The following is a 72089-nucleotide window of genomic DNA, read 5'->3' as shown; positions in this document are numbered from 1 at the left end:
TTTGAGTGGTTGAGGCATATGCCTACTTCTGATTTGAAGCAAAAGTTTGCTCACCCCCTTAAAGGTCCTGTTTATGTTTGGGAGCAGTGATTTAAAAAAATGTTCAAGATATCACATTTGATGCATGTATTGGTCAGTTGTATCACAAAACGTCCTATCATATAAAAATTTTGCAATAAAGCCTAAAATACAAGGAGATACCACTGTCTCAATAAACCATATTTGTAGATGGTTTAGTCTGGAAATATTTTCATTACAACTTTTTTTTTTTCACATTTTGTATACAAATTGTAGCTAACAATACTTTACTGATTCAAATTTTTACATTGGTTGTTTCTCTTCTCAACTCATATATTGTAGAACTATTTTGAAGCACTCATGTTGGGTTTTTGTTTCATCTGCAAATGGTAAATTATGCCTTTAAATGTTCAATTTTGATCTCAAGTTTGAATTGATCAGATGCCATCTCCTGCAAAGGTTGCTACATTTGAAACTCTGCAAACCTCTTTCTATTAAAAAAAAGCCCCAAATGATACTTAAGATTTTTTTAGATTTTAATACAGTGTGTTGTACGTAATGTGTACACATGTACGCTGTAGGCTTGATACTATGGTTGAGTGCCATGTGTGGTACATGTACTGTACTGTACACCTGCATGGCAGTTTGCAATGGAGATTTTAATAGGAGTCCTGCATTGTATTGTAGAGCTCAATGCCATGATGTGTAGTGAGGCATACATTTTACACTGTATGTAGGTGGTGGCTGTATGTTTTCATTTTTACCTACATACAAAGGGGCCAGATGCTGTGGCTAGACTTCACACTCCGATGTGTCAAAGGTCAAAGGAACAATGGAGGTGACCCTGAAACCTGCACACTGTGGATCTGGATGAGATACCGAAGAATGCTGGGATTGACACCATTCAGAAAAACACATTTCAGGAGTGGAATGGAGTGTCCCAGGCATTTTCAATACGAGAACAGAGAACTAGTGAAATATGTTGAATCGGAAATAGTCAAACACTTTTCACAGTACTACACCGTAGGATCATATTGTGGGGGTGGGATGGAGGCATCTGGTTTGCGAACAGTATTGTACAGTACATGCTATTCTTTGTGGGTTAACATTCTGTAGGAAACTATAATGATTTCGTTTACAGCGCTGTACAAAATGTAATTGCACATTAAATGTTTCAGAAATGTTACATTTTGAATGTGTTTTCTGCATCATACATGTACAGTACATGTACATGTATTATACAACGTACAAAACTTTTGTATGTGTACGTGAGTATGTATTCAACTAAAAATTATAGATTTATTTAAAAAAGGGCATTCTAGCTCTGTCTTGTGTGTATCTGAATGCTGTTGTATTCTTTGTCTGTTTCTAGCAAAACGCAAAATTCTGTTTCATCTGAAGTTTCTGCATGTAGGCCCCTACAAGTAGTATACAGTGTTATTGTCATCTGCATAGTCATGTGTAAGTAATTCTGTATGCACTGAAGTAAAGTGCTGAGTTTCTTCTTGACTGTTTCAAAGATGTACTGTACATTTGTGTGTATGTCAATCAATTTAAAATCAGAACTAATTAGCAGCCATCAGTTGGAAGCATGTAAATTTTGTAGCCATGCTACATGGTAGGCCTACTTGTACACGTATGTCGTTTCTGTTAGGGTATCAAAGGCACAATGTTCTCATTCATTTATCACTGTAGTAGAACGCAAATTTTTAGGGGCCGTGGAATCCTTGGTATACATTGTAAGCCGTACATGTATTATGCATATGGATGTACAATTGTACATTGTACACTGTGTGCCTTGACACCAGGATACAGTGTTTGCAAACAGTTGATCCACTTCAAGGTAAAAATTTACAAACAAGATCTATAGAGAATCAGAAAGGAAAGCCACCAAAAAAAAAAAAAAAAAAATGTAAGCAAACTTGCCTCAAATGCACAGCACTGTGGTTGTGCATCCAGAGGTTAAAACTGCTGCGATCAAAGAGTGCTTGCTCATTGTAGACTGCAAGTGAACTGTGATCTTCTAGGTTAAAAGGTGGGAATAATAACTGATATGGTTCTGAAGGCTTTTACTTTGTCACCCACCTTGCAAATAATCACAGTGGACAAATATGTCAGCCACAGGAATTTCAAACTTATCAACAACAAAAAAAAAAAAAAAAAAAAAAAAAATGAAAAGGGAAAATGGAGTAAACAGAAGAGGCAGGCATGGTTGATTCCTACCCATTTATTAGATTTTGATTCTATCATACAAGCATAATTTAGTGGTGTCATAGAATTAGATACAGGAATAGATTGTAGTCTTTTGAGTACTGTATGTTAGATTTATTTTATGTGGGCATTGGGCACTCTCATTATAGTGCAATTGTAGTGTACATGTATGAATGTCAGATGAGCAATCTACCACAGAACCTACAGCTGCATTATACATGTAGTCTCTTGGAAGGACAAGACTATCTGTGTAGGCGTGTCTTCATCAGACTTAAGTTCAAACTCAGGGGGCTATTTTGGGGTTTAGGAAAATACAAATGTACTGTAAAAGTGGAAATTTTCAGGGTGTTGAAATTTGTTTGCATTTCGCGCAACCAGAAACTACCGCGAAAATAAAAGCATGCAAATATTTTTGCTTGCTATGCAAACTGTATATTCCTATAGTTCATGTCTTGATTCTGCGAAATTAAAAACATGGAAAACTCATCCTACCCGGCTGAGCACGAGAAATTACTTGTGTGAAAATATCCGCTTCTACAGTAGCCCACTATGTGCATCTTCATCAGCTCGAAAACGGCTTGCTTGGGAAATTGGCCGAAGTCGATGCTTGCGTACTTTGCGTCAGAACTCAACTCGCTCAGCCACAGAACTGTACGTAGAGTTCCGTATGTGGGTGCAGCGCACAATTCAAATGATGGGATCAAGAAAATTTTGGGGTGATGGAGACACAACCCAATCAGTGCGCTATTTCACAAACTAGACCAAGATTTTGTGGGAAATTTTCCCGATCACAGCCAGCTCTACCTGTATTTTTGCATCTTCATTGCACAAACAGTGGGTCAATTTGACATCGGGCTAATTTCCTATTATACTACAAAAGAGCATGCGTTTTTGTGACTTCGGTCTGATGAAGACAGGCCTATTGAGTATTTAGTTATAGGAAGTTCATGCTCGCTCAAATACAGTGTACTTTGGGTCAATTAGAGTTTTGGAATTGCCCAAGATGAATACAGTCTACTGTGTGGACTTGTGTAAAATAGTGTAGAATATGAGTGAAAGATTAAAGGTAACATTTCACCAAAATGACATAGTACAACTGTAAAGATTAATCAATGTGAATTATCCTAACCAGTTACTTACGGTGTCCTTTGAGGAAAAGGAACAATTTAAACAAAATCAAACAAACCCTGAAGCAAAATATTCTGTAGAACTGTTCAAGTGTCAGTACCACAAATCTCTGAATAAGTTCAGTACTGGCAGAAGATTACATTTGTCTGGAGGAGGAAGTTATTTTGTACACTGTAAACGAATTTGCAGACTGTGTTAGTGTTTGTGCTGCTTTTTAGTTTACCAATGGTAAACACTGTTATCTCATGAATATTTCATCCAGCGCAAAGATGGCACATTGACCCTACATGTAGGATACAAACGTAGCATCCTAATAGTGTGTTTCATCTGAGCGTTCTTAGTCTTTGTGCCCCCCCCCCCCCCCCCAAAAAAAAGTAAACATTGTTCTGCTCACTGCTGGATTGCAACACAAACTCTTGGTATTGGGGAACACCTCGGTACATGTTTTGAATTATGTTTGCTGTACCAAAGAGCTTTGATATTGAGCTAGTCTACATGTGTTGTCACTTGCCACAGTGCACTCTGTCAATTTTTTGCTGTGTTTGACATGTAAATATGAGTCCAAGTTCATATTTTTATACCAACAAACTGTGCTACACTGTACTTCCACTACACTGAACAGAGATTTCTCATCATGGTGAATTGAAATCCTACACGTAGTTTTACAAATTTATGTCCTACCTGATTAAGTTTAGAGACTATCAAAGTCCTATTGAATAAAATGCGCATTGTACAACTTTTTAGAACTTGTTTTGGGAATGTACACACTATGCACTACATGGATGTTTGTGTTTTGTTTTCATGTTCTTGTTACCAATAATCAAGTTGTCATATATTTTATACAAATGTATGTACACTGTAGACAGTTTTAAGTTTTGAGTAGTGTGTAGGTAGCTCTTGAAATCTTTGAGCCAATGAAGATGGTAGGCTTTTTGTTCTGCTGTTGGTACAGGCATACTTTATAGTTACAGACAGGTCTGCTCTTTTTATTTGTCATGATTTTTTTCATGATCAATTCCTAAGAGACTTTAAGGGTAGAGTAAACTAAAAATTTTGACAACCAACACTGGTATTAAATGCTGGATGGTGCACCCCTCCCCTCCCCCCTCCCACACTTTTGCTGATAATATCCTTGACTTGATTTCATGCACGCCACCATCCACAAATGCGACAGCTATGATCAATGATGTAATGCAATGGTAGTACAATACAGATTACAATAGGGTAATAGTGTAATCCATGCTATTGTTTGGTGCATTGATTGTTTGCAAGTGTAAACAATAGCAGAGTTCCCCTTCGTTGCCCCTTTCTAATCATAGCCTTTTAAGTTGATTGAAAACAGGAATACGGTACTCAAGGCTTCATGCTGTGACATTCCTGGAGTTGCAAAATTTACAACCCTAATGCTGTATGGAGAATGTATATTTTACAAAGTACAAATACTGTAACATCTACTGTAGGCCCTACATTGAAGTCTGTTCTGTCATATCCTGAAGATCGAGAGCCAATACATGCAGGATGTGTCTCAATACATGTACTGTGGTATATTGCAAAAGACAGTATAGGGTCTTCATTTCATACTGTGTGATGTTTGCAAAATGCACTGTATCAGTAGTTGGGTACTGTAGTAGTAAGTACATGAATGTCAGATTGCTAAGTAATAGCATATTTACCAGGCAAAATTGCTTTCTGTGCCCATGATTTTCAATGTGCCCAAGATCTTCAATTCATCCGTTTTCAAGATTTTTTTTTATTTTTCTGCTTCAGTATCAATACCCCAACTATCCCCAACTATAGCAGTCTTTAAATCATGACTCAAAACACATCTTTTCATTTAACTGTTCATTATTATCAAGCACATCAGAAGCTTTTGCAGTGCAGAAGAATATCTAGGCCTATAGCAGGGCTCGACACTAACGGTGGCCCGGTGGCCCGGTGGCCCGGGGCCACCTGGCCTGGGGCCACCAAAAACACATGTCGGGCCACCAAAATTTCAGAAATGAAGAATTTGTTGGCCTCATCGGGCCACCAAAAAAGGTCGGATGTTGCCTTTGGGCCACCAAAAATAAAAGTTAGTGTGGAGCCCTGCCTATAGGTTTTGTGCTTTATAAATCGATATATTGTTATTATTATTATTAATACCCCAGATATTGTCCTGATGTGTCGTCATCACAGTATGCATTATAGGCTACATACACCATGTAGTAAATATTGCCATGCATGATTGTTGTGTTTGTAGTTGTTCATATCATTACATCCAATATGATAGTAATATCTAAAAAGGAGATTTGAAATTATAAAGGCAGACTGTACAGTATAATGCAAGGCCATTTCTTGTGTTCTTTTCCACACAAGTGGTAGATGTGGATATTGAAGGCATCCTTGAACCTCGATTAGACCTGCAGCTTTCCCTCTGATGTGAAAATAGGCCCTCTGTTCCTCTATAGCCATGAAATTGGCTTACCCAGCACAATGCAGGGATGGGCGGGATTGTGTCTGGAGTCTGCTGCGTTATCTCTCGCACACTGGGGTATGGAAGCAAGCCAGCCCAGTATTTGCAAACAACCTCTGCTGTGAAGGAATTTTCTAGTGCAGGTAATGTGTTGACGCAGATATTGGGAAGAAGTGATGTTTAAAATGGAATCACATCAACTCTCTGTTACTCTTCCATAATACATGTACTTAAAATCCACTTTGAAGTTGAGAGCACAGTGTGTCAGGGCTGCCAACTCTCACGCATTGAGCGTGAGACTCACACATTTTGGTCCTTTCTCACTCTAAAACTTGATTTCATTTGCATGCATTTCTATTGATCTCACTCATTTTGACTCCTAAATTATAGCATTGGCCTATGGGAGTCTCACTCTCAACTAGTTTCCAGTGTTGGCAGCCCTGGGCCCTGTTTTATGAAGAGTTAAAATTGATTATATAGTTGATTTCAACTGTAAGTCTATGGCAGCCTGTGTGGTAAGGAAATTTAAAATCGATTTTATCTTTTGATAAAACGGGGCCCTGGTGTGTTAACATAGTGTACTTTTAAACATAAACAAGATGTCTGCAGAGATCAACATGTAAATAGCTCAGGATGTGCACCATACACATTTAATACCGATGTCTGTTTTGTTCTTTTCAAAACGCACACGCAAAACTCAAAACAATGGAGTATTATACATCATGTACACATGAAACTCATAGGCCTATATAATGTTCAGAGGGATCATTCAAACTTGCTTTTCCATGAACTTCTTTGACAATGTGTAGTAATGTACATAGGGATCTACACAGTCTATATACAGTAGGCCTACGCACATTGTACTTGTACTTCTTCTGCAGATTCTTGAAATATTAATACAGTAGGCCGTAATGTGTTTAACCGTACACACATTGCCCGTGCACCCTTCATACAAAGTCATTTCCTGCTGTACATTGTGGTCATATTATGTGTACACATTACATTCCATGTCCATTAACATTCTTGCGATTGGACTTTGCACAAATAAAGAACGATTGGACAGTCCCCTCTTTGCACTAGTATACATGTACAGCTGTAGGCCATAATTAATTGTCCAGGCACAAAACTGATGAGTGTAGGAGGCACCGCTTGGCCTGAAAGCTTTGTATGTGAGTATAAACTTGCAAAGTGAACAGTGAACACTGTACATCTCTCCATTGTCCAGGCTGTTTCAGTAGCAGAAATAATCAAGTGAAATTATACATACAGTAGGCCTACATCTTGTTGTAACATCAAAGTACAGTAGGAATCTTTTGTGGAAAAAAAAAAATGTACACCCTAAAATTTAAAGGGACTGTACAGTACTGGTTGAGGTAGGGATTCATGTTTTGAACATTCCTAAGTGAGATAATGAAAAGCCTCTTATGAAATACGAAAGAGCATGTAATTTTAAGAAGGATTCAACGTTTATTTGATGAAAATTGGTTTTCAAATGGCTGAGATATCCAAAAAAGTGTTAATAATAAAAGGCGACATGCCCCAACTTTATTAGTATCTCTTTGTTTCACCTTGTTTTTTGATATCTCAGCCATTTAAAAACCAATTTTCATCGAATAAACTTTTGATACCCCTTAGAACTGGCATGCTCTTTGACATCTCATAGAGTGGTTTCTGAATATCTCACAAAACGTTAAAAGCTAAATCTTCACCTCGACCAGAACTGTACACACCCTTTAACACTTGATTATTTTAGGGTGTACATTTTTTTTTTTTTTTTTCCACAAAAGATTCCTACTGTACTTTGATGTTACAACAAGATGTAGGCCTACTGTATGTATAATTTCAATGACCAACATTGCATCGCCGGGACTGTAATTCTCTAACATGACACTTTCCACAAGTTTCTTCTTGTTAAGTGCCCATTGAAGACACTCTGTTCACACATTTTATGAACACAAGAAGTTTTTCATTATTTGACCTTGTCTTCATTAATGTTTTCATTGTTTTACTTACTGTATTTTTGCTCATATTCACATGTAATTTTATATTTAAATATTATTGAATTGGAAATAAAGATTGAATTGAATTGAATTGAAAAAAATAGCATACTTAAAATGCTTGTGAAGATACCAATGTTTATTGCATTATTGCTATTATTGTTATTGTTTTAATATTCAAGTATTATTATTTATCATTTTACTTACTTTTTTTGCACAATTATGATTTCTCACTTTTTTATAAGGAATAAAATTCAGCATTACATCGTATAATGCCTGGAAGCCTGCAGCCCCATGAACCTACTTTGTACTGGGATGGGAGCCAATTTCCTATAGATGAGATACAATGTACATCATACAGCTTGTAGGTGTACCCTTGCTATTCATCCTGTCATTGATTCAGTTACCAGCTACAATAATGATTGTGAAGTGCCCGTGAATTCATCATCAATTTCACACTAATAGATCCAGACTGCACGCCTTGAATATTTGATCGCTGTGTCATGCGTGACCACTGCCATATTCGATTGGCATCCAAGGTCGCTGCCGTGATTGCCAATATATTGGAAGTTGTGTAGTCCCACCTGTAGTCTTAGCTGTTGCGGACTGTTCGACCATGGTGGTAGGGTCCATGGTTCGACAGATGTGTACGCTTTCTCAGTCACTCTATGGATTACCAACACTTCATCATCACCGGTCAATGCTGCTCACACTGGTAATGATGCAAAAATTATCTTAAAGTGACCACTCCTTGTTACGCCCAAATCCATCATCATTTCTGATTGAAACTTGATTGATTTGAATTATGGAGGAATGCCATTTCCTTTTATACTTCACAGCAATTGCTGTTTGTGGTATAAATACAAAAAGCAGACACACACTCATTCTCACTTTTGGACTAGGCATCACATTCACAGATCACAGTTTATAGTTAAGTTCTACATTTGTACTTACGTACTGTGAAGCATCCGTTGATTGTATTATCCGAGGAAGTTGTACACATACACTGTACAAAGTGTAGCAAGCCATGGACATTTGTCGATACCTCTGTGATGAACTTGGAAATGTGAGTCTCATTTTCTTTCTTTTTTTAAATTATAAGAATGTGTTTCTATCCAGTAGGTAATATTTTGAGAATATCAGGGGAACTGCTTGATATTTCATTAATGCAACAACACAGTTGTTTATGAAGAAGAATCACTGCACAGTAATTTGGGTTTTCAGAGATTTTTTTTTTTTTTTAATTTTAATTTTGAAGATTTGATGATTACAGCAATGTGATACCAGAAAAATTATTCTCTGCAGGTCGCACACTTTGCATTTTTTTTTTTTTTTAATGTCGCTACATGTTTTATTTCCAATGAGAATGGCCATCTGTGTACAGTCTGCTCTTTTACTAAATTTGTGTGTGCATAAAGTCTTTGGAAGGTTGATTGAAGGCTCGTTAGACCCTGGAGAAATGTCAACATGTGTGAAGGGGTGCAACAACCTGCTTAATACAAAGCTTTTCTCCCCCAACACCTCTCTCTAATTCCTGTATTGTCAAGCTTTTAATACTCCTTCCACAAAGTGCACTGGTCCACTTCATTGTTTAAAGGGATGGTACAGTATTGATGAAGATTAGGTTTTAACTTTTATGCGAGATACCAAGAAAACACTTCTGAAATAGTCCAGAGCATACCATTTTAAAAGGAATTCAAAGTTTATTTCATGAAAATTGGGTTTGGAATAGCTGAAACATCCAAAAACAAAGTAAAACCAAACGATAAAGTAACAAAATGTGGGTCCCACACTTTATTACAGATGTAGGATCACTCTGTTTTAGATTATATCAGTCATTTCAAAATCAATTTTCATCAAATAAACATTGAAATCCTCATGGAATTACATGCTCTTTCATATTCTATAAAAGGTTTCTCACTATCTCACCAAAAAATGATAAAAACTTGAAGTTAAGTCTCAACCAAAACTATACAATCCCTTTAAGCTGTTGAATTACAGTGTGAGTGTGTGTATGTGTGCATGTGTGTATACCAAGGAGAATTCCTGTAAACCACCTAAGTTTGTTTTAAAGCTTTTCTGTTTCCATCAGGAATGGCTTGTGGAAAGGACTTACAACAGTAAAAAGTCATTTATACTCGGATGTAATTAGGACACTATGGAATGGGCTCTTGTTCATCAGATTTTGATTTGTTGATTCCAGTTCAAATGTAGACCTACATTAATTTTATGTTCGACCAAACGAAAGTGTTTTTGTATTTTTCTACAAATCTATCTCCATTATCAGAATCAAAACATTGTCTTCAAAGGCACAAAATAAGTTTTGTAAATTTAAATGAATAGTAGGAGAATGCACATTGGTGGAACAGATGTACAAAGTATGTGTAGAACACATTTTTGAGTGATTGTCAATCAAATTTTATACTGTCAATGTGGTACATTACTGTCATACTGCAAAAGGTGCATCATGCACCTTTATGCTGTGGCCTCCTGGTAGTGTGTACAGATAATGGGCTTCGCCAACATGCACTCACTCGAGTACAGGTTGTGGGCGCATGAAACGCTCCGAGATATACGACCACATGAATATAAAGCAGAGGAAGACCGTCTAATGCTAGTGCGCGTTGTACGATATCTGTGGGTGTTACATAGAGTGAGATTGTCGGTGATCACAGGGCATGGATCAGTTCATTCTGATACCCTGTTTATTTCTCAGTTTGTCCCTCGTCCCCTGGGCAGGTTTTAAAGTGGGTTCCTTCCTCCCTTACATTGTATGTCTACTGACACCATAATTCCATGCATGACAAAGCCCCCTTTTCTTGATCAATGGATGCACCAACAAGCAACCTCCTATTCAGCTTTTGGCTGAGATTAAAGGGAGGGACTTGTCATGAATCAAAACTTTGCCTATCCGTGGTCCTTGGTAAAAAAGGCATCTATGATCAGGGAGGTGAGAAGCACCTCCCTGGTGTGGTGCCACAGTTTGGAAGACCATGGGATTGTTTTAATGTATAAATGTTGGCAAGCCAATCATTAATGTATGAAAGGCTCTAAAAAAAATTTGTTGCTACAGCATCAACAACTTTTGTAGGCCTGCATATTCACAGCTGATTTGATTCTCTTGAGGCTGCTGCCATAACCACTGCAGTTATTGCTACGTAAAAGATGATTGCATCTAAGGACCCTTTATGAAGTGAGACCTTAGAATCACTGAGCTTGCCTGTGAATTTCATGAACTCATTTATCTCAGATTATTTTTTTGTGTGTGTGTGTTTTATTCTAGCATTTTAGATTAAAAACCTGTTCAGCATTTGAGGTGCTTTTCAGTATAAAATCTGCCCCCCCCCCAAAAAAAAAAATCATTTTGCATTCAGCATACAGTAAATACATTTACCAATGATACAAATGATATGAATACATTCGGAAGCATAGGGCCTATATGATTGTGGATATTGTCATTACGCTTTAACAAAAAGAAAAAAAAAACCAGTAGTGTACAGTGTACATGTGTCATTAGATTATAATAGTAAAGTTGATATCTGTATAGGAAACTGTACATACAATAAGTGGTTTATGAAGAAAAAGCAGTGGGTGTCCACATTATCATTGTGCAGTGTGAAGTATATGATAACTGTTGGTATGTGGAGTGTAAACAAGTGACGTTTAAATAACATTTAACACTAAAACAGTGACCACAATTGTTGGTTTTGTCTCGTGGGGTGGTACAGCTGTAGATATGTGGGTGTACAAATGATTGTGTAGTACTGAATATGAAGTGTGTTTATTAGCGACCAACATGGGCAGTACACAATGCACTTGCATGCCATTCTCAGAGGGAAAACAGCTTTGTTTTTATTGTGATAATGAACCATTTCCAGGAAGTGGCGTTACCATGGTAGGACAAGGTTGCAGCCGTTTGTTGTCAGATGGTCTTGTACATTGTAACTCTTTGGTTGTCAAAGTAGATATCACCTTGTAACACTTTGCTTGTTATGAGTAGTAATCACCTTTTTGTCACAGATAAAGGGAGATAGTAGTATAAATATTGTACTTGACAGGCAGTCATGAGAGATATGGTTAGCAGTTTTCCCACTTGCTAGGACGAAAAATTGGGGAAAATTTTAATGCAAACAGAGGCAAGCGCACTACCTGTATGCTGTACTTCCTCAGTGGTTGTCGCTGCTCAGAACGAGTTTGACTGGACAGTAGCACCCCAGTTTTGTGCTGTTTACTGTACAAAGCCATGCATTTTGTCTGCGAGGAAGTGAGAGATAGGAGCTCGGTGAGTGTACTGTGTTAAAAGCTACTGATTTGACACTTACAGTATAAAAGAACTATTCATTTGAGAGATTTCTGAACTGGACACGCCATTTCAACATGACATTCATTCTTCATACTGGTAGCCTGCAATGCCCTGAGGAATCTACACTCATTGTTACATACAGCTGTACATGTATGTGCACTGTAATCTGACAGTGATGATGATGATGATGATGGTGATGATGATGATGATGATGATGATGATGATGATGATGAAGGTGATGATGACGATGGTGATAATGATGGTGATGATGATGATAATAATAGAAATGATGATTAATGATGATGGAGCTGTTAGTACAACCTATAGTTATATCATACTTGTGTTCTCTGGTCTCCATATATCATGATGAAGATGACTGCCTTTGTGCATGTGCTAATGATTCTTTTTCTTTGGTGCCAGATACTGCTGCTTTGTGTCGAAAATTTAAATTACCATAACTTGCGTATTTTGGGTCTAATTTTAGGAAAACCTGTATCATTCTGTTTGTAAAGTTTACATCTTGTGTACATACAACTTGTACTGCAGAACTTCGCTTTAATGCCATGCCCCCCTTAAAGTTAAGTGTCAGAAATCACCTGTGTCAATATTCTTCCTATTGTTGAGTCTCTCAAGGTGAATAGTCAGAAAGGAGTGTGCACTATTCAAAGAATTGGCTCACTCACTCAGGCTTGAAATTTTATTTGCATGGCACAATTGGCAATACAAAACTATTGTGCTCTAAAGACTGCAAGTAAACATGAACATTACATTCAGGCATTTTATTGCAGGTGATTTGTGATGGTTGCCCTTGATCACACATGAGTGTTTAGAACATGTACTCAGTCCTCTGCTTCTATTTCAGTATTTAGGGCATGCCAAATTATTCTTGTCAAAACAATGTCTTTGGCAATATCCCAGCAGAGAGTAGAATAGGCGTGGATAACAATTTTCAATAGTTACTTTTGTCCTGCACCCTCATACAGAAACTTGTGAATTCATAAGCATCGCTTTGAATAAGTGTACAAAATCCAGTCAATTTCTTGGTAGATGCTTAATATTGCCAACACTGTGGGACACTTCACCCTTAGATGATTTTTTTTTTTCTGTCTGCCACGCCCTAGCCTCATCTGTCTCCATGGCGACAGTCTGTTTAATGATCTGCTCCCAAGGAACCGTCATCTGACGAGTATCATGTGCCCATGTTAATCTATTTTTTTTTTTCCACATTTGGTCTCCCGTCCCAGAGTGTGAGTCAGTGAGTCAGACCAGTGCTCCAGTCAACATATCTTTTTATGTCTCCAGTCACCATATAGTTTTTTTTTAATGTCTGCCACGTGCTGGTAGGGAGAGGGATGATTGAGAAGGATTTATGAAACCCACCACGTCCCGGCGTAATTTCGCCATTGTAGAGATTATCATCGCATCCTCGTTAGATTGACAATTCTGCATTTCACCATCTTTTAATGAGTGTTCTATTAATGATAACATGGGACTGGCTCCATTTATTATTTAAAGGGATGATAGATTGTATATAGTGTTGATTCAGATGGGGCTTCAGGTTTCCAACTTTTTTTTTGTGAGATAATGAAAAACCTCTTTATAATATGAAATATGAAAGAGCATACAACTCTCAGAGGAACTCAAAGTTCATGTGATAAAAATTGGTTTTGTAATGTTTGAGATATCCAAAACGAAGTGATTGTAGTAAAAGATGGGACCCTTACTTTGTTTTTGGATATCCTCAGCCATTTCATAACCGATTTTAATCAATCTTAATTCAGGAATGTGTAAATATGTTTTTGAGCTGCTCAGCGGGGAAAATTATTCATGCGAAAATATCGACATTTACAGAATTTGAGCTATTCATAGCTACAGTATATCCTGAACCTGCACAAAGTAAACATGTTTACCTCTCCGCACAGTGAACAGATTGTGCAATGTTTGTATGCTATGAGACGACGTTGTCATATTCATACAGGGGTAGTCTAAAGACTCGTTGGACTCAGGTGCAGCCTTACTGCAGGTGTGCTGTGCTGGATGTAGCTTTAGGACTAGTCTCTCTTCCAGCAGTGCCAGCTGATGCTGTGTGCTCTGTATAGTCAGTGTGTGTGTGTGTGTGTGTGTGTGTGTGTGTGTGTGTGTGTGTGTTTGTGTGTTTATTTCTTCCATATACACACTATCTGCATCATACTGTGTGTGGGAAATACGGAATACATGCTTTACTGTATGTACGTGTACATCCCACGAAAGACTCTTCTAATATTAGCGAGATTCTCCATATCAGCCAGCCGGCAGCGTCGCGAAAATGTGTCTAAATCATTCTACAGCGCAGCGGTGTGACCTTGAAATGGTCTCTCGTGCCGTGTTCGAGGACTGGTTTTCAATCTGCGATATTTCACTTCATGTGCATGACATCAAACCAGGTTTTTTTGCAGATGATCAGCGAAATTCTGAATTTTTCAGAAATCATAATATCAAGTAGAAAAGACTGCGATAACATTTTATAATTTCACATCAAAAATCGTGTTGAAAAAAAAATAATTCAATTCAAAATCATCCGGTAAATTTCACTTTTCTAGACAATGAGTTAATAAAAAAACATCACGAAATGGGGGGAAATGTATCAATCAATCGAAAAATGTAACTCTTTATGGGTCATTTCGTGTAGATGGGTCAGGATCCAGCAAAATCTAGAGCAACTACACTGTCAACTAGCCCTAATGAAGACAATCCGATTTCCTTGTGCTGTGATTGGTCGATTACCGTCTGCAGAGGCTGCCATGAATGACGTCATAGTGAATCTCCACTTACGGCTTCTGCTTTTGCCGGGCCCGACGTAAAACTAACTGTTTATAGACTAACATCAAACCATTTTGAAGTTGATTTGAACACTTATCACATTTCAGTATGTATCTCGTCTTTTGATGAGTCCAATCGATCAAAATAAATGAAGGAATCGACAGAAGAATGTGAATATATACAGAGTGCAAACACGAACCCGTTAGTGTAGTCCCAAGTATTCGTTTTGCAGTGTTGCGATTGCAGCAAAAACGGTAACTGCACCGAACACTCGCTGCGGTGAACCACAGAAGCAGGTATTTCCGTAAGAAGTATCACGTGTAGATCTATACGTGCCTATGATTGTTATGAACTAGTAGTAGTACACTGTAATAAGTAGCTATAGTAGTAGTAGTAGTAGCACTAATAGTAGTACTAGTACACTGTAGTAGCTATAGTAGTAGTGGACTACCTACATTAGTAGTACTAGTACACTTGTAATACCATACCAGTAGTGCCAGCAGCAGCAGCAGCCAGTGGTAGTACTAGTCCAGCATAGGTGTACTTGTATTTCTCTGGACACTTGTGTGAATGGGTGCATTGGTCATTGTAGTGTCCAGATGACAAGACGGTACATAGGCTGTGGTAACTAATCACTGATGGGACTCAGAGAATGACGATAGTCAAAGCAAGCTGGCTTCCTTGCGGATCTGTTATGTTCTTAGATATTTAAATACAATGTATATATCTTTCATATTTTATTATTATTATTATTTTTTTTTTTTACATTTCATCTTTTGTCTCTGGTGGATGGAAGCAAGCTGCTAGCAAGACAAGAGAACAAAAGCTGAAAATCTACTATGGATTGTACAGATTGATGTACATGTATGTGTACTCGAGCCTTTTTATCAAAACAGAAAAAAGTAATCATCAGTGTAGCATTCATTAATTTACACTGATTTGAAATCCACATTCAAATTCCACAAGACACGACTTTCACACTCTTGCTTGTTTTCCCCTCCTTAAACTGGACATCTCTCTCTCTTTCTTTTTCTCTCCTCTACCCAGTTTCCACAACGCTCTTCAGTTATTCTGCATTATCTTTTCAACTACTTGGCAGTATAGGATGACAGGAAAAAACTTTTCATTATCATACGGATTACCCTAAAGTTCATAACAAACTAACAAAATATTGTAAACATTATTGCTCTTTGTTAAACAGGATGTGATGCAAAAAACAAAACAAAAACAAAAACATTTCTGTTGGCAAGGTTGGTTGTTTACATCTTTTAAGGCACATGTACCACTAGTACTACATGTATTTGGCAAGAACAGCATATATATATGCTATATATATATATATATATCTATATATATATATATATATATATATATATATATATATATATATATATATATATATATATATATTGTCGCTGGGGCGACAAGACCACGTATCTACAAAATGTCAAAGGTTCAGGAGAGCCAAAAAACATGGCGGCCAAAGCACTGTAGCAAATGGGGTAGCCTTTCCTTTGACATGCCGTGGTGGCTTCATTTTTGGAGTAAGACAGTTGGGATTTGGACAGGACATCACTTAACCCATTATTTGACCATTAATCCAAAAAAGTCATTTTCACCAAAATTGCAGATACAAGGTCTTGTCACCCCAGCGACGGACTATTATACAGTATATGAAAGATGGCGAAGTAGAGTAGTAATGCATTTCAGTCCAACAGCGCTATTTATTCAGGCTGAATTTTCGAAGAATACATGAATGTCTTCCTCAGGGTTCACAATAACAATTATGAAAATAAACAAAATGAATATTTCCTTTAAAGTGGTAGTCATGGGGAATGCTTATGGCAATGCCCGAGTGTGGTATCTGAGTAGAGGCATTGTGCGTTTCTTATGAGCATGCTGACTTGCAGTCAAGATCAATTTGTATTATTATGATGTAATAATGATAGCAACCACATGAATTTGTACATGCTTAACCAATCAGATCATCAACGCATGTAAGTGTATCATACATAAGTGGTAGTCATAGGAATGATTGTGACAACACGCATATTTTTCAGTGTAATAACTCAGCTGTATATAACTCACATTTTCATAGACTGAGGTATCTGATGTCCAACATTTCATTATTCCAGTTCTCTCCCAATCTTATACGTGTCTTTAAAAATGTTGGCTGCATGCCTGGTATCTATTATACATACAATATAATACCATACCAAGGAGGCTTAGTACCTCCTTTGTCATACACAGCTACTTTCAGTGATACACCTGTATTTGTACTTTCCTTTTCACATACATAAAAGCTTTGTAAGAGAATGATTACTGTAAAAGTGGAAATTTTCGCGTTGTTGAAATTTTCGTGCATATTGCGCAACCAAAAAACTAGCGCGAAAATAAAAGTATGTGGATATTTTTGCTTGCCATATATTCCCGTGTGGGATGTCTTGATTCCGTGGAATTAAAATCACGCGAAACTCTTCTTACCCGGCCAAGCGCGAAAATATCCACTGTTACAGTATGTGGAACTTCAAATTTGATGAGGGTAGGTATTTGGTCACATTCTGCCCATCAAAACTTTAGTTTGCCACACAAACCTAGGGCAAATAACATAATTCATAAATGTATAAACTACAATACAGGCTTTAAACGAGAAAGCTAAAACAAAGAATCAGTATACTAGTAGTATGCAGAGGTAGGATTGCTCTTAGATGAATACATGTTCATTATTCACACACATTCTTCACACACTGCATTAGACAAAATAACTTATCAAAACTGACTGACACATCTTCACAGTGGCGGATCCAGGGAGGACCGCAACCGGCGCACACCCCCCCCCCCCCCTTAATTTTTTGTTGAAACAAAAGAAAAAAAGAAGTTTCTGTAAACAGGTATAAATGCACATATGCTTGGTTTGTGCAACTTTGATCACAATGCAAGCAAGGCTATACATTTGTACCATTTTCAGACAAATCTGCAGTGTCTAGATTTTACATTGTCACTATCACTACCTTCACTTTCCATAATTACATGGTTATCTAAATTTGTAAAATTCCTGCATGTACAACCAGGACCACAATTTTGCCCCTGTTTTTTACATTTGCACTGCTTATTCACACACTTATTTTTCTTACATCAACATTGTCTTGTTAAATATGCAACATTATTTCTTCTTTGTTCAATGTCTCTTGTAAATCCCAAAAAAGTCAGCAAAAGTAGAATCTTTTTCCTGAATAACTGAAAAGCAGCCATATTGAGTGATGTCTGGATACATGAATAGTGGGACATGTCTGGGGCATTTGCCCAGACAGTTCTCACCCAGCATGATTACAACCTGTGAAACCTAAGAGCAGAATGAGGGGGCAGCAGTTGATCTTCATGAGCATTCTACTGACTTGGGGATACACCTTGAGTGTTATACTGACCAAACAAAATGGGTTTAACTAGAATAATAATTTACAGATGCAATCCTGTACAGCATTCAATTTACCAGTTCCTGCGGGAGGGTCATACAAACAAGCTGTAATGGAGCATTTCCGGCATGTTCCATCTCTTGAGCACTCTTGGCGTTGAGCAAGAGCTGACTGGGTTGGTATCCCTGCAGTGACTGGGTTGGTATCCATGCAGTGGCTGGCTTGGTGGGGCATTGTTGGCTTGGGGCAGGGGAGATGGTGTTTGGTTGTGTCTTCATACACCTTTGGCAAGAAGCTGCTTTTGTGGCACATATCTGGTAAGGGGTTGGTGCTGAAAGGCAAATCAGAGTTTAAAAAATATTCTTCAAGAACAACTACAATTACATGACAGCCAGAGAAGGATTACAGTCATTCAAGCTACTGCCCATAATTCATTTGACTACTCTTAAAATGTGTACAATTAAATTTCATGACTTAACGTTCAGTGGCATCTTAAATAAGAACATTACACTTTTTCTATTGCTCAATAATCATTAACAAAAATTTACAATACAACTGTACCAACTAAAATTTCAATTTATTAATCCCTGTTTGAGGAACTTGAGTGCAAGTTGAAAAGAGCAAGAATTATAATTTACAGATGCAATCCTGTATCCAATTTACCAGTTCCTGCGGGAGGGTCACACGCTTGGATGTTCTGTCTCTTGAGCACTCTTGGCGTAGAGCAGGAGCTGACTGGGTTGGTGTCCCCACAGTGGCTGGCTTGGTGGGGCATTGTTGGCTTGGGGCAGGAGATGGTGTTTGGTTGGTGTCTTCATACACCTTTGGCAAGAAGCTGCTTTTGTGGCACACATCTCGCAAGGGGTTGGTGCTGAAAGGTTAATTCAGAGTTCAAAAAATATATATACTTTGAGAAGGACTACAGTACAATTCAATTACACAACAATTATAATTATTCTAAATATTTGTCAGGAATGAAACTAATTGCAAAAATGTATACAACTGGAATTTATACAGTTCAATTCCAATGGCATTTATAAAGGAGAGCATTGTCTTTCTATTGTTCAAAGATCATTATAGAAATTTTACAAAGAGGCAAAAGAAAAAAGTGAAATAGCAACAATTGAGATGAAAATAAAATGACATTTGGCATGAACGTAGTATACGAAACATGCATTTGTCAAGTCTATTAAAACACAGTGGAACCAGAAGTAAATAATATTTCATTTGTCACAAAAACATTGGTACATCACCCCATTGTATTCAAATTGTCAAAATGCTAATGCTACGACTGTGATAGTATGACTAGTATGAGGTGGTACATTATTTATGATTCATTGATTGTACATATTCCCATACCATCATAATGTATTTTGAATTCATCAAACTATAGAATGTAGAACTTAACTGTTGGTTCTATTAAAAATAATGATAATAATGATAATAAAATAGTGCAGGGTCTATGCCAAATACAACAAGGGAAATTGACTGATGTCATGTACATTTTACTAGTAGATCGTACTCTGTCATGATCTATATCGATCTCTGTACTTTTAGTTCTAACCAGTAGTAGCGCTAGCTGTGATACGATACCGTGGACGACTATTTTACAGAACAGGACATCTAATTGTACATACGGGACTACGGCCAGTGCGTGCGCGATAAAAACTTGCCACTGCAGAGACAAAATCGAGTCCGGAATTCTCTTTAACGTGAAGGTCACGTGACCCTACATGCATACAGATGGCATCGCAAAACCAATATTTTCGGAAATTTGCTTCGACTTTGGGTGCAATTTTGATCACTTCGTTTATTTTTGAGCCAAAATGAGGCTGGTATCAAAATTTCCGCTAGAATCTCATCTATTCAAATAACTGATTAAAATAACCATAGGAGTTGTAGATGGGTCAGGATCCAGCAATGTATCAGTGCATGTCAAAATCAGATTCTATCGCAAGCAGCTTCTTATATCCATTGTATCTCCCTCAAAAAGTGTCAAATTCGGCTAACAAAAGTATGGAATTAATCGTCTTTTATTGGACTGCAAGACTTACCCGGTCACGGCTCCGGAAACAGGTTCATGGCAACGTAACAACGAGCGATGTTGGGGATATACATTTTCCGTCGACGAAAAGCCTCGTCGCCAGACACATGCGCAGAATTCCTGCGCGTGGAATGAATTCGGTGGATTTGCTCATTAGCATACGACGCTGCGGACTGACTGATATCTCTGAAACGTCTTGGCGGGGAGACTACAGTGTACAGCCTCCATCCCGAGTGATGAGCTTTGGTTGGCACATCTCATTAAACTTGCACACCATATTTTCCAGAGCCATCTTAACCCGTTCGGCCCTGAACCACATGCGACTGTTCGTGCATGTAGAACATGTAGACTGTACATTGTACAAATGAGTGTGAGATGCCTGTGAAAGATTGTGTGTGTGATCTTTGCTTACTCACATCATCCCTGTATACTCTAATCTGTGATTCAATATCCATGGATACCGAGGCAATTTAGCTAAAAACCCTGTCAAAACAATGAAATTAAGTGCTTCCTTCATTGATCAGAGGTTGGCTTGGCGGGACACCACAAGATGGCAAAAGAAGATTACCCGGTAATCCTTGTACTGCTAGACATGCCTTATGTATGGTATGTTTATAGCACATTGTGCAACCTAACATCAAGACTGCTACAATGCACTGTCATGTGCAATGTAGAGGGAATGAAAGTAGGCTGTTTTCCAGTGTATCCTGATTGTTTCATAGTCATTAAAGGACAAGTCCACCTTCATATACATTAGGATTGAGAGAATGCAGCAATATTAGTAGAATACATCAGTAAAAGTTTGAGGAAAATCGGACAATCGGTTCAAAAGTTATGAATATTTTAAGTATCTGCGAAGTCACTGCTAGATGAGAAGACTACTACAGTGTATGATGTCACATGCGTACAACTATATAAGGAAAATAAAAGAGAATTTCACAAAACTTTACTTTTTGAATAAAGTGCACATTTCTTCGACTCGGTACTGACGTATGTTAAGGGTAATATTATTCCCCCTGCCTTTTGAAAGAGAGAAGTCGAGTGTTCTTTTGTAATATGCGAGAAAAATGGAAATATGTTGAATTTTCTTTATTCTTTCTTTATATCGTTGTACTCATGTGACATCACAAGCTTACTTAGTCTTTTCATCCAGCCGTGACTGAGCAGAAACTTCAAAAATTCATAACTTTTGAACGGATTGTCCGATTTTCCTCAAATTCTCACTGATGTGTTTTACTAATATTGCTGCATTCACTCAACCCACATGTCTATGAAGGTGAACTTGTCCTTTAAAAACTGTGTGGTGAGGACCAAGGTGTATGAGCTGTTTAATCCTTTCTGTGCGTAGAGTGCTGATTAGCGCTGAAAACCACATAGCATTGTACACATTGTCCAAAGACCGTAGCACAGAAAGGGTTAATTCAGCCACCAGCACTGTGAATCAAGTGATTGTGCTGTGCTGTATGTTGTGTAATGCGTGGGCATGCCTTCTGGATGGTAAAGCAGGAGAAAGCTTGCATGAAAAGCGTGCTTGAAATTTGAATAGGTTATTACCGCTCTATTGGTAGTGTCTGCTTGTAGGGTTTCATTTGTAGTGGAATATATGATGTACAAATGCACAATGTACTGTACATTGTACGTGCACCTCACATTGACACACTGCAACCTGTAATTTGAACCCATTTTAAACTGGAATACACCTCATGATGCCAGCTGAAATTGTAAATTTAGTTTTATGGTACATTGCACAAGGGTTTGTGGTAAGCCATGATGAATGTCAATACTTTATTTGTTACAATTGTCTGTACTTTAAGCAAAAAATCATGCTGTATACCATACAAAATAATGGGTTATATAGACATGAACTACATGTACAAAATGTTATGTACACAGTGCAAGTTACATGAGTGCTGCCAGATTTAAGCAATAAAGCATTAACAGATACATTGACACTTTCATTCTTACGGCTGATTCATGACAGAGGCTATCACCCATGCCTATTAACTGTGTGTGATCTTAATCTAGCATGATGGTCAATTAACTGGATGTGGAAAGACAAAAAAAAAGAAAGAAAAAAGTAAAGAGGAATTTGAATTTTATCATATTATAAAGAATAACGAGAAAACAAGCAAAATCTGTTGAGATTGAAAATACTATGGATTGTAGTGCATTTATGACCAATGTCTTCATGAAAAGTTGGAGCCACAATTTCATCAAATTGCCATGGAGATATGACTCAGTCTTTGGAAATAAACCAGATGGAAAAATAAAAAATAAAATCAATCACTATGATCATTGAAACATCATGATAAACACTTCTGGGTGTTTGGGAGTGGTTTATTCAATGCCAGTCTAGGCCAATCATAGATTGTACATGCAGCAGCTGTGAAGGTTGTGAAAAATTGATCATGAATGCACTGAGATCCAACCAGCTGGTGATCATTCACTGAGAAAAATTTACTTATCTGCAAAGTGAAATAATTGTGCAACTATTAAGTATTGTCTGAATCATTAAACAACAGAACTTAAAAAAAAAAAAATCTACATAAAGGTACCTGTACATGTACTGTAGATGTATCATGCAGCATACCAGGAGCCCATAGAGTACCGGTATATAGCACAAAGAAACTGGTGAGAGAAAATGTTGAACAACTGTGAGATTTTCACTGTGTGGGTTTAATTACATGTACTTGTGCAAGCACTGTATGCTCAATGCTTTTTTGAATATCATTGCAAAGTAATGTGAAACAAAAAAGAAGATGTTTTAGCTGTTTGTTCACACTGCAGTGAAACAGCATAAAGTTAGATATTGTGAGATTTTACATGCATGTGTATTAGCTGGCCCATCCAGATTCCTACAACATACTATCTGCTATATTAGAGTTTCTGACCCGTGATTTGGTCTACCATGATCCCAGTAGGGTAGGAGGGAGGATCATACTTCAGTGTACAGAATATACACAATGTAGTTTATTCTTCACAATGCAGACAAGCTCACGCCTAGGTTTTACCGAAGTTTCCTGCGACCTGGAAGTGATTGGATAACAAGGGAAATGAAGACGAGAGTCAAGCTTCCTATAATGCTACAAGTGACTTTTCCAGAGATATCATGTGCCGTACTGAACATGTACAGTGTAGTTTTTCCATACCCGACATGCATGTGACTTTTAAGCAATAAACATGGATTAATGACCAGGGAAAGGAAGACAGCTGAATGGGAGAGAATCATGGCTAATCGGATCTGTGATGGATGATTGGTTTGCTGTCTATGTATGGCTTGCGTTGGCCCACAGTGTGGTTCGGCGACTTGCTTTTGTAGCATTAACCATTTGCATCGGTCGTGCTATCAGCTAGAATCTGGAGATCATTTCAGATGAGTATGGACAGTGTGCTGTTCATAATTTCTGGACATACTGATATGTTCTCATGAATATATTTTTACAAATGGCAGTTTATAAGACATTTTTGCTAGTTGTTCATTTCGTGGTTAGCGAGCTTTTCATTGTCCTTATAAGTGAAAAAAAAAAACCAACACAAATGTCCTGAATGAAAGTGTGACTTCTTGATAAAAAAACACTTGCTATCAAACACATTTCCCATATGTACATTGTACTTGCCCAAGTATACTCAGGACTAGTCTCCAAAGGGCTTTTTACACTTGTAAATTTTTGCTTAGCCCCGGACCAACGGTGGGGCTAAGGGGGGGCCTTAGCCCCACCGTTGGTACGGGACTATCCTTAGCCCACTTTCTGTTTACACTAGTTTTTGCCAAAGTGGGCTAGCCCCACCGATAGTACGGTACTATCTGGCCCTGCAAAATAGCAGGGGTTAGCACCGCAATTGCAGTGCTAGCACCGCAATTGCGGTGCCAAGCAAGTGAGTGTAAACAGAACGAAAAAATAATCCTGGGCTTAGCGACGGAGACGAAGTCCGACCCTCACTGACCAATCAGAAACGAGGTAATCAAGTGCTGCCGGTGCGTGCGTGTACGTGTACAGTACACCGCGTAATCATGAATATTTATGTGATTTGGAAAGTCCGGGGCTAAGAAATACGAGTGTAAAAAGGTCAGTTTTCTCCTTAGCCCCGGACAAGAGATAGTACGGGACTAATTGGCGAGTGTAAAAAGCTGAAAAAATTGGTACGGGACTAACGATAGTCCTGGGTCAGAGAAAGTCCGGGGTTAAGAAACGCAAGTGTAAAAAGGGCTCAATAGGTTTATCAAGGTTTAAGATGTTAACAGTTCTCTGACAAGAAAACCAGTATGTGGGACTGTACTTGAGCAGTGACTTTGCTATTTCCTTATCCCTCTTTCCTGGTTACTCCATCTTTTCTCTAGGATATATGTGGTTTCTAATTCACCCACAATGCAATATGTTGCATGCCCCCATAGAGTTGTGTCATTTCCTGTTATGATGCTGAGGTAGCTTTACCCAAATTCTCATGTTTTTGTTGCTTCTCAACTTCCATTGTCTCTATCTCTCATTGCTCGTCTTTCAGAACGGCCACGTCGCGATGATGGACTCGATAATGAGGGCCTACGTGACAGAGACGGTTTCCATCGAAAAGGTCGTTCAGGCCGTCAGGTAAGAGGCAGACACTTTAAAAGGTCCGGTAGCGTGGGGATACCATGGAGTGGTAAGGCTGGCCTGGTTCAGATGTACCCACATTTACCATAAAGTATTTTTTGCAGCATGAAATTTTAACGAAGTGGAGCTGACGACCTTTTTCTGCGGCATTAAATTTTCGCGAATCAACACTGCCATTCAATGCATCTATTGTAGACAAGAACATTTGCATTTTAATTTTACGAATCTTGGCTCTCGCAAAACATGAAATTAAAATGCATGCGAACACTTCGGGTTTTACAGTAATTGAGAACCCAGGTAACGAACTGCGTACAGCTTTATCTCTGATCTCTGTATAAGTGCACACACAGTCAAAGAATCTTGCCTGGAGTTGACCACTACCAACGAGCGTACACTTTGATGCAGATCATATGAACTGACCAGCACTATTTGTGGTCATCAAATGTACCCCGTTGGGCAGGGAATAAAGATTGATTCAATCTGGCCACCCACAAATCCCACGCTGCTATTATTATTATTATTATTATTATTATTATTATTATTATTATCATTATTATTATTATTATTATTATTATTATTATCATTATTATTATTATCATTATCATTATTTATTATTATTATTATTATTATTATTATTATTATTATTATTATTATTATTATCATTATCATTATTTATTATTATTATTATTATTAATATTATTATTGTTATTATTATTTATTCGGCTTTCAGTAACAAATATCAATATTACAATATTCAAAATCAGAACACACAATGGAGAGTTATGGGTGCACCAGGCTGGGCAGCCTGGGTCTGGAAAGAGCCAACTGAATGACTTGGGCCCTCAGGCCGTCCTCCCCAACCCACCTGGTGCACCCAAAACAGTATCGATAATTTACAATATAAAAAGATACAAATTTCATTTAGAGGCATAAATAATAATAAAAAAATCTAAACAACTGTCTCTTTGTAAGTGTCAAATAAAGATATGTGTAACTTCCAATCTTTCTAACTCCATTCAAATATGAGAGGTCATTTTGTACATAACAAAACTAGAAAAAAAATTTTTAAAGTACAAGTAAACTCCATATAAAAGTGGACTGTTTTAGTGAATAGCATTTATACATGAGAAAATGGAACTGGAGGAGTTTCATCATAATTGGACTTTTTTTTTTTTCAATTTTAAACATTTTCACAAAATAGTTGAATTCCCAGAGCCATATCATGTGTCCACCTCTGATGATGAAATTTGTTCCATCCTGTTGATGTGTTTTTGCTCTCTGTGTTAAAGGCAACTTGAAAATAGAGTTGTATTACACTTCAATGCTTCTTTATTTATTTATAAGTGCAGTGCTTTACAATATAGAAAGGGTATCTGTGCATAATGATTTTGCACTCAAGCATTATTAAATCGAAATGAAGACTCAACTGAATTGATCAGGAATGCAAACAGTTCTGGAATCCTTGTGACCTTATCATGACAAATTAAGTCTAACCAAGATTTCTGCTGACTGCTAGATGCAGCCTCCAACTTCAGGTTTAATTGAAACCTCTTAATGGTTAATTGCATGTGAACAAGACTGTGTCAAAGACCCTTTTCTGGTTGCTACTGTCTATGTGTACTTGTGGAAAGTTTGTGCAAAGAATGTTTGAACCCATCTCCTGTTTGGGTCTCGGCTATTTGCAAAGTCTAAAGAAAGCTTTCACTTGGCTGTGGATGCTAAGTCTTGTGGCATACTGCTGAAAAAAAAAACACCCAACCAAAACGATATATATGAGTGCTTTTAGATAGATTAGATGGATTAGAGTGGATTATCAGGATCAATGTGTTTCCTTCATGGAATGGATGCATTATTGTATGAGATTAGGATACTGTGTAAGTGAAGGCCCTTTAATACTTTACTGAACTGTAGCTGTAGAGATGTTGTACACAGAATATGCATGCTTGAACCAGAAGAATGGGGCTTGAGTGATAGCTTTACAGTAGCAAGATTTTCATTGCAGAAATAAAAGAAAATCACTTTGATACTTTTAAGCAACTTATGAGGCTTACAGGGGAGTGTGCCCTTTGGTAGAGACTATTTTCAGACTCAAACACTCAGAGCATGAGGAGACATTGTTGATTGGAAAAAAAAGAACTTGAGCAAAGTCATAAACCAAGAAAAGTACGAACTGCATTGTTCAAATAGGTGCTTGTTTAAAGGGGCACTAGGTTATGGTAAAAAGGAAACTAAAGAAATGGAGTGTAGTCAGTGTGACATACGAACTTGTGTCCTCCGGCACAGTTTGTTTGAGAAGTATCTGTTTTGAGAAATTTTATGGCTCAAAAGAGGAAACCTTGGGCCCATTGCATAAAGTGTGTAACCAGAGAAAGACTGGCAAGAACTGAAAACTCATGTTGGTATGATTCTGCCATTGACTTTACACAGGAAAGATTCTGACTCTGTTCCAATTCAACTTGAGTTTTTCTCACAAAAAAAAAGAAGAAGTTATGCAACAAGCCCCTTGTAATACATGTATATCAACCAAAGATATTAACCATATATATTGGTGATAATTCAAAAAACATGTCTCATAGAAATTTATATCAGTACACTCTGGCACAAAGCCATCTCAAATTTTTTTAGCTGCTCTCTTTATCTTATAGTTATCACTGTATTCATTGAAATTTTTTTGAAGAGACATTCACTTGCAGAAAAGCAGAGTACCAAACTGCGTTTTTCCATAACGCCTCTGAAGTAAGCACGGCATTCAAAAGCATTCTTTGAACAAACTGACTTGCAAACTATACCATTATGCCATCATTATACTGTATGATTTGTTTGGATAATGCTACTTTCTCACTTTTTTTGATTAATTTTGTAATTGTGGCTGTTAATATTTTAGGAAACCTGTTGTTGTTTACCATATGGTATCATTTTCCCCTCCCTTGTGCAGGAAAATCACCACATTTAATGCCTCCAGCGATTTGCCCTATGACCTAGAGGATGCCCTCTTGTTCTGGGTCAACAAAGTGTGCATGGCCGTCAGGCACCGGGTGGAGAGGGACAGGAAGTCTCATCAAGCCAGCATCATCCAGTCTGCTGCTCCTTCAGTATGTATACCAGGGTCATTGATAAGGTCATAGGTCATACTGTAGTTGAGCTAGGATCATCCATTCTGCAGCTACTTGAGTATGTGTAGGGATAGTGTATACCAGGGTCATAGATATGGTCGTAGTCAAGCCAACATCATCCAGTCTGTGACTCCTTCAGTATGTATACCAGGGTCATTGATAAGGTCATTTGTAGGTTATAGTTCAGCCACAGTCATCTATTGTGCGGCTCGTTCAGTGTGTGTAGGGATATTGTATACCAGGGTCATAGATAAGGTTGTAGTCAAGCCAGCATTATCCAGTCTGTGACTCCTTCAGTATGTATTCCAGGGTCATTGATAAGGTCATAGGTCGTAGGTAAGCCAGGGTCATTGATAAGGTCACAGTTGGGTTGTAGTCAAGCCAGCATCAGTCAGTCTGTGGCTCCTTCAGTACGTTTACTGGGGTCGTCTATGAGGTCGTAGGTCGTCGTTCAGCCAGGGTCATCTAATCTGTGTGGCTCAGTCAGTATGTATTCCAGGGTCATTGATAAGGTCATAGGTTGTAGGTAAGCCAAGATCATCTGGTCTGCAGCTCCTCCAGTATGTATAATGAATACCAGTGTCATAGATAAGGGCATAGTTAGATCACAGTCAATCCAGCATCATCAGTCTGTGGCTTCATCAGTACGCATGCCAGGGTCTATAGATAGGTCATTTGGTAGTTATGCCATAGTTGGGCCAGGGTCTCATCATTGCTGGGTAATAGTGTGCTGATAGTAATGTCAGATCAATGTCATAGTCATTTCATCCGACACTCTAGAAAAAAAAAAGAAAAGAAAAGAAAAAAGGCTCACTTGCGTCAAAGGTCCCTTATATTGATCTAATGTAAACAGTAATGGTTAACATGAGCAAATTTCAGGATTAAATCTACTTTCACATCTCTTGTCAATGCTGCTGAGAGGTGTACAACACCAGAACAGGAAGCAATAGTGAAAAAAAGACCTAACAAACCCTCAATACAAAGAAGCAGAAAAAAAATGCAATATCACTATTTGTTCATGCCATTTATTGCAATATGGCTTTCATCCATATCAGTATAATGTACCGGCAAACTCTACTGCTGCAAATTGGTATGTAAGTTTTTGACTGAGGGAGCCAGACATTTCCCTGACATTTCAAGGTAGAGAAAAAAAACCCACCAAAAAACAAAAGTAGAATAACATTTCTATCTAACCTTTTATGACAATGGGCTCAAATGTCATCAAATACGTGACAGCAGCGAACACACCATCTTTGTTCCATTTCAGATACGTGTGAAGAGAGACCAAGTCCAGCCCAAGGAGCCACACTTTTTCCCTCAACTGGGGGACCTGACCAAAGAGCTGTCAGATGGCTGTTGCCTAGCAACCATCATCCATTACTACTATCCTCACTTGCTCTCTCTAGATGGTAAGATGTTGTCCCAGAATTCCGGTGGGATTCAAATATATTTGACCTCTTGATTTGCAGTGAACATTAATCACAGTGTCTCAAGTCCCAAGTCTCAAGTTTTGATCAAAGATTTGCCTCATTCTAGACTTCTGAATAAAATTGGAGTGTTGAATTTTATGTGTGCTTATCTTATTTCATTATTTTTTTTTAGTGACTGCACAATGATAAGAAATTGTCAAATGTAAAAAAAAAAGTAAAATGAAATGATACCTGTGGTTTGCTCTCATATTTTTTAATAATTGTAAGTCATAGACCATCACTTCTATAATTATGTGTCCGCCTGACAAAAAACAAAACAAAACCCAAACAAACAAAACTCACAAACCAATGCTGCTGCATAAAATGACCATTATCCATACTACCCTGATATTTTTTGTTGTCATTGCTGTTGTTGGCTGGTTTGTTTAAAAAGGATAGGAGTGAATACTTGCATAATTATTTTTTCTTCTCATTATATGAGGTTTTTTTTTTTTAGTAGCACAAGGATTAGAATAGAAGAACTTTAATGCAGTGAGAAAAGCAAAAGGGTGGTGGTCAATAAAGCACTAACATTATTTTCTTTACCATTGTTTGTTTGGACTCTTTAAAAGTAAGGACTTTCTGAAAGTAAGAATTCAAAATGTTTATCCCCATATAGTGTGTGTGAAATGATTGTTACCCGACTCAGAATTACATTGAAAAGCAAACAGAAGGAATGCTGGGAATGTACACTGTACACATGCTTTCCTTAAAATCGTTCTTATTATCAACAATCCCGATCCTCAAGATGTCGTCCTTAAGGAGGCAATGTCCTTTGCCAATTCCCTCCGCAACCTCCGGTGAATAACCAATACTATGTTGTTCAGTTTCTTTGTGAGATGTGATTTTCCTGCCTCAGAATTTCATTGAAAAAACAAACAACAAACGAACAGACAAATGAACAAAGAGAATGCTAGGAAAGTATACATACCTTCATCAATTTGTTCTTATCTCGACTTTTCATGACCCTCTAGACGTCGCCCTCCACGAGACGATGTCCTTCGCCGATTCCCTCCACAACCTTCAGATGGTGACGGCCTTCTTCCAGCACAACCTGCCTGGTGTGCTCCACTTCACTCTAGAGGACCTGCTCTACAGCGAGGAGACGATGAAACCCAACCTCCTGGCCCTCGTCGCTGAGATGTTCTGGAGCTTTGAGGTGGAGAGGCCGGTCCATCTGGAGGCCGATCAGAGTAAGTTGTAGCCTCTAATCTTGGCGGAGGGTGCAGCTATTGTCTTTGCTTTTACGCTAAATGTCTGATGCGGCAAAACTATTGTCTTTGCCAAGCGATACGTCAGATGAGGTGAGACTACAAACAGTGGAAGCATCAACCGCCTGTATCTACTCGTCTTGCTTTAGTCATTGTTTTCTTGTTACTCGGGAGTTTTCGCTATACGACGCAGCTGGCAGTTGAGTGTGCCGTGTGCAAAATTTGCTTCTGCGCATGATCAAATCTGAGAAACGTCCCATCCTGGGGAAAACAAGTACGCAGCTCGGCCAAAATAGCGTTCGGTCCCGATGCTGGGCAGGAGTGAGACAGCCAGCCAGCCAGCCAATCAGCGATCTTGTCCTTACGTCTCCGTCCTAACAGGGAAGCGAAACTGCTTAGATATGGGGACATGGGTCCTAGAATGGGGACTGTCACATCTGATTGCTTACCCGTATTCTCGGTCTTCCCGTCATATAGCGAAAACTCCCTAGTGACTACGAAAGACTGCCACAAATTCACAGACACTAATGAGAGAACAACAACCAAAGCAAGACGAGTGGATGGGGCTATGGATGCTTCACGTGCATCCACTGTTCGTAGTCTCGCTGCATCAGATGTATCGGTTAGCAAAAACAATAGTCTCGCAGCATCAGACGTTTAGCATGACAGTAAAGATCATAGCTGCATCCTCCACCTAGATTATAGGCTAGTTAAGTAAGTTGAGGTGGAAAGTCACAGCCATCCTATATGAGCATCATACATGTAGCTCTCCAAGACTTCAAGTCTGGATGACTTAAGATAATTTTACTAATTCAATATTAATCATTTCTGGCAACTGAAATATGAGTTTTACCATTGCAAAACCACCAAAGTATTGCATTGAGGGATTTTGCTTGTCAAGAAAGTGGTGATACACACGTAGCAGGCTTTATGCTAAAGTCATCATTGTTTCTTTGTGTCCGTCTTTTGTAGGACAAAATTTTTCAACTTAGAATGGCTGTTGATTTCACATACTGTAAAAGTGGACATTTTTGTGGTGTTGAAATTTTCGCGCATTTCGCGCAACCAGGAGCTAGTGCAAAAATAAAAGCACGCGAATATTTTCATGTGCCATATGTTCCAGTAGCTGATGTCTTGATCCCGCGGAATTAAAAACGTGAAATTCTTCTTACCTGACCAAGCGCGAAAAATTAGTCATGCGAAAATATCCACTTTTACAGTACGTGTTTATTATTTTGTTCTCTCTGTGGAAGCAATACTAACATAATACATCACAATGTTGATTTCATGGGTACAGTTTTGAGATATCTCATGTCAAACTAATCATTGTTTGTACTATGTGTATAATGTAATTCCCTGTAACTCTAACCATTGTACTCCTCCCACCTCTTTCTCTCTCAAGTGGCACAGACTTTTTGGTGTTTCAGCCAAACACCCTCACCATTTGGTGGGCTAGGTAAGACGGATGGAACCAAATTGGTGACTTGTCACAGAGGAATGCATGGTCTGAGTCTCACAGAGTATCCTCTTTTCGGAAGGATTTTTATTTCTCGGCTATAGGTGGAGCAGTCCTATCCTTTCTAGTGCATGGATTTTATCCTTCCTTCCAGCAAAGAAAATAAAAATAAAAATAAAAATAAAAGAGATATCGATAGAAATGTAGATGGTGAGGGATGGTGTTCAGAAGCACTCTCTATCTCCTATCAGTTTGATGCATGTAGCCGCGGTGAGATCTGAAAGTCCTCACGGTATGACTTGATTGACCAATCAGTGTCTTCTGTTGGTCATGTTAGACTTGGCATTGGACAAAGAAGGTCTTGGCAAATGCCCAGAGCATGCAGTGTTACAGATTTACGAAATTGCTTGAGTGGGATTTTTACCAGACAGACTGCATTGAAGAAGACACATATCGTCACTGGGGCGACAAGACATCGTATCTACAGAATGTCAAATGTTCAGGAGAGCAAAAAAACAAAAAACAAAAACAAAAAACATGGCGGCCAAAGCACTATAGCGAATAAGATAGCCTTTCCTTTGACATGCCATGGTGGCTTCATTTTTGGAGTAAGACAGTTGGGATTTGGCCAGGACATCACTTGATCGATTATTTGACCATTAATCCAAAAAAGTTATTTTCACCAAAATTTCAGATACAAGTTCTTGTCCACCCAGCGACGATATAAATATGGGATTGCTTCAAAATAGTTTGAAGGTTTTTCTGCAACATATGTCAAAATTTTTAGTTACATCCATCAGCAGTGCCATGAAAAAAAGGCAGTATTCATGTACAAAGGACACAGTCAGTATACACAATTTTGTAACTTTCCAAATCAAGTACTGTTATCTAAAGTCATATTTCTTCTACTTTCTTAAACAAAGACAGACACTTGCTTTGCACTTATATGACAAATAGCCACTCTCTCATTTTTTTTTTTCATTACGCAAAATTTTCACAAATTTGCATGTCAGTACAATTACCAAGATATCTAGAATAGTATGAAACATTGATGCACTTTCTCCAGATCCTGAGCAAGTTTTAGATTATGTGCTTGCCTGTGTTTAAGCAACACAGCAAAATGTAGTACAAGTGGTTACTACTTTATATCATAGACAGATCCCTAAGGACAGTTGAAATGTGTATTGACCAAAGTCAGTGATACAAGGATTGTATAGTTTTGGTTGAGATTGGGCTTTAGATTTTTACTTTTTTGTGTGAGATAATGAGAGATTACTAATGAAATTTGAAGGAGCATACAATTCTAAAAGGAAATCAAAGTTTATTGAATGAAAATTTGTTATTGAAATGGCTGAAATATCCAAAAAGAAAGTGTTCCTATTTCAAGTTGGGCCCACTTGTTAATTAGGACCAATTGGATATCTCAGCCATTTCAAAGCTGATTCTCATCAAATAAACTTTGACTTCCTTTTAGAATTGCACACTCTTTCATATTTCATAAGTGGTTTCTTTTTAATCTCACCGATTGCCCTTTGGAATCTCCCAGATTTTGATGGCTGAATGTTGGGAGCCTGGCCTGTTTTGAGAACACCTTCCATCAGAGGTCTGGCTGTTTATTTCCTGTAATCTTTGAGGCCAGATTTGACTTTGTGGGGGCAAAACAGAATTGATAACCTGGCTATGGAAATCCCAATGACCATGCTTCAATTCTGTTAGCTATCTCAAATCTTCAAAGAATTTAGTTCTGTTAAAGATGTGAATGATGCCTTTAAAGTTATTGTCTTACAGTAGATAAAACAAACCTCCCAAATTGCTCTTTGATTTGCACAGTTGGTCGTCAGTCGTCTGCATTCACGCCGAGTAAGTCTGATGGGAGGCCTCCTCTCCCGATCAGCGATGCCACGAAGAAGAGCTTCCAGTCCCCTGCCATGTCCCCGAAGCTGGAGAAACAGAGTGTGGACCTGACCAAAGTGGCCTCTAGTCCAAAGTGAGTAGTTGAAAATACATGCTAGATTTCCTGTCTCGACACAATTAAGTAAATCACAGGTCAGGGCTCTCCTGTATTTATTTGATTGTTTGGTTGTTTTGCATTGTACAATTTCACATTGGGTGAAATTTGCATTTCTACTATTGACAGGGAAAACAACGTCCGTAACAAAAACAAAATGATATTTAGTGATGCAGGGTTTGTGCCCTTCATACCCACCCGGAGTAACCGTGTGGTGAAAAAGTCTAAGAAATGATTCAGAAAACCACTTTGTGACATGTTTTGATTGCAAATGCATGGATACCCCTGTGAGAATAGAGACGTTTTAAAGGTTAAGTAAGGCCATATGGCCAGCTTGCATGAAGTTTTGAGCTAAGGCCAGAGTATTGACCAATACCTTGTCTTTCCCTTGATGCCAACAGTTCCCAGAGGAGACTATTGAATCGCCAACAGCAGGAGAGGAGCAGCATCTTTGGGGACAGCCAGGTGGATGAGAACACCCCACCCCCGGGCCACCACCAGCATCAACACCAACAGGCCATGCCCCACCCAAACTCCAGGGAGCAGAAACCACCCGGCTCTCAATCCATCTTGGCTTGGGAGGAAAGAGATGAGAGAGGGTGTGTAGTCAGGACTATTTAAAGGGGATGGCTAGTAACTGATCAGTAGGAATCCGTGGGAATGCTGGGGGATGATTGCTCCAATCCTTGTGGGATTCATTTAAGAGTACATTATATATCTATTGTTGTGTGAAAATCATTTGCTTCAGAATGGTCTCATATTCAAGTAATGTGCAGTTTAATGTTTCCAGGTTAGCATGCCTGTACAGTGATGGGGCAAACGTTAACAATTGTCATTGTCACCATAATCTTTATACTCCTATCATCATTACCAAGAAAGTTGCTCCTTCCCAGTCAAACACATTTCTTTGTGAGGGTCCTTCCATTATTGCAATAGGTGCAAATTACCTTTTATCCATTTTGTACATCCTGCTCTAAGACAGATGAGGCTGGTTGAAAATCCTGTCTGTGGATGTTAGCATTAAGTAGGAAATTCACTGCAATCTTCTGTTATGAAATCTAGCCTCATTACTCTTTACCACTATCAAGGGTATTGGACATTGCCTCTCTAATAACTGTGACTTCCTTTGTTTTCTGTGCAGGACGCCAAATACTGCCACATTTACAAGACCCCAAAGGTCCCACGACTCTCCTGTGGTCAGCATGCAGTCAAGCAGAGCAGGTAGTCTCCTGGCCAATGTCAGCATCGACAGTGAGATGAACGAGAGCCAGGACTTCTCAGGGCTGGATATCGAGGTCAATCCACTGCCAGAGCATGCAGGTCCAGAGGGACCCCTGGGAGGCGTTCAGCATTATGAGTCTGAGAGGATGATGACCACCATCCAGCAACGGCCAGTCACCCAGAGCGGCAACATCGAGAGCGAGGATCTTGAGGTGGAGAGCCTGACATCAGCAGCTTCATCCCGGATGTCTGTACATGCCTCACAGGAGCCTCGAGGGTTTGGCGATCCACGAGGTCAGAGCAATCATTACTCGTCACAGAGAACTGAACCATTTGTGAATGGCGTCAATGGAAGTCAGCCGAGTCATTCTCCCTATCAAGGAACATATCGTGTGAATCGTAGGGATCAATCCGAGGACATTGCAAGTCCTGCCGGATCCGACACTGGCAGTACAGATTCATCTATTTCGAGAAAGAATCTCAAACTGGACGTTCGGCCAGTAGATATACTCGGCTCCCCTCGAGGTCCCACAAATGAACTCATGCCGGCGGTTCTGAGACCGCTGAAGGAGAAGTCGCACCAGACCAGAAAGATGGAGGAGAGAGGGGAGCACCAGAGGCAGAGGAACAAGCACAGGGCTGCAGACCCCCGACCAACTCAGTCCCAGCACTCACAGGACCACGGCAGTGATTCCTCAGAGAGTGTCGATGCAACCACCCCCCTCAGTGGAGAGAGCATCGCAGATTCCCTGGCTGGTGACCTGGCGCTGCATCGAGCAAGGATGGCCAGGGGAGGTATGGGTGGCTTCGTGCTTGCTCCGGTCAGTCAGAGCGACCAACCCCAGCTCGCAAAGGGGAGGCACGGCGAAGCTTTCTTCATCAGTGGAAGCCAGGCGGCGTCTCAAGGCAGTGATGCTCACAGCACCAGTGCCCCTCCTGGGGCGAGGAGCTTCACGATATCAGACAGGGCGATGACTGTCGATGATGCGAGGCAAGCTGGTATACCGGTGGTCTCATCATCAAGATCCATGCAGGGGCTCAGTGAGCAAGGCTTCCGCATGGCACCCGATGGATTGACAACCAGTGTGTCGGACCAGGAGATCTACCAGCCAAACCCCCAGCATTCCCACTCTTTCCAGAATCCGGGCTCCTCAGCCGCTGCACCCACATCCTTGCCATTCTCTTTGCATGCACCTAACCAATACTCCCACAACCCTCACCATGCACACACAAATCCCCATTCTAATCCCCACTCTAATCCCCACTCAAATCCCCACTCTAATCCCCACTCAAATCCACACTCCAATCCCCACTCTAATCCACATGCACGCACCCACTCCAACCCCCACCATGAGGGTCACCACCACTCCCAAAATCCCCACCACACCCAGCCTAACCCTTTTGTGTTGCAAGCCAAACCCGAGGCCTATGTTCTGGATCACCCAGCGCATTCTGGTGTCTCCTCCTGGGGACACCAACGACAGCCTCATCCACACTCGGCCTCCATGTCTAACACAGGTATGTCTCAGTCCATGTCTCTTACCCATTCATCTCCACACCATGAAAAAGAGTCCCCCAAGCTCTTGGCTGAAAGCATTCACTCCGAGAGGGAAGATAAGCGGCCCGTCAGTTTTGCCTACAATCATAATCTGAGTCCTGTGCTGCAGGAGAATGGAGTAGTCTCCATTGAAAGGGATGCCCCCGTTAATCTGCCCCACAGTGGTGTTTTACTAACTCATAATGTTCAGTCCAGTCCTGTCAGTTCTCACCCCGTGTCATGTGATGTATCTAACATAGTAAGTCCGAGTGTTCGTGATGTGACTAATGTCTGCCCGATGTGGCAAGATAGGGAGATGTGTGCCGTTAGTAATCTCCACTCCTTTGCTGCTGATGTGGAACATCTCCAGTCCAGTCAGTCAGCCTTCAGGGACCCAGCCAACCATTCCATGACAACATGGTCAGCCAATACCAAACACTCACCAAACACTGATTTTCCCACCACCCCAACCACTTCCACCATCCCCATTAACACAGGTGCACCCGGCAACGGCTTCAACGAAAGCTCGGCGGCCAGCACAAGAGGTGGTCCGGTGGCCAACTCCGACTTGACTCAGATCCGGCTGCGGCTGGAAGAGAAGAGGCGGCTGATAGACCATGAGAAGCGGAAGCTGGAGAGGCATTTTGCCAAGCAGAGGCAGCGAGTCGGCAAGGCGGCCTTCCTGCAGGTACTGGCCAACAAGAAGCAGGAGAAGGAAAGCAGCAGTGATGCTCATCACAGGGCGGAGAGGCAGAGGAACCAGGAGAATGCCCAGTGGCAGGGGGAACCTCGCGTCCAGGAGGGCATGACCACATTTGCCGCTCTGGGAGCGAACAGGGAAATTGCTCAGCCGCCAGCTTCCCAGCCACAAATGACCGAGCAGCAGCAGCAGCATCTTATTGAGCAGAACCAGCTGACGCAGGCTTACTACCTGGCGCATCAGGCCCAGCTCGCCCAGCAGGCCCAGCAGGATGCCAGCCAGCTCGCCCAACATCAGTATCCCAAGAACCAGCCCGTGCACGCAGACCAAAGAACCCAGCAGCCCAGTCCACAGAGCCATGCCCACCAGCTGCAGATGGCGGAGGGAGGCCGTCGGTCCTCGGAGAGCCCCAGGTCCGGGCGAGATTCTGAAAGCCCTCGCATGAGGTCGGACTCTCCGCAAGTTCCCGGGGATGTTCCGAGGAGAACAGACAGTCCAGGCTCCAGCTCTGGCTCACACTCGCCGCACCTGACGCAGGACGAGTACAACATCTCACTGGAGAAACTGAATGCCAATCTCTCACAGCTGCAGAACCAGATTCTGAGGCTGTCTCTTCAACAGGAAGAAATGAAGAAGGGTTTACAAGACTCACCAAGGCAGGTCCATGAGTCTCCAAGACATGTGGGCCAAGGGGATGCAGTAGAGCAGCATGACATTCTGGAACACAGAGACGTCCAAAGACCTTCCTCAAGGCCTCTGGCAGACGCATCAAGCCAAGCAAAGGGCTTCTACGTCGATGCCGGAGACCAGAGACCAGAGACGAGAAACGACCGCGAGGCGTACTTGTTGGAGGAAAACCCAGCGTTCACTCTGCAGCAAGGGCAACCCCAGAGGAGTCCACAGGGAATGCAGCAGCAGCAGCACATGCAGCCGTCACCCCAGGGGCATCCCTATGCACCCAGTAGATCCCAGGAGGATGGCATGGAGAAGCAACCTGTGACAAGCCACCGGTTATCAGACGTCACCTACGTGAAGTCAGATGTGAGTGACAATAAGTACATAATGGAGGATGCATACAGAGGTGATGGTGATGTTAGGGAAATGGAAAGAACTGTTGGAAAGCAAATATTAGAGCCCGAATATGACACCCAGACGCAACTCAATCAATTACCCATGCAAGACGAGGACGACTCGCTCCCAGCCAACCAAAAGAAAGGGCAGCAGATCATGGCGTTCAACATTGATATGTCATCACCAAAGCAATCTAGGCCACCCCCGGCCAACCAGAGGAAGAAGGAGGTGAAGAAGAAGGTGGTGGAGATGCCAGAGAAGAAGACCTCACCACCGCGGACACCAACAAAGACGGCAGCCCCTGCGCCATCGGTGTACGAAATCGTTGGGGAAGGAGAGGAGGAAGTCCCGCAGGACCAGGTGGATCTGGTAGTGCGCCCTCTAGAGCCAGCCAATGTGAGCAAGGAGGAGGATACGGATGGCAACGCCATGGTGTCGGGATTCATCATCGGTGAAGAGAAGGTATCTAGCTCTTAGTTTGGTGTAGGGCTTTTTCACTGACCACTAAATTTTGCTCCAAAAATTTGGACATAGCAATCAAAATTATGTGACATTTGTGATGTCCATTTTGATTTGAGATTGTGCAAATTTATTACCAAAAGTGAAAACAAATTTTCTGTATTTTTACTGGGCGTCCAAAGTTTGTTGTGGATAAAATGAGAAATTTCCTTGTCCTGGCAACTCAATCAATTACCCATTACACATTTATTATGGATGCGTCCTGCATAATGTGATCTTGAATTTTCTGGATGATAAACAGAGACATTTCAAAGTTTTTGGTTGCTTTGTTACTCAGTTGCTGCTGAATAATGAAGAAGGAATTCTGGTTGTATCGAGAAATGTCGCCTTTGGATTGGACATTGAATTATTGTCTGCTTTGCAATCTTTATCTAATCACCAACCACTGCGTGTATTTTGCACATGAACCTAAAAGTTTTTGATAGAGGTGTGGAATACACTGGGTTGCAGTTTGCATCTACATGACTGCTGTTACTTGTACCACAATATCTAAAAGCATACATTTTTTTTTGACCAGGTCATAGCATAATTTTTGAAAGTGTATGGTACTGCTGACCCAATTTACCCAATTTACTTCTTACTTCATATCTATTACTCTATACTTCAATTCACCATTGTGTTTTCAAGCTTGAAGTCATACTTTGGTACATATCTTGCTTAAGTCTTTTTGAAGACTTTTACATTCTTAATGTCATAACTGTACTGAAATATTTTTATGTTCCATTATCGCTACAACAGCAAGCCATGGATGAGATGGCGAAGAAGAAAGAGATGTTTCTCAAGAGCCGCTTGAAGAGAGAAGAGGAGGCGAAGGCCAAGAAGGCGGCGAGAGAAGCTGAGGCGGAAAAGAAGAGAGAGGAACTCAGGTGAGCTTGAGCAAGAGAGGTTTGTCGTAACATTGTCTGTGTGTGTACCCCTTGAAAGGACTGTTGTTTGGTGAACGAAGACCCTAGAAAGAGGAGAATGCAGATGGGAAGGGACATAAGGAGAGTGTAAGGAAGGCAAATAGTGACAGTCGAAGGGCAGCGGTGAGCCAGAAGTTGAAGCTGGAAGGATAGGAGATGGACAGTTGTAAGGAAGAATAGAGTGAGAATCGAGTAAAGGGTTTGGAAGTCGGATAAAGATGAAACAGAATAGAGGGAGGAGAGGGGAAATGAAAAGGTTGGAATGGAGATGAGAGAGAAAAGGTAGGCTTATATCTTTATTGATAAACAGTTTGTATACGAGTGATGTGATGTAACTTACTGGTACAGAAAAGATTGAATGTCATCTTATCATATTATTCATGTCTTTCTGGAGACTTATGAACTATTGTAGAGACCAAAGAGAAGAAGAAATGATGAAGTATGTTGGATTTTGTTCACGTTTGCTATATCACTGCCAGGAACCGACTATAGCTCAGTCAGTAGTGCCACTTCCCTGTAAGCAGCAGATGACCAGACCGAATAAATAGAACAAAAAAAAAAAAAATGTATATATTTCAGCAAGAAGACATACTCAAGGAAAGAATTCTATCAGGGCTACATCTTCTCAATGAAACCAACCAGGTAAAACAAAGTTAGGCAGGTTGTCTTCAGGAATTGTCCTTTTCACAGCGCACCTACTCATACTGCGAAAATGCATAGAGATACTCATATTGTGAAAATACTTCAGCTGCAATGTGTTTGACACACTCTACAACGTACCTTTGCTTCAACCCCAGAAAAAAGCAGGAGGAAGCCGAGATGAAGAAGGCAGAGCAGGCTGCAAGGAGAGAACAGATTCGGCTGGAGTACCAGAGGAAGAAGCAAGCTGAACTGGTGCGTTGGCATTCCAGTATGCACTAGATTTGGCATGGCTCTTAAAGGACAAGTTCACCCTCATAGACATGTGGGTTGAGTGAATGCAGCAATATTAGTGGAGCACATCACTGAGAGTTTGAGGAAAATCGGACAATCCGTTCAAAAGTTATGAATTTTTGAAGTTTCTGCTCAGTCATGGCTGGATGAGGAGACTACTATAGCTTGTGATGTCACATGAGTACAACGATATAAAGAAAGTATAAAGAAAATTCAACATATTTTCACTTTTCTCGCATAACAAAAGAACACCCGACTTCTCTCTTTCAGAAGGAAAGGGGAATAATATTTCCCTTAACATACGTTAATAACGAGTCGAAGAAATGTGCACTTTATTAAAAAAACAAAGTTTTGTGAAATTCTCTTTTTATTTTCCTTATACCGTTGTACGCATGTGACATCATACACTGTAGTAGTCTCCTCATTCAGCAGTGATTGCGCAGATGCTTTAAAAATTCATGACTTCTGAACGGATTGTTGGATTTTCCCCAAACTTTCACTGATGTGTTCTACTATTATTGTTGCATTCACTCAATCCATATGTATATGAAGGTGGACTTATCCTTTAAGTCAACTTTCTGATGATGCATATTTTTTCATGTAGATGTAACAAAAGTGCTAGTCGCAAGCACTTTCCAGTCATTACCCACTGTCACTGAACATGTTTTATTAGCACATGATATGTGCATTATCTTCACTTTGTTTGCCAGCTGCAAAATCAGAAATACTCAGTCAAATTTGTATCCAGCAGCTACAGCATCTGTTTGTTGGTTGGTGAAAAGAGTCATTGTGCGTCATTGTAAGAATGATGAGACATGAATGCAGTCTGTTCGAGGGACTGAACCAAGGCCCTTCTCTCAAGTCAAATCACTTTTAACACTGGACCTCAGCACCATCACCTCTCTGCTTACCAGAGAAAAATATCTGATTTTGAAGAAACAAAAAACTTGACATATATGAGGATTTAGCTCCGAGGTCCTTATTCCTTAAACACGTTGGGGGTAAAAGCTGTTCTTTGAATTTGGGTCTCCCACTTTTTGTTTTAGTTTCTGTTTTAGTTTGTTTTCTATAACCTTATGTTTCTACAGTATGTTTTGGCTATCATATACATTATGGAAAACGAAATGTCATTGTATTGTCATAATCATTGCATTTCAGTTATATTTGTCTCTGTGTATTTGTGAACTCAAAGTGAAAATAGATTCAAATCAATCATGTCAAACAATAGAAGACAAACCATGCATGTGTTAGAGGGTGCACTCTAGATAATAATAGAAGCACCAAATGACTACTTCATGCATCACCCTGCTCTCAATCTCTCCTCTGCAGGATCCGGACAATGCTCCCCCGCCCCCTCAGAGGAAGCAGAAGTCCAGCAAGCCCCGCCCCAAGTCGCAAATGGTCACCTCGGACCGCGGCCCCGCCCACAGCCACGGCCAGCCAAGTTACTCGGCGCTGGATGGAGCTTCAGAAGTTGGTTTAAGTGAGTATCTCATGATATATATATATATATATATATATATATATCACCTGCCAGAGAATTCGCCTTTGGCTGCTTCACATACAGTGGCAATCAAAGAACATTCTCTGTATGGCTTAGCAGTTGCAGTGTGGTATGTTCGTCGAAAAGGTTTATACATAAAATTATGTTTTCTTCAATGTATCTCAAGAGTCGAAAAGAAAGTTGTGTGTTACACATATAAGTATATCCACTTTAACATGGTGTTGAAATTTGACTACATTGGAAGCAATTAGTTTTTCATGGAATTTGCTCTTTGCTTTAAGTTGGTCTCTGCAGGAAATCACCAAAACTATTATGAAACTTGAAGATGAAAAATGTAGCTCTGAAACATCTCGGATCAAGTAACACGGTATTTTTGTTACAAACTTCAATTTCCACTGGAGTGGAGTCAAGGTTTTATCTGTGTTTAATTCTCTTGGTTAAACATTCTTAGTGGGGAACTTTGCATTTGATGATTATAACATGGAAATTAGAGCATTGTTCCCCAAATTTTGAACTTACTCTATATCCCTGTTTGAGGGAAAGAAATACATGGTTTTGATTTGTAAGGGCCTGTAATTACGTAGTGATGTTTTATCTGTGGATAGAAATTAAAAAAAGTGTTCTTTATTGTGGATATACCTATGCGGGAGAACTCAGGACATACGATAATAACACTGCACAGGAAGAAAAAAATGTTAACATGCTTTGTCCCACCAGGAAAGAAGACAACATGAGGTTTTAGCTGATGGAAGCTGAGTGATCTACTCTGCTTGATGCTTGTAGAAATTAATCCATGTTGCCTATTAAACCTTGTTAGTTTACGTAGCTTTTAGGTATTCTGATCAAATCGCTTTCTCTATATATCACATCTGAGCTGCCAGCTTGAAAGTTTATTGTTTGTTTTTTTCAAAACAATATTCGGTATGCATTTCCCCCATCCGCAGTGACCAAAAATATGCACATGAATTGAAGACTGTGTTTGTTTATTTTTGTACAGTTGATGTATGGTGCTTCGAATTGGAAATATTCCCATTTTTGGACGAAAAATTTGCCTTCAGAAATATATTTACTGTACATCAGTATTTTTTTTTTTTGTAATGAAATCTGCAGAGTTTGGCAGCTCTGTCATGTGCTTCTCCACAAAGTATCTGACTAGACATAGAGGAAGCATAGAGGAAACATAATTTCTTACATTTTCTCTCCTTCAACAAAGCCCTCGCAATTAATGATAATGTCTCTCACTCTCTCTGAAGTAGTATGCTTCGTAGCACCTCATACAGTAGGCAGCCATCGTAGCATGAATATGCAGCACCTGCCTTGATTCACACATTGGTTGTGCTCTTTTCATGAATCTTGACTTAAAAGAGAGTTTGGAAAGAGTTCATCAGGAAGGGAGGGACGTGTGCAATTTGTTTACAAGAATGTTTGTACGAGGATGCGTTTTTGATCCATTGTACTCCATTCTCAAAGTGCACTTGCCTTGCAATCAAGTTACACTCAGCTGCCAGTCAATCTGCAATCAAACTTGCATTCAGATGGCACTCCACCTCCAAGTACAATGAGTGATATGTTTGTGGTATTCTTTTGAAATTTGATAACCTGCCACAATTGCCACAAAGACAGTGACAGTATTGATGGTTAAATGATAAAATCTGATGCTTGAAGCAGTAAAGGAAGACAGTGCTGTGCCATCTTCATCTTGTGAAGTGCCTTCAAATTTTGCATGTTAAAGATTTCAGTACATGCATGATTCAATAAGGGTAGATGATGATAATGTGAGTGTTTATGGGATACATACCTTCTTTTTTGCATTTGAAGAATGAATACTGCTTTGAATTCTTTTGGTGCAAAAAAGGGTGATGATTTTTGTCTTAGACACGGTATCTTACAATTTTAAGCATGCAAGGAAATCATTCCTTTAGCTGTAGCCAGAAGGCAAGTTTGTCGAAACGATGCTGTTAAGAAAACAAGGACAAAATGCAGCCTGCGAAAGCATCAAAGAAATGAAGATATAGTTTTGATGACATACTCCTGAAGTATAATGATTACTTAACTGTTAATCAGAAGTATTAAAGCAGTTTGACTTATCGATAAGTTTCTACTCATTTCTTGCAATTTCTTTTTATAGATGGCACTACCTTTTTCTCTGACTGTTATTCCCATAATTCTCTTGTGTGCATGTCACCAAGCCTGGAGATACTTATCTTTGTTGAATTAGCACTTGACCTCCGTCCCTCCCGTAGTCATGCATGCAAACACCCCTATGTATTCAATGCACTCACATTCAGGTGCACAGAAGACGTCCTATACCATTAAGTCATCAGAGGGGGAGCCCCGAGCGGGTGCGGCAGCCGCCCCGGTTTCTGGTATGTAAAGAGTGTGGTCTTGCAGAAGCACCCTCATCGTTGTCAACTTCACCATACATTAACTCCTTCTTGTTGTACCCACCTCTAACAGCCCAATTACACCTACTTAAGTTGCAGTTTTTTTGCAGAGTTTGACTGACTCAATGTGTTTGTGACTAATTACGCTGTGTGTTCATTATGATTGGAATCAGAGGAGCCAATAAAATCATTCTGATACAGAGTATGTCATATTTAATCTGTATTCAACCTGAGACATTTACTTGTACATATTGCAATAATTTTGGATTTAATCTAATTACAGTAGGAGTGGGACGCAACGGGTGACTGAACAAAGTGACATTTTCTTGTTGTGATGATGTCTTTTAGTAGGGAACCAGTGAAGTGACTTTAACTTCACATTAGTTTTGTAAATTCAAAATGGAGGGATGAAGGATGTTTGTTGATCAGTTTGTTTTCTGAAGTAACCATATAAAAAGAGATTGGTGAGTAGGAAGGTTCAGATGTTAGATGATCACAAATGTTGGATTGAAGAAAGACACTTAAATGCCGTGTTCCTCAACCAATGAACCGCGGCCCACTGTCAGGCCGAAAAGCTTTTGCAGGTGGGCTGTGATGTTGGCCAAAAATGAATTAAAAAAGATTCATCATTTCATGTAACTATGGGCCTAAAAAAAATCTGTTGGAGCCAAAGTGGGCCTGGGGTTAAAAAAGGCTGAGAAGCACGGCTTTAAAGGGATATACGTGTTTCAAATGAAACAGACATGCACAGGAAGAATTAAAGAATCCTTTAAAAGTGAGTAAAGCCAGAGTGTATGTCGGTATTTCCTGGGGACAATATTGTATGGTGTGTATATTACTGAGGAGGGCTGTCAAGATATACTGTATTTATTCTCATGAGTGTAATCAAATGCGTTGCAATAGATGCAAATGAAAGCTGTCATCAAAAATGCCACTTGACTGCAAGAAAAAAACAAAGCAAAACAAAACAAAACAAAACCCTCTCTTGTAGAGCAATTACACCAAATTGCTGCAGCAACTGCATTCATTGTGTTATTGAGGCTCGTTTGGTGAAGAGGTTGGCAGTTGTTGCAAGGTCCAATGATTGCACCTTCTTCAACAAGAAACTTACATTCTTACCACTGATCCCATGTTTCCCAGCTGCTGCTCTGATAACTGTAATTACTTTTATTATCGTCTACAAAAATTGAAATCCTCCTTCTTCATGCCGTAAATTGGTTCCTGGTGTGATATAATGTCATTTGTGTGTCACTATCACAAGCGACTCCTGTTGTAACGAAGTTTTTGGGACTGGCAGTTTTGCCTTTGCTGTATCAAAATTTTGTCATAGCCGAACAAATGATAGATATAAAGATTTATATATGTGATAAGTTTATTACCAGAATTTTTAGTTCATTGCCACGAAATTTCGTTGTACCCATATTCGTTGTAATACGAGCGCTCTGTACTTGTCTGAACTGTCCACAGACTAACTAGCCAATCATGATAGAATTTCTCTTTCTCCTTCAGATCAGCAAAGATTTTAGTCTGTTCTGAAGTATTTGATATCTCATCTTGTTCATACTGTTCTGTATTCCCCTTTTTCCCCCAAACAGTTTGTCTGAATTCCTTTTTTTTTCTCTCGATCAAATCCAAGATTCATCTTTTTTGTCTTTATGTTTCTGTCAATAGATTTGTAATCACAGCATTCTTTTGTTACACCTAACTAATACCACTGTGTTATTCAGGGGACGTCATTCCCTTATCATTACATTGACTTTTTGTTGCGTGCCCGGAAGAATGATGCGAATCTGAGCCAGTGCGTAAGATATCTTGCGCACCTTGTGTGCGTTTGCGTTGTTCTTCTGGGCACACAACTTTTTGTCAAGTTTGAAGTGAACATTGTAGAATTTTCCATAGAATTAAGTCATGCATCATTCAACATAATTATACTGTGCAAGGTTCCTGTGAATCAGTAGATTTCAGGCCCCACAGCCTTAGCACAAAAAGGTGGCAAGTGTGTATTCACTTGGAGATGATATGCAACTCTGTGAAAAAGGGTGCCCAAGCATTTGGCAGCAACTGAAAGAGAGATAAAGGACTTGTCTCCTTTTTCGTGTTTTGTGTGTACATCATGCACATGCCACACCCGCATGAACTGTTAAGAATTGGACGTTTTGAATTGGAAGTTTCATGTCTCACATTGCTCCTGAAGGGATTCCTTGAATCTAACAATGTCATAGCTCCATTGATTTATTTTTTCGAAAATATACGATAAGATAAGAAAGAAATGTTCAATGCAGTGTTTTACCTGCATTGAGTTACTGACCTATTTTGATATTATCGACTTTGCATCTTATACAAAAACCTTAGGTACATATGTAAGTGTGCAACACTGACCTGAAAGTAATAGGAAGTGCTGTACCTGATGCAGTGTATTTCAGGATTGTTTGCAGTAAATCACTACTGTAGTAGACAGGCAGATATTTTGATATCTTACACCAATGTTTTTGATCCCATTTCTTTGTTTCGTGTAGAAAGATGTGAGCTTCGACAGACATCCTATTGTATCAAAACATTGCCAAGCAATCATAATTGCTTTTCAATACTGTACACAGGTACTGGTGGAAAAAGAAAATGTGTTCCTAATACTGCAAGTGATAATTTTGTTCAATAAATTTAACTTCATTCATGGATTCACTTTAAACACTGTGGCCATAAGATTAACAATCATAAGATCTGTACTCCAAGAAGTTAATTTATTGGTATCCACTGAAATCCTGTGAGTGTCTGCAGTCCAGGTGTACTAAAGTACACAATATTTTTTCTCTTCCTGTTCTTTCCGTCCATTGCCTGCCTGTTCTTTGCCCGGACATGCCCGCTCCATCTCTGACATTAATTCAAAAGAAAATCAAAGTAGTGCCCCGGGTGCCTCAGCACCTCCTGCTGCACATGGTAGCACTGCCCAATCCTCGTCCCAGGGGAACACTGCCGCCCCACCCTCCGCCCCACCAGGCGATGATGCAAGCAAGAAGTCCCCCTCTTCCACCAAGGCGGTCCCCGATGCGGTCAAGCGTAGGCCCCCTTCCCCCCGGCCCCGGGCCAACACCCTCCCAGGCCGCACCACCCCCGCGGAGTCCCCAGTCGAGGACTCTGCGCCACGCGCTCTCCAGTCCGGGCCGCAGAGCAGCAGAGCCAGCCCCATGTCACCTCCCGAGGGTGCGGCTGGACCCACGGCTTCAAGCGTTGCGTCGCAGGAGAGCAGCGGCTCCGGCGGCAGTCACCAGCTGGACTATTCTGGTTTGTGGATCAGCGAGGCATTCTCTGTCTTCCTTTTGTAGCCATATCTGCATCCAACGTCCTGTCGTGCACTCTTGCATGGATTTTTCTTTGCCAGCTGCATGCAGGCAGATCGATGGGGCGAAGTCGCAGCTCGTTATATGCATGGTGCCCAAATGCTCTGAATGACTTCCCCTTCCCCCCTGCCTGAGTTGAGGGCATCCCTCAATCTTCATCCGCTGCATCCCCCTCTCGTCTTCTCATACCTTTAAGTCTCTAGCCTTACCTCAAGACGCCTTGCCATCTCATCCTAATTTCTATATTTGCAGCAGCAGTTTGTTTTGGACTCTGCTGGTAGGATTTTTATGTTTGTTGAATAGTTTATTTCATGTGTATTTAGCAGCTTGTTTATGTATCTTTTGAAACACTTCTTTTCATTTGAGTTATGTAAGGATAGATTTTAAGTTTGGTCATGATTTTATTATTTCAATGTTTACATTGCAAGCATGACATGATTATGATTTTATTTTTGTTGTCTATGTCTATAACATTTGAAATAACAAAATTTGCAGACTAATGCTTCATCTAAACAGCATATAGGTATATGTCACGCACCTCTTACCATTCCCATGAAAGAAATCTTCTAATAGCTTATTGCTACTTTGACAACCAAATAAACATATTTACTTTTGAAACTCACAATTAATGCGCAGTATTCTAACCGTCAAAACCATATTATTTTGACTAAAAACTTGTGTATAAAGCCTGTAGATTTGTATTATATCTTTTTGTTTTGTATAATCAAAATGAGTGTGTGTGTCTGAGATGTAGGTGAAAATGGTGTATATATTTTCTTTAAATGAGTTTCTTTTCTTTCCTTGAGCCTTTATTTTGCATTTTTGTGTTTTCAAACTCTGTGGCGTAGAATAGATGCGTGCGGATTTATATTATGTGTAAAGCTTGCTTGAAGAGGCATTGAAAAAAAAAAAAATCTGTGACAACATTTTTTTGATGAGTCAGGATCTGAATCAGTGTTCTTCCAAAAAGGGGTGGGTTTTTCTTTCTCTTTATCTCTTTTTATTTTCTCTCTAAAGCCCTAGTGTGTGGTGACTAAATATTTGATTTGATCACCGGTTGGCTCTCGATGTTTTCCTCTGCAAAAGCACATTGTGCAGCCTGCACTCTTCTGAAGTAAAAACGATTGTCACGTGTCTTCAAGCGAGGGCGCTATCTCTTTTATATCCTGCTCTTCAATCCTTAACAAGGTCACCAAACACAATAAAGCAGGGAATCACAACACATGGCCTCACTGGAGACCAGTGTGTGACTGTTTTAAAGTCACCCTCTGTCTGGTTTCCTGGACTTGGGACAATAATCATTCCCAGCCAAATAAATTATTTCTTTACACCCGGCAAACTTGATTGATGTGTCCCCCAATAAAAGCTTTGATTGTCTTGCGAAACAGCTTACTAGGCAAAAGTTGGTACTAGTGATTGTTATCTTTTTATTTTGTTTTCTTTTGTAGGTAGCTCTGTGTATTTTCCTAGAGATTTGAATGTGCAATCTTTACCATGAGGAAGCTAAAGGGCAGTTTTCTCATTAAAAAAAGTGGGTGTTTGTGTAGACATTGGTTATGAGTGTTACAAGTTTATAGATTGTGAACTGTTGTACGAAGCAGAAGAAAGAATCTAATGAATATGAATGACTTATTTGCATGTTTTAGTGTGAGTCGGTAAAACATCTTAGGTTGCTAATATATTTAAGATCTGGCATAGAAAAATGATAGCCAAATATGAATAATGTGGAAGTTGTAGAATCCATAAAATTCTACAGTATTTGCTCTTTAGGCATACAAATCTACTTAAATTTTAAAAGCAGTGTCCTTTCAATCGAAATATGATAAAGCAATAAAAAAGAAAATAAAAGAAAAACATTTCTTGGAATCGGGAGACAACCGCTTTGGAATTTATGTTTTGCTTTATATTTGTTTCGGTTTTTTTTTTTTTTTTTTTTGTCTAGGTGTGAGGGAATTGTCATTGCTTATTATTCCAGTACAGCTATTTGTAGTATTAGGATGGTTTGAAGAATATGGGAATTTATAAATTTTCTTAATTGTGAGATGCAGGAGAGGAGAAAACTTATCATCTTCTGATTTTTCTTCGACAGGTCCCAAGCTCTTCGTGAAGCCAGCTGCCAAGTCCAACCGGCACATCATCATCAATTCCATCTGCCACTGCATCTTGGCGGGTACCGTCAATGAGAAGATGAAAGACAAGGTTCTACAGGTTAGTCTCGTCCTTACATGGTATAGTATTGGTTGAGGTGAGGATTCAGCCTTTAACCTGCTGAGGACGAGTCCCGAGTGTACTTGGGCGGGTGTCTATGTGAAATGTGTGTTGTAGCAAAATCAAACCGTCCTCAACGGGTTAACTTTTTAGGAGATACTTAGAAACAGCTTTATGAAATGTTGAAGAGCATACATTTCCTTGAGGAATTCAAATTTGATTTGATGAAAATTGGTTTTGAAATGACTGAGATATCCAAAAACAAAGTAAGACACAGTGATCGTGATAAAAGTTGGGTGCCGCCTTTTATTAAGGTCACTTCGATTTGGATGTCTTGGCCATTTTCAAAACCAGTTTTCATTGAATAAACTTTGAATACCTCTTAGAATTATATGCTCTTTCATATTTCATATTAAAAGAGGTTTGGCGATATAAAAAATGATCATCAAAAAAAAAGAAAGGAAAAAGTTCATAACCTGAAGTCCCATCCCATCTGAAGCTATACCATCCGCTCAGATCAGTAATGCTATGTATACAACATGTTTCCAGCGGCCACGGCAGTCACGTTTCAGGCCACCATGGACAAACAGAGGGGATAGAGGGGAGGGGATGGGCAAATGTGACAGACCGTGATTGCTGCATTAGATTTTTAAACTGTCAAAAAAATTTGCTGCTACGATTACAGTGCTAAAGAGAAGCTAGTAGGTTGATTGCAGCTAAAAGTGATAGCACGTAATGGGCTGTAACAAACTTGGAGGTGGTCCGTAGTGAGATGCGACGGGAAATATGCTAGCCTGACCAGAGACTGTGAGAATGGCTTCTGATATAACTATAGCTACGTGTTCACTGGAGTGAGAATTGAAACCAACAAAAAGAAAAGAGAATATCCTGCCTACCCCCAGGTGCACTATGTCCCAGGCAATCAGGGCAGCCATGGCCGCTGGGAACATGGTAAACGTAGCATATTGTTGAGGCACCATTCAAGAGGAAGGAGCTCTCTTTTGCATGGCATTGTGGGAGAAATCCTGGGGATGATGCAAAAATCTAGTTTTCTAGGCAAGTTTTGTCCTCACGCTGACATCAGTAATGTTTATACATTGTTCAAAAGGAAGTTAGCCCTTGTTTGCAGTGCATTGTGGGAGAAATCCTGGGTCCTGCTGCACAAAGCTAGTTGTGCCTGCCTGCCCGACTTGGAAGTTCATGTTGGTCAAAGGCACTGCTGCATGAATTATAGTGCAATGAGCTTGAAGAAGCCATTTTTCCTGTTGCGAAACTTATGTGTAAGGGGATTGTACAAAAAAAAAATTTGTTCTACCAGTTGTGTGAATTTTTCTGTACAGAAGCAATGCAATATGAAACAATTGCTGCAAAGTTGCTTTTCTTTATGAGTATGAGGCTTTGAAACGGATCTCTAGAAATTAAATGACAGTAGTTACGAAGACTGTCATGCACATCGTGCAAACAATGTGTTACACCCGTTAATCACTGTGGGTACATTAGCTTGTCTTTCTTTCTTGTTCTGAGAAATGAAGATCGGGCTAGGGCATTGTCTAGATTTCTCAAGGACATACCATTATGTCTAGATATCAGATAAACAAGCTCTGCACACACAGAATTGCTCTATGCTCAAAGTATAGTAAAGTTCCTATGTCGCACCTGTATACAAACTTTGTTCCCACCATGCACACACATACAGTACATACAATGGATATTGATGTGTAGCCCATCTTTTCCCCAGAGTCGTCTGTTTGTTTAGTTTTATGGTGTTTGTTTTGTTTGATGCCAGGTCCTAATGCAGTAAGTGGTGTATGATAGTTCTGTGCTTCTAAAGGTGCCTGTATGTTCTGCTAGCTAGGCAACAAAGTTTTGTCGCTTCGGGCAGCGGCCCGTTGGTTCATGTGCACCTGTCTTGAAATATAATTTGATCTTTTGGGCTATGGGGGGGGGGGGGGAGGGTGGATATGGCTTTTACAGGGCATTACATCCAAATCCAATTAAACCAGATGTTTGCTGCTTGCACAGTTAAATTTTACTTGGAATCTGCCAAAATCAACCTTTCAGGAGAAACTGAAATAAGGACTTGTGATCTCAACCTCCTGAAATGATGTCCTGATGAAGCCAGAAGTCAGATTTTGCAATCATGGCTTGAAGCCTGGAGACTAAGCCTATTAGAAAGTGGGAAGAAGGAATCTCAGTATCTGCTGACATTGAGACAAGATTGAAGACTAGCCATGGTGTAAGGGACATGGGAAACCAGTGCAGGAAATATTGATAGGGAAAGTGCAAACTCCCAAACAAGTAGGTCACTTCAGACTCGTCAAATGTGTGGACACTGTGACACCGAGTTGAGATACCACCACATATTCAAATTAGGTACTAGACAATGTGATGTCATCACCATACATTGACCTGTGTGCAAATTTTCACCAAAGAGAAAATCTTGTTTTTGTATCATATTATTCCTCTGTTATGATAACTTCATTATCATGACAGGCTTGTAGCTGGTAGATTATTGGCGTAGACTTTATTGACTTCAAGATTAAAGACACGTCTGAATTTGATCAAACATCTCCCATTCTTGTGTGATTTCACTCTTCTATTAAAAAAAAGAGAAAAGAAAATTACCTTGGACATGGAAGAGCATTGTGCTTTAAAGGGATAGTACAGTATTGGCGGAGATGAGAATAGGGCTTTTAACTTTTTGCGAGATACCAAGAAAACACTTATGATATAGTACAGAGCATACCATTTTAAGAGGAATTCAAAGTTTATTTGATGAAAATCAGGTTTGGAATGTTTAATTCCTCATAGAATTACTGCTCTTTCATATTTCGTGAGAGGTTGCTCATTATCTCACCAAAAAATGTTGGAAACCTGAAATTAGGTCTCAACTAAAACTATACGATCCCTTTAACCCATTGTGTGCTTTGGGTACTGATTGGCACAGAAAACCCCATATTGTTATAAACACTGGAGCAGAAAGGGTTAAGAATTTTGTGTTAGTGTTGTAGACAGACTCTGTGGCGCAAAATCACGAAGGTGGTTTGAAACTTAGACCATGGTCTGAAATAAGCATGAAATGGGCCTACCTTTGACATGCGCGTGTCAACGTGCATTTGTTACTGGACGTCAGCTGGCGTGCGCGATCTTACAGTTGTGTTTATGCAGATGAAATTTGCATAAACCATGGTTGCAGAAACCATGGATTAAGTTTAAACCACCGCTGTGAATTCGGGCCTGTGTGTCCTTGTGCATGTGCTTTAATGCACCTTTGAATGATATCAAATGATATGCGTACGCCCAATCCTATCTTGCAGGAAATTGCCAAGTCCGATCAGAAGCACTTCATGATCCTGTTCCGAGACCACAGCCTCCAGTTCCGCTCCCTCTACGTCTTCTCCCCGGAGTCCGAGGAACTGACCAAAGTCTTTGGCACGGGTCCTCGACACATCACCAACAAGATGACCCTTGCCCTCTACAAGTATGTGATCCACTTCAACAATCCATGTCCCTCATACAATATCAACCGTAGCTACATTGTAGTTGAAACATGTTCACTTAATTCAACATCTGCAGTAACTTGTTGTTGGTCATCATGTGGGTGGCTTTTTTGTTGTTTTGTTGGCACAGTAGAACTTCTTTCAGTGGCTATTGAAGAATGTGTCATTTAAGGTATACTGCAGTGTCTTATTCATTTTTTTCAATGATGGTAGATTTAGGCTTTAGAATATTTTTTTTTTTAGGTGTATAAAAGTTTATTATATTTTATGTGACTAAGCTAATCAGAATCAGTGATTGGTATGTCATTATTGAGGGGGATGATGCAACTTTTGGGTACCAGGTATATAACTATTTTTTTTTTTTCTCCTGGATGTTAAATACTCCACAAGTATGATCTTTAATAGGCTTTCTTCAAGGTGTTATATACATCTTTTTTTTTAATTTTTTTTTTACACTGTACATTTTCTTGAAAGACAGAAAGAAGTGACACCCGTAGAATCACCCGTACCACAATTCACTCTTTTCATACTCTATGCTGTCTACTTATAATGGTATCACTTGCTATGCAAAGATACAAGGAGAAAGACGATTGCTGAATCCCGGAAGAAGACTTCTTTGGTTCATGACAGATTCGGGATTTGACATTCTTCAATACTAAAACGTGCTATGTTCAATTGTTGCCTTTTTCGCTTTGGGATATTCTCCTCTTCAGGTACAATTCCGGTGGCAAGCAGTTCGTGAAGGTGCCCTCAAAGTCGATGTCCGTCCAGATCGACGGTCTGACGATAAACAGCACCTTCTGGCAGCCGAAGAAAACGTCGACGACGAAAAAGCACTGAGGCCTAGAGTTGTACTCTATAATCATGCCAAAGATCAACTTGTAGGAAGGTTGCCGTAGTGGCACATTTGTCACCAGATAGGATAGATGTGTACCAAGAGAGAGCACAAGGGCAGGAGGGTGACCCTGATGAACAGGTCACGGAGGTCGGGGGTCAATGGTGGTAGTTACTTCAGATTTTTATTAGCATCTGAAAGTCACTATTGTCATCGGATAAAAAGAATAAAAACACTGCAGAGAGAGTTTGTCAAGAGAAGCTGAGGAGGAGATGTATGCCAATATGTCATACGTGAAATTTTCCTCTTGATAGCCTGCCTTTCCTGTCCAGAATAGGAGAAAGTTGATATGGTAGTCTCCCGAACCTGGATGGCGATGCCCAATGAGGGCAGCACAAGCCCATCCAGGTGGTCGAGGAACCGAACAAAGAGCTCTGTAGATAGTCAACATTTGACACAACCAGTACCGTGGAAGCTCCTTTGTTACAGTACTTTGGATACAGCCTTCACGTTTGGCAACCAATCACGGTATTCCTGTAGCAGCGTGGAAAATGTCTAGACGTCTCCGAGAATGCAATGGCGAAACTGTAGAAACGTTAGCTTTGCTTTCTCTCGAGTAGAGTTTCGATGTGTAGGTGTTCTATCTATGGGAGGGCTGAAACTATGCACGGAAACTACGAACAAGACATGGATGGCAGATAAAGATCGGTTACGTGTAGAATGCCGGATTTAATCGCATTTCAACCCATTGTGCAATCATCTGTAGGAATCTCAAGCGAGTCTGTAAATACTTGAATTGTTTCTGTATCAAAATGTGCTGAACAATCACTAGTATTTATTCAAAGGTAGTGTAAATCACTCTAATTGTATTTTTTTTTTTTTGGTTTTTGTTTCTTTTCCGCAGGACAAGATTCTTTAGTCACTCCTACATGATAATATTATATAGTGAGAGAAATTTATTAGTCTGTATCAAGTACGTGGAAGACCTTTATTGAATGGTGAAAATTTGAATTATTGATGGGATACGTATGTGGCATGGAATGTATGTGTCGTGTCAAACTCGTGAATGTGCTTTTCCATCAATATGATTATAGAAGTTTCTCAAATTTTACATAGCGCGAAGTATTTCCTTGAGCAGTAGCTTTCGCAAAATGCCTAGTGCAGTGTCTGAGGAGATGTTCTACTTATCAAAAGAAGAAAGTAGAAGAGAATAACCCAAATAACCTCGCAGATATTAGTGCTCTGGTTTTGGGATGATCAGCTGCTGTATACCCAGGCTGCCAGATTGAAAGGCTTAGTTGTTAATTGAAATATAAGCCTGTAAGACTCAAAATAGCCAGCCTGAGCTACAGTTCCATGAGAGCAGACCCAACCACTGACAAGACTGGAAAAAAAAAAAAAAAACCAAACAAACAAAAAAAACACACACACAAAAATCCACAAAACAATTTTCAGGAGTGAATGGTTTGAGGGGGAAAATAATCTGCGATGATGGCTGATAGAATTTATAAGCAATCAATTTATAGCAGTTCCTGTCTATGAAATTGACCTATCTATCAGCTACTCAACTGTTCCTGTAAGACAAGTATTATCTCTTCAGCATGGCAAGACATATGGCAAGATATACTTGAAGGTTTGTTTGGCCAGATTTGTTAGGAGAAAGAGCAATTCTTCATTTGTCTAGTATGTAGGTCATTAAAGTGGAAAGGAAATACAAAGTCCAATCCAAATGCTGGATGTGTGTATGTATTTTTAAAAAAAAAAATGGTATCTTGTTCATTGACCAATGCACTGCACTCTAATCATATCAAACTTGAGCATGCCAGACCTTTCTCGCAATATGATCACGTAATCATACAGTTGTGTTTTATCAGTTTCAGAATGTGATTTGTTTTTTGCATTGAAGCTACCCTATCAAACAGTGGAAAACTTGTGTGAATGACCCATCACAGATGGAAAAGACTGCAGAACTGTGTGTTCAGAATTTGATTATGTGTTTGTTTGTTTTTCTTTTTATGATTTATCTTTGCCTTACCATCATTTATTTGGGGTCAGAATTGCCCCTTAAAGTCTTACTTGACCATATTTGCCTCCTTGGCAGTGATATGTGTTCTTGAAGCCTACTAATGTGGAGTCTCCATTGTACTGTGCAATGTAATTAACTTTGGGAACAAATCTGTGGTTGACTGGATAGGTTTGCCTTTGTGTGGTTGGAATGGTTTAAGTCCTATGCCATTTTAGCTGAATGTTTCATCCTATTTATGGGTTGTTGTTTTTTTTCGGATAAAATGTTTCAATCCAAATTTTGTTGCTTTTTTCTGAGTCGAATGGAATTCATCAAAATCTTGTTTTGATATAGGCATGCTGGATTCAGAAGTGGTTTGCTTTGAAGTTTATAATGTGAGATCAGACAAGTAAACAGGTATAGTGGTAATAGACGGAAATGTAGGATAGCAGTAGGATGTACAGGCAGGATGGGTTGGAACCAGGAGTCCATTTCATGAAGCCATCGCATAACAGTCTTTACATAAATCTCAGAATGGCCAAAGTCGCTCATATGTAGCTATACGAGACTTTCAAATCCGTTTCATGAAGTCTCTCATAGACGTGTCTTATGAGCGAAAAGTCTTATGATCTCATAAGAATTTTGTGAAACGGACCCCTGGATGTTTAGTTTACCCAGTAACCTGCTCTTTTTCCTGCTCGGCTCAAACAAGACATCACCTTGTATGGGATGGCTGCATGCAAGACACAATCAAAAAAAAGAAAAGAAAAGAAAAGGTGTAAAGCCTCTTTCTTTCCTTAGACCCCTTCAAAGAAAACAAAGTAAAAAACAAACCAAATCAAATCAAAACAAACCAAAACAAAACAAGGGCCATTTACATCCGTGGGGAGGAATGATAAAATTTCTCCTGATGAATTTTGTGTGTGCTCGCTCTGATTAATTTCGATCACATATCGGGTAATCTTTGATCTTTCCTGCTCACACTTCCCGTGTTGATAACCGACAATATCGAGAAGGAATTACTCCTGAGACCTAGAATTCCAGATTGTTCAGGAAAAATTAAAAGTAGACACTATGACTTTTTACTTGTCTGATTGTTCACAAACAAATGACTTTTTACTGTAGTAGATGCAAATTTGTATGCTTTGTCAACTTGAAGATTTCTAGTGTTCTTTGGGCTTCCAATATTCTTTGCAAATATAGTTCTAATATGAAAGTGTGTTATTTTCTCTTGAAAGAGTTTTGTGTGTGTTATGGTCATATGGTATTTTGATGCTGATTTGCTGCTTCTGTTTGTTTAAATCAGCTGTAGTTTGTGATGTTTCTTGGGTCTAATGACTTCTATGTTGCACGACTATAATTTAGGACTTTTCGTAGCAGACAAGTTTTGGTTGTGCAGGAATAGCCTTATGGAGGCGATTGTGGGCTAAATATCAATGTCCAAGGATGCATTTGTCAGATGAAACGTCACCACCCAGGTTCTGTCCAGAAGTTGACTCAAAGGTCACACTTGACAGATACTGAGTGTCAAGCTGGTGAGGGCCCCCTTTAAGATTGTTACTTCTTTGTAATGAAAACTCCTGAAGTTGTAAATTATGGTAGTTCTTCTTTACACTAGTGTCTCAGCATGGGTTGGCTCTTGTTTTGAAGAGTGATCCAGTAAATTCTTGTCATTACAGTACAATGTGTCAACCATTTTCGAGAATGTCAGAGATTTTAGTGAAGAAAAAAAAAATGTAAAGAAGACTTACATTTGAGTTGGCATTAGTAGTGATAGTGCGTTGACTTGTACTTCAGCTGAAACAGTGTATGAGGGAAATGTGGTGTTGTAATTAAGTTAGCATTAAGTTCAGTATTGAGAAACGGCATGATTTGGGACATCATATTGATCCGTTGGTGGCAGCTGGCAGGCCACATTGCATGTCATGTCATGTGATTAGTCACATGACAAGCTGTCTTGCAGAGTGAGCAATATCATCCATTTCTCTCTTCATTTCTTTTTTCCTGGAACGAGACATTCCATTGGTGTGCTTATCTTTCAAACTCCAAAGTTGTTTATTTGAATTAGGAGTGGAATAAAGCAGTGCTACATAGCTACAGAAAGCTACATAGGACATTGTAGTTTGATACAACTCAGTCTGGTTGGCCGACTTTGTGTGAACTGAATGGACATTTTGCATGCTTCTTCTTGTGTTGTATGTCCTGTCAGTAAAATTGGATCATAGCTTTTAAGGAAAGTTAAAAAACACACATGATAATATAAAGCAAGGAACTGCTTTCTATATTCTGAACTAGTAAGAGAAATGTGTTGTTATATGACATTTACGTTGAAAACAAGAATGAAGAGATGTTTAGCGAACACTTGTTTTATTGTGCTTTTTTTTTTTTTGTGATGCAAAATTCAAGAGTTTGGTCCAGTCCTTTGTCATGATTTGGAAGGTTTTAGAATCTTGTGATGCCATCAGTGCATGAAAAACCTATCACTGCTTGAGTGAATGGACGAGTTCGCACTGCCCAAAACAGAAGGATTGAAGAGTTGTAAAAATACCAATATGTGTTGGAGAACATCTCAGTTGGCTGTGTGTGTGCGGATGAAGAGGTGAGTGGAAGTGGCGATTTTGTTTTGCGATTCTTTGTGAAATGACGTTTTAAGTTTGGATGAAGAAATAATTATCCACTTGTTTTTCTCTTTTTGACGCATGTAAATATTGTGTAAATGATATTAACCTGTAAATATACTAGTGTCCATACTGTTGTACAATAATGAGACACAGTGATATATAATTCTGTGTACAGTTTATTATCTCTTGTACAGTCCCAGTAAGAATAAAAAAAAGGAAGAGAAAATGCTGAAATGTGTAGAAATAGAAAATTCAAAATAGTCTCAAAGTATAATGCCCTGTGACATAGACTAAATATAATAGAATGCTATTTATAGAGTTCATTTATGATGAAATATAATTTCTAGTAGAGGCATATCGTATTTTGGGGATACATAACTTGTTGACAGAGTTTATTATTTGTTGGATGCCATCTTTGCACGAGCTTATTTCTATATATTTTGCTGTTTTCATTTCTCCTGTGATTTAATGCCATGCACCTGTCAAAAAAACTATGTTATTATTTCAGCTTAGGATGGAGAGTGTATATGGATATCAAACTGGAATGTACAGCCTTAAAAAATGTTGTGTTGTTGATTATGAATGAAATTTATTGCCTTGAAGAGTGTACTTCCGTGTCAGTCGATTTGTTAGCGTAATGGAGCTTGTAAAGACAGAATGCGAGCACAGAAAGACTGCCCCTGTTAAATGTCAATATTATTAAAGTTTCGGTGTATTCTTGAATGCGGCGATCTTGCACTAAAATGTGTGTATATCAGTTGGATATCTGAGGTACTAGGTACTCAAATGTGAAGCTTTTTATCAAGATTTAAAACATTATTTGACGGTAAATTTTTACATACAACAAACCCTGGTTTGCAGTATTCCTGTGTAAACAATTTTGTAACATGTCCTATGTAATGCAAAGGTTAAGACTCTACACATGCAATGCCACAAGCTGTGCTCATAAGGTACTCTTTGCAAACCATGCTCTCAGTAATACTTGTATTCCCCACTGGCTATAGTCTCCACACATTTATGAACAGTGTCACTGAATTCTACCAGGACTTCATGGGCGGACATATCCATGATATCGTATCAGCATTAACGGCGTTTGGAGCAGTGTGCGCCAAAAGTTATTCTTTTCTCGGTTGTTTCATGACTTAGATGTTTCCCAAATGAAGATTGGAGTGCTCTGGCTCCAGCCTGCACAAGAAGTTTGTCTGACTGTGATAGTCCCAGAATTATGAATATGAAGTGCCCTTTAGTTTGTGGACAGATTGATATTTACTCATCAAATTAATGTCTTTTTCACAGTTGATACAGACAGCACATGAAGTGATGTGCCAACGTTGTAGTCTGGGTAAATTTTACATGGTATATATAGATATCAATGCTAGTCCTTCTGGTTTAAGAAACTTCTTTGTTTTCTATATTGCTGTACATGTGGCACTCTATAGTCTCAAGCCATGCTACAGTCCCACTGTATTGATAAAATTGTGTGGAGAATTCAGACACCTTTAATCAATAACTATATGTGGAAGAATTGCAGTATTCCAAGAGTTTCATTACACAGTATCCTAATGAGAGAAAAAAACCCCCACTAATTCTCAAAAATGTTGATTGTTGTGAGAGTCTCTGCATTGGTATTGTTGTCAGCATGCCTTGTGGGCTCTAACATTACAGACTTTCATCTATTAGTTACTAAGCTTTGACTTGTACTTCATGATGATTAAGCATGCCGGAGTTTCAAGCAGAAACTCATGTCGGGTTTAATGGAAACTCTCGTACAGGAAGAAGAACAAAAACTCATGAACACTGTGTGTTTGTTGAACCTTATTCAGCCATGTTCCTACATTTATGGCACCATGCCTACTATGGAAAGCCAAGACAAAAATTTTTGCCAAACCTAAATACATTTTACATCTAGTGAATATTCATGCATGTTATTTCTGTGCCAGCATTTCATACAGTTGTTATCCCCCGTAATATCGTATGTGGTTCATGTTGCGGCATTATTATCTTTCATATAAGCAGGTCACATGACCTGATCTCGTGTATCTTCATGAACACATGCCTCTAAAATAATTATAGTTGGATGTGAACAGTTCACAATTCTCGTTCTGATATGATACAATCATTTCTGCGTGTACGATGCCAAAACAGCACATACCTGTATATATGCATTTACATACAATGTGACTTGGTTTGGATGTTCATTAATTCAACTCATGTACAGCTGTGAAGCTGATAAACATACGATACACACTGCATAGTGGCATACACCTACATTCACTTACTTGCACATCAGAAGAGCACACCCGTATGTTGTGTTGGCTTTGAAGAGTATTAAACTAATATCAATTTTAATCGTCTTTCTTGATGTACAGATTATCAAGTATATATTCCAAAGCTTTTCTTTTCCCACTTCAACAGTGATTTATTTTTTTCTTGTGTGTTGATGTGTCTGTCACTTGCAGTGTAGATTGTAAAATCTGTTGGAAAAAAAAGAGATGAAAAACAAATCAAAAGCAGTTCACCCTTAACAAGGATAAAGCAAGATTGTACTTCTCAGATGCGTACATACGTTGTAAAGTTATTCAATGTCATACCACAGCTGGATCGAGATGTTGCAGCATTAAACATGGAAATGTGAATATACCAAGCTTGAATGTGTGTTTCTTCGCTCTTTAGCGTCACACTTTGTTATACACTATTGATGTGTCACTGCAAGAAGTTAATAGGTAATGGTGTTCTAGAATGGTCCTTCACCAGTTAAAAAGGCGTTACAATACAAAGTATTATTCTTTTGCTGTGAAGTGTCACAGTGGGTAGTATTGTCAGCAGTGAGCTCATTGTTTCTCAATTTGATCACATAATATCTTCACAAGTCTACATCTGACATACTGTAAAAGCTGGTATTCTTGTAGGGGTTTAAGTTTTGTGAATTTTTTGAGTCACTTTGGGGCCGCAAATTCGACTACATGCAAAAATGCCTCCACCTGATCTTAAAGGGACTGTACAGTACTGGTTGAGGTAAGGGATTCATGTTTTGAACATTTCTAAGTGAGATAATGAGAAACCTCTTACGAAATTTGAAAGAGCATGTAATTTTAAGAAGGATTCAACGTTTATTTGATGAAAATTGGTTTTGAAATGGCTGAGATATCCAAAAAAGTGATAATAATAAAAGGTGACAGGCCACAACTTTATTAGGATCTCTTTGTTTCACCTTGTTTTTGGATATCTCAGCCATTTCAAAACCGATTTTAATCAAATAAACTTTTGATACCCTTTAGAATTGCATGCTCTTTGACATCTCATAGAGTGGTTTCTCAATATCTCGCAAAACGTTAAAAGCTAAATCCTCACCTCGACCAGAACTGTACACACCCTTTTACCGCATTCAATTTGTAGAGTGAACGGATAGGCATTTAAATAGTGCACTCGGTGTCAAATTGTGAAAACAACATCTTGAGAAAATGTCTGTGACCTCATTTGCAAAAATATCTGCAGCAAAAATATCAGCTTTTACGGTAATTTGTTTGTCACAATATTTTATTCAACTTGGTATTCTTTATATTACAAAGCTCATTAAATTTTGATTTATCATTGTAGCTGCTTTCACAAAATCCGCATTGAGCCTGTTAAGAGGAATAACATGAATTTTGGAAAATAATTACATTGTACAGCAATGTGAAGAGGCTTTGAACATGTTAGAAAAGTATTGGAATCCCATGGATAAGTCAATATACATAACAAAGATTAGAATCAGAATTAGAAGTTAGCATTTTATTGGCTCTTCTGACCCCCTCTCGGGGTACGAGAGTACAAACAAACAAAGAATATAACAGCACAACTTTGTATAACAGACCAGTGAATACAATTCTTGTAGATAATGCATAATGACATGAGATATACCGAATAAAAGATAATAAGAATACAGTGTGTGGGAATGCAAACAAGAGTAAAATGAAAATAGAAGATACACAGACAATCTACCTATAAATAACAGGTTTTTCAAAAGCTAAACAAAGCAAGATGTTTCATGCTATTATTGTCATTCTACCCTACTTTGGCAAAAGGAAGCACGTGACATACCATCCGAATTTGAGTTATTCATGTTTTCATAATTCACATAATGAACTCTTCTTCCAGGCCGAATTTCACGCAGAAACACTCGTCCTACTAAGAGAAATGTTAGATAAGACATCATGATAGTCCATTGACGTCAGTGTAAATGACAGACACATTTTACTCTTTTACGAGAAATGTCACTTTTGTCACTTGCTTCCTTTTGCCAAAGTAGGGCAGCATTGACACTGGACACGAGATATTTAGATTTTGAATGCCAGTTTTGTCAGTGATCTCTACACTTGCTTTAAGCTAACAGGTCTAACGTAGTGTAATTTCATTTTGTTAGAATGAATGAACATACGAATATCTTATCTCCTACCTATCTACAGAGAGAAAGAGAGAGAAAATGAATGATTCAGAAAGATAGTGTAAATGAAATTAAATGTAATTGCACTTCAAAACAGAGAAACAAACCTGAACTTTTGAACACCCGTATGAGATGACATGAATCCACATGCTTTATAATACTTTGTTTTCTTTTCGGACATTTTTTTTTTTTTTTTTTTTTTGCTGCCTAGCGTAGTTAGGTTGTTCTTGCGTAGTTCTTGCGTAGTCACAGAGTCATTTATACCAAATGTATGATATTTATTCCATATATGGATGTATCAGGGATGTAAGGGTTTAGAGTTTAGTCTAGCTGATTTCAGATTTTTTTTTTCACTCTGCTCAAAACCCTGTTTTCATACATTTTGGCAATTCAAATGCATTGAAATATCTATATTTTAATGCATTTAAAGACTTTTTTTTTCATAAGTTTCGTCACACCCCTGCTGTAGATCCCATCTAAGACTGGTAGAATTCAATAAATGGCAAAAAGACGTGTGAATGGTTGTCCGATAAAACCACCCAAATACAATCCGCATGCGTAGAATACTAGTATGCTTTTTAGGCACAAAACTTCTGCCCACTTTTCAAATGCGTGGTTATAATATTATGTTCTCACAAATGAAATCCTTATAATACACTCATTTGAATAGCAATATTGATCAAAGAATTTGTGTCATTGATCAAATGAGTTTCGGTAACAATAAAAAGCTTTAATTCAGTCATACACATCACACAGCATGGTGATTACCACGTGGTCGTCCCGACGTTGCCACAGCATCTCGCCTTCGAACTGGACGAGCCCCTGCTTCCTCGCGCGCATCAGAATCCCGACCAGTTTGTTGGAGATCTTGGCGTAGATTTCGAAGAGTTTGCCAAACGTGATCGCGTAGCGCACGCGTCCGTCGGCGAGGGTTTCGCGCCGCGCGCATTCCTGCAAGATGCGCACGAGCTGGCGTATTTCGCCGCTAATGCGCTGTCCGGCCTGCTGTCCACGGATTGCGGTCTTCGATCCCTCCACGGGGCGCGCGTAGTTCGGGTCATCCTTATCCAACTTCGCTCGTGTGGAGGCGCCCTCCCACTCAGAGAATGGGTTGATGAGCTGTTTTTGCCGATGCTCTTCTTCCACGCCTTTCCACTTGGCGATTCGGCTATTCAGGCTTCCGCCCACCCCCTCGTCGATGTCCGCGTCGCAGCCGATCTCCATTTCGTCGTCCACTTCATGCAGACATCGCCCGTAGGTGACTGAGATGTGTTCAAAGCACTCCCTCCCTGTACATTCAAAAAGCACAGTAAAATGATATTGCCTTTTAATTTTCAGCATGGGAAAAGAAGAAGAAGAAGGAGGAGGAGGAGGAGGAGGAGAAGAAGAAGAAGGAGAAGAAGAAAAAAAAGAAGAAACACTTATTAAAGGGACTTATTTCGATTTCCTTTGTTTCTTATTTTCAAATATTGATAAGCACATAGAACCAATTACAATAATGCTGGAAAACAACGACAGCAACAACAACAACAACAACAACAACAACAACAACAACACACACTCACGCACACACACACACACACACACGCACACACACACACACACACACACACACACACACACAAAAAATCATAAAACCCTTCTCAAGTTAGTGAAGAACGGGAGTGAAACGGTGACAAGATTCCCGGAAAAGACACAATTATTTTGCGATATCTCACCTACTCTCAAATTGTCAAAACTCTTTACTCACGTCGGTCTCGCTTTTTACGCTTTGGACACAGTTGAACTGATACCCTACAATTTCAAATTAACGTTCATGCAACTTCGTGATGGTATCTTCAAGAATAATTGACATGATGGAATATCTGCGCACGTTGTTTTTTTTTCCTTGAGAAGCAACGTCACGTCAAACAAAACATAACATGATGATGATGATCATCATCATGATCATCATAATCAACAACAACAGCAGCAGCAGCAGAACCCCAACAACAACAACAAAAAGACAAAATTAACATCTTAAACAACCACTACGTATTAAAGTAGAACAAATCAATATACTTCTCTCCCGGTTTATGAACTAAAAGGAAAAAAAAAATTAGTCCATGTGTCCAAAATTGCAGATAGAGCATAAACGTATTTATAACTTATAACAGGGCCCTTTATACGTAAAAACCCCCCCGAAAGAAACAGAAACAGATTATGTTAGTAGGCCCTATATCAAGGAGGTGCTCGACTGTATCTCCTTGGTAATAGAAGCTTCTCTTTCCACCTCCCTGCGTGGCGTTACCACAGCCATACAGGGAGCTTGTGTCTGTTCTCTTTCTGACACCTCTCTTATACCATGGAGCTATAGTAATCGGAAAGGACAACAGTACTATTTTCCTGATATTATATAGCGATGATCGACTGGCGATATATACGGTGAAACATGAGTTCTAATGTGCGGCTGCTCCATGCGTAGTACGCTTCATTATTAAAAAAAAAAAAAAAACTAGAGATTGTAATTTGTCATCACTGACAAATTAAGGTGATCCGATCTTTTTTTTTTAATCAATGATTCAAGTCCTGATCGCAATAGGCATGACCATGCAGGTTTCATCTGTGGTCAGAGACATTGGCCGTGCGATGTTTGGATTCTCATTTAGAAAAGGGAGTCATATCTGCTATCTTTGGTACCAAATCTGTATACACTATAACGAAGATACAACAACAAGTACATATGACCTTTGACCCCACTTTGCACAACCTAGATGGCATCTGAGCAAAAAGTGGTTATTTTGTGAAATGATTCTTGTAACATGATCTTTGCGTGTGCAAAATATGGGAAAGATAAGACATGTATTCACCAAGATACAGGATGAAACATTTGTGACCTTTGACCCTAATTTACATACCCAAGATGTTGTCCGATCAAGTAGTTGTTATTTTATGAAATAATGAACGTGACATGAACTAAACATGTGCAAAATATTGGAGTGATAGGGGCTGTTTTTCTTGAGTTATTGCAAAGAAAGTTGCAGAAACATAGAAATATCTCAATACATCGAAGATAAGCTTTAATTTCAACCAAGTTTTTTAACATGATTCCGACATTGTATGAAGAAAGGAAGGCACACATTCGATAGCGCACAGTCTCAGCTACAACATATTAAAATCGAGGAGAAATTCACCGAAGGGTAAGTGAGCTAGTGCTCGATAAAGACAATCATGTCAATTTTCACATTTAAAAAAATTCCCTCCCATAGAGATACCACGTCATAACGAAGATAAAGAAAGAAGTACATATGACCTTTGACCCAACTTTGCATAGACAAGATGGCATCTGAGCAAGAAGTAGTTATTTTGTGAAATTATCCTTGTAACATGGTCTTTACGTGTGCAAAATATGGGAAAGATAGGACATGTATTCACCAAGATACAGGATGAAACATTTATGACCTTTGACCCTAATTTACATACCCAAGATGGCGTCTGATCAAGTAGTTGTTATTTTATGAAATAATGTTCGTGACATGAACTAAACATGTGCAAAATATGGTGGTGATAGGGTATGTTTTTCTTGAGTTATTGCATACAAAGTTGCAAAAAGAAAGAAATATTTCAATACATCGAAGATAAACTTTAATTTCAACCAAGTTTTTTGACGTGATCCCGACATCGTATGAAAAAACGAAGGACACACTTACGATAGCCTAAAGTCTCAGCTACAACATATCAAAATCTTGTAGAAATTCACCGAAGCATAAGTGAGCTAGTGCTCGATAAAGATAGTAATGTCAATTTTCATTTCCAGAAAAACTGCACTGCCATAGAGATTACACGTAAACTGGTCAAATTTGACAAGGTTACTTTCAATCCATTTTTACGAGGTGATGCCGTCATTAAATCAAAATTGTGTTTTTACATTTATGAAAGAACATTTCATAAGCTACAACATATTGAAATTTGGGTGAAAAATGGCAAAGGATAAGTGAGATACGCTCGAGTAAACTTGGAATTTGATGACGTCATTTTGAAAATTTACTTTTTTGACTTTAAGAAATTTGATATCTTTTAATCATTTTGTAAGCATAGCCAACCCATGAAATAACATGTACAACTCATCAGCTTTCAGAATATGTCAAGAAAATGGGGGGTCACCGTCCATCCTGACGAGTAAAATCCGATTTAAAATTGGCGGTTGTTTGGCATAGTTGCACTGTGTATCCCCATTGACGCACGCGCGGAATTTTGAGTTTGACGGGCCCGTATGACGTCATATTGAGTCGGATCGACTTGAAACTTGGTAGAAATATTCCTTGACATTTTGGACATCCCATCCGTGTAAAAAAACTGAAAATTGCTATTGCATACTAGCTGTGCGTGCGAATATGTGCGCGCGCGTACGCGTCCGTCCAATTTTTTCAATTTTTCAAAAAATGCTCCAAATGATCTGAAACGTGTGCAAAAAAATTTTGAGCTCGATTTGAGCATACAAATATTTTAACGCGCGCGTACGCGCGCGTTTTAAGATAAATATGAATTTTTGAGAAAATGAGTAGAACCCGCTTGACTTGAAATATATGTGACGTAATTTACATTAAAAAATTCCATTCCATTTATGAGATATGCATGAAAATGTGTTTTCATATAATGACGTCATAGTGACGTCACGGTCGACTGATCACTGTGATTTTACTTGCGCTGTCGTCTTTGCGACATGATACATATATGGTATAAGTTTGACATTGATAGGCAATGCACTTTCTGAGCTAACTCTTGCACAACTTTTGCGGAGAAATAAAGAAATAAAGAAAGAAGAATAAAGAATCAGTACAGATACAGAAGGTGATCCGAGAGGATACTCGGATCACCTAAAAAATAGTACTGTACCCTAAATACTGTACCCTGGGTACGCCATTTCCCTATGTATTGTTGCTTGGGTCACTTGTTTTTGTCTTCGACGCCCCCCCCCCCCCCCCTTCTCGGACCAGGCATCCGGTCAGAAGCCTTGACGGTGCCTGGCCAGGGGATGTTACAGTACATTGGTGGAGGAAAAGATACCAAGAAAACACTTATGAAATACAGTAGTGCAGAGCATATACCATTCTACGAGGAATTCAAAGTGTAGGTATTAGACAAGATCAGTGTTGGATCAGCTGAAACATCAAAAGACAAAGTAGACCTAAAACAACGCACTTGTACAGTGGGTCTCACCTTTTATTAGGATTGCTCTGTTTTTGATGTCTCAGCCATTTCAAATCCAATTCATTAAATAAACAGTGATTTCCTCTTGGAAGTATGTTCTTTCAGATTTCATGAAAGGTTTCCTCATTATTTCACCAAAAATGTTAGAAACAGTCATGAAGTTAGGTCTCAGCCAAAACTATATTGTGAAACCATGTGGTGAAACACCCCCTGATGTGCGGCTGCTCCGTGTACTTAGTACCAAAATTATGATGCAGTCTGTACCCTTGGTACGCCATTTCCCTAATTCATTGATTGCTTGGGTCAGTTTTAGCCTTCGCCCCTCCCCCCCCCCCCCCCCAGTTCTCCAGGCGTCTGGTCAGCGATGAAGCCTTGACGGTGCCTGGCCATAGTAAACAAACTCCGTCGCTGGACACATGACATCCATCGTGAGGAGACGAATGACCTCGCGTATTATTGTATACCTCCGGATTTAGAACTGCCCCATCCACTCCCCCCCCCCCCCACCCCGAAATGAAAGAACATGGTGTAGGGCGTCCACTGATCACACCAATAACGTGACCATGCATGCATTCCAACCATCTTGTCCAGGTCAGCGAGGCGGTCGTAATTGGGTTATCCCTGTCTGGTCACTTCAGGTCATTGCAACATTTTAGCATCACGGGTGTAACGATATATCACAGGATTTTATATCCATATTATAATTTTTGCGATATTATGATATTGATACAAGATTATTGGAGCTATAGCACCGATGCCGATAAAAGCACGAACAATACCACAGTGACAAACCCAGCATGTAGAGGGGTCAAAACAAACAACCACCTATCAAGACACAGGATTAGATAACACAATACATCGTTTTAACAAATTATGATACACACGCTCCATTATAAAATAGGTAAGTTTTCATTAAAATAAACCCTGCCTGTCCATGCCGTTTACCTCGAGAAACGGAGTTGTAAGTAATTGAGGTACAACATTTGCCTATATACGACATGTATGCCTCGTAGCTGGTATCTTTACCCCGTTTTGAGTAAGCTCTGCTCAATCGCAGGCTCCTTACGACGAAAGCACGTTATTGATTCTGTCTGAAGTGCATATTATAAACAAAAATGAACGCATTTGTCGCAAACAAAATAAATCATTTTCTTATTCTAGATGCGAACGATATACTAATATGAGAGTTATATTTGCAATCACTTTTGAAACTCACGTCAGAATATTTTATAAAAATATTCATCACACCTATACTATACAGGCATGGTAAATACACAAGGGATCTAGGATGAATGATGCAAAATTTAGACTATTTTCCCCATTGCAATTGTCGAATCTCGATTCTTCGAAAGCTGTTTCGTGCTCCATCATTCTAAACGTATATTACTCGGGGCTGGTCCATTAGGCATAATAGTATTAAGATAAAAGGGATTAAAACAACTCTTAACAATACACCATGCAAGTTCAGTGGATACCCGTAAAATTATCATAACGCATGCTATATAGTTTGTGATTATTTCGACGTGCCGCTAAAAAGATTATTTCCTGCGTATTTCAGTGGTTACAAATCGACTTTGGCATTGCTAATCAACATATCCTATTTATTATACTCCTTATCATTTCTGTATTTATTTAATATATTCACATGTTTTTCTTCTTAACCATTTCCCTTTACTCCGGACTGAACGTACTTCAAAGGGATGGATCAATCCTTACCCTGCCCATAAAAGTGCAAAGGGGCCTATAGATACGTGTGTGTGTGTGTGTGTGTGTGTGTGTGTGTGTGTGTATGTGGGGGGGGGGTGGGTGGGGAGGCGTGGACGGATTTTTTTTTTCTTGCCAGTGCATCCTCGATGTATTACAAACGCCATGTTGCTCCGTATATAGTAGGCCAACGCGGTCACTCAATTCTAACTTAGGCCTATAACTGCTGGGAGACAAATGCACTGTCATATTTATTGAAATAGAATAAGGCCTGCGCACAATTAACGTAATAAGGATGGGGGCGGGGGAAAAAATGTATGAGGCAGCCCGGCCATGCAGCTATACAAGGGACCAAAGAGATTATCTGTTTGCCTGGCAGTAAGTCTTTCGTGTTGTAGTGGGATTTGGTTTGGGGGGATGGTTGGTTTTAACTTCCCCTCCTATCTACTGTACCTCACGACCTTAACCAGACCCGGACTGTGACTTTAACATGACTAGGGGGTCACCTGACTGACACATCCAACTCTATATCAGGTGACAATTGACCCCCACGACCTTGACTCGACGCTGAATGGACTCACGGATTAGGAAGGAAACAACTACAAGGCATACACCTGTATAAATCTACCTGAATCCAGTCCATCGTCAGCCTGGCGTAGTCAGTAAGTATTTTACGCTGTGAAGTGGACACTACTCCCACTTTATTGGCGTAGTCGGCAGGATTGCTGGCCTATTTGCGCGGATTTTGCCGATTTTAATCAACCGTATCGGTTGGGCTGCGAGGTAAGTCGCAGGGCAATGGCCGCGTGAATACATTATGTGTGTGTATCAATGTTCGCACATTACGCGTTGCACTGTGTGTATAATTACTGTACTGTAAGTTGTCGGTTCGCGGACCGGGTCGGCGCTGACTGCAGGGAGACGGGGATTGTCTCGGGGCGGTAGCGCTGAAAGGGGCGAGCGACCGGCGGGGAATCAGAAGTGAACGATTGTGTGCGAACTTGCGTGTTGATTGTTATCATGTCATCGTTGTGTTTTGTGCGACGTCCGAGCGAGTGATTGGAACGATATTTTTGATTGCGAACTCCTGTTACTGTTTAGCGTCACATCGTATTATTTGTCAAATCGTCGTCTAAGTGAGAGATAGATTGACGTTCGTAAAGGCAACTGTTTAGTCAGACCGTTCTATTCATTTCTAGCTGTTCTACGTACGTTACTGTCTGGTCTTTCTGTAGACCTAGATTTGTTTCTCTGACTCTTTCTAGGTTTGTTGAGTGTGTGTG

General features: G+C 39.5%; 2 protein-coding genes and 1 pseudogene across 2 annotated transcripts; 1 reads left to right on the top strand and 2 right to left on the bottom strand.

The window, feature by feature from the left end:
• Positions 1–17806: 17806 nt before the first annotated feature.
• On the bottom strand, positions 17807–19096 carry LOC140240320 (uncharacterized; annotated as a pseudogene).
• Positions 19097–24880: 5784 nt separating this feature from the next.
• On the top strand, positions 24881–55866 carry LOC140240290 (calmodulin-regulated spectrin-associated protein 1-like). Its single transcript, XM_072320073.1, has 14 exons — positions 24881–24951; positions 27890–28046; positions 29335–29476; positions 30511–30729; positions 34034–34190; positions 34613–34810; positions 35353–39202; positions 39998–40125; positions 40962–41058; positions 42427–42580; positions 44890–44967; positions 50410–50528; positions 53846–54009; positions 54742–55866. Exons 1-14 carry the CDS (start codon positions 24881–24883, stop codon positions 54866–54868), a joined length of 5661 nt encoding a protein of 1886 aa, XP_072176174.1. The 3' UTR covers positions 54869–55866.
• An 8781-nt stretch (positions 55867–64647) lies between these two features.
• LOC140240289 (actin-binding Rho-activating protein-like) lies at positions 64648–65136 on the bottom strand. Its single transcript, XM_072320072.1, has one exon. It carries the CDS (start codon positions 65134–65136, stop codon positions 64648–64650), a length of 489 nt encoding a protein of 162 aa, XP_072176173.1.
• Between the last annotated feature and the right edge of the window lie 6953 nt (positions 65137–72089).

The sequence above is a fragment of the Diadema setosum genome, chromosome 16, assembly GCF_964275005.1.
Source record: "Diadema setosum chromosome 16, eeDiaSeto1, whole genome shotgun sequence".
NCBI lineage: Eukaryota > Metazoa > Echinodermata > Echinoidea > Diadematoida > Diadematidae > Diadema > Diadema setosum.
This window is presented reverse-complemented; position numbering and strand designations above follow the sequence as displayed.

Excerpts from the sequence above, each read along its gene's own strand:
- LOC140240290 (XM_072320073.1), top strand. The coding sequence starts at position 24,881 with ATGATGGACTCGATAATGAGGGCCTACGTGACAGAGACGGTTTCCATC. Across the intron at positions 24,952-27,889 it reads AAGGTCGTTCAGGCCGTCAG|GAAAATCACCACATTTAATG; the intron begins GTAAGAGGCAGA and ends TCCCTTGTGCAG. Across the intron at positions 30,730-34,033 it reads CCATCTGGAGGCCGATCAGA|TTGGTCGTCAGTCGTCTGCA; the intron begins GTAAGTTGTAGC and ends TGATTTGCACAG.
- LOC140240289 (XM_072320072.1), bottom strand. The coding sequence starts at position 65,136 with ATGGAGATCGGCTGCGACGCGGACATCGACGAGGGGGTGGGCGGAAGC.